The sequence below is a fragment of the Miscanthus floridulus genome, chromosome 11 (genome assembly GCF_019320115.1).
Source record: "Miscanthus floridulus cultivar M001 chromosome 11, ASM1932011v1, whole genome shotgun sequence".
NCBI lineage: Eukaryota > Viridiplantae > Streptophyta > Magnoliopsida > Poales > Poaceae > Miscanthus > Miscanthus floridulus.
The window spans coordinates 34,980,275-35,052,363 of record NC_089590.1 but is presented as its reverse complement, the minus strand read 5'-3'; the positions used below and the strand labels follow the sequence as shown (position 1 = coordinate 35,052,363).

General features: G+C 44.3%; 2 protein-coding genes across 2 annotated transcripts; both read left to right on the top strand.

The window, feature by feature from the left end:
• The first annotated feature begins 43,630 nt into the window (after nucleotides 1-43,630).
• On the top strand, nucleotides 43,631-44,424 carry LOC136494647 (glutaredoxin-C5-like). Its single transcript, XM_066490817.1, has one exon. The coding sequence runs from the start codon at nucleotides 43,737-43,739 to the stop codon at nucleotides 44,145-44,147; it is 411 nt and encodes a 136-aa protein (XP_066346914.1). The 5' UTR covers nucleotides 43,631-43,736; the 3' UTR covers nucleotides 44,148-44,424.
• An 18,110-nt stretch (nucleotides 44,425-62,534) lies between these two features.
• LOC136491782 (uncharacterized) lies at nucleotides 62,535-70,552 on the top strand. Its single transcript, XM_066488018.1, has 2 exons — nucleotides 62,535-63,015; nucleotides 69,426-70,552. The coding sequence occupies exons 1-2, from the start codon at nucleotides 62,535-62,537 to the stop codon at nucleotides 70,550-70,552; spliced, it is 1,608 nt and encodes a 535-aa protein (XP_066344115.1).
• Nucleotides 70,553-72,089: the final 1,537 nt, after the last annotated feature.

Sequence of the window (72,089 nt, the reverse complement as noted above, 5' to 3'; positions counted from 1 at the left end):
GTGGTACTCGACGGACTACTGGGTTTATATGGGTTCAAGTATGACAGTGCGACCGCTTGCGGGCTACCATTGTACTTGTACTCTTATAAATTGGTCGGTTCTGCGACAGCTGGCATCAGAGCAAGATTCAACGTTAATTGTCACATGTGTATTTAAAACAAAAGTTTTTGTTTTCCAAAGACCCTTCTCTAGCAACTAATAGTTATATTAATAGGTAATTGAAATCTAAAGTGTGCCAATGATCACTTCCCTTATGCCCAAATTAAGGACTATTAGGTGGCTATTTAAGTACTAACATGGGGGTTTTTACTTCGTCGTCCATACGGCATGCTATTGTATGGATGCCATTCACTTGAATGGTAATGTATGGATCAAATGCCTCTACGCTAAGGTAAGATGATGAGAGTATGACCGCAAGATGTGAGCATGCGGTCGGGGAGAGTTAGCTTTGGTATGGCTATGTATGCATGCTTGCATGTGTATATGGTACGTATTTAATTGTGGGTTTAGATTATTATCGGGTAGCTTGATACGGAAGTATATGTATGGGTATACATATATGGAAGTATTTAAATTACATTATGCATATTTCATTATGGGTTTGGGCTAAAATGAAATTCTTATGTAGGTACACTAACAACAAAACGTGTAGCTTGACTAGTTACGCTATATATGAGAGAACGTGTGTATGCCACCGTGTCTACCGTTAGAAACAAATTTTTCCTAAGTTTGTGAGGACGTATGGAACTAGCATGCATCATGATAATTACCATTCACATAATTACATTGTTCCTCCCCTTATAAATTTCTTACTCGGTTATGTAACTCTTATCCTTTATGGCCTTGTCTCACAAAATGTATGTATTGATGGCACAGATGGCAGCACCCATCGGATGTGTACACTAGCCGGGTGTACCTAGCATTTTCTTAAGCATACCCCACGTTGTGTGTGTTGTGTGTGTGACAGGTGGGTCCCATGCTAGCGTTAGCAGTGATGGCGGCGTCAACGTTAAGGGCGTGGGCCTATGTGTCAGTGAGAGATGGAGGGAGAGAGAAGATGGACTAGGACGGAGGGGGACGGTGACACTGTTCCCTTCTAGTCCCACCTGGTTGGGGCAAAGAAGAGGGGGAGAGGGGGACGGTGACAATTGGCGATGACCGTGTCGATGACAAAACAGGGGAGGGGAGCAGGGCTCGCCAGAGCGGCTCACACCGGCTATGTTGGCCCTCGGGAGAGGTGGTTGAGGGGTGGATAGGGTCCATTGGGGCAAGCCGTGGCCAGTTTCATGGTCGTCGTCGGCAGCGGGTGCCTATGGTGGTGGTGGCGGCTTGCCGGTGTGGTTGCAGTGGCGCCATGCTCTAAACTCAGCCATAGTGGCACTATCCTAACTATCTATCTATGTATATGTGGAAAGGGACAAGAGGGGAGTGGAGTGGGGGTGATGGGTGCTCCGAGGTGGCTTCGCCGATGATGGCCGACGGCCATGGTGGCTCGGCAGAGTGGGCTCACGTGGGCAATGCTACATAGAGGCCTACACTACCTAATACCTAATGCAAAAGAAAAGGGGAGGGCTCAGGGACTCACTGGTCACTCCAATCAGCCAGAGACGCAGCGAAGAGGAAGGAAGGAGTAGGTGACACTAATGGCGCCGGCGAACTCATGAAATGGGGAAAATGTGAAAGGAGGGTAAGGAGGAGGGGAAGGGTGAAAGCTCTAGTTTGGTTTTGGTTAATTGATGAAACCCTAAGTGCTAACCTAGTTTATCAAAGTGATTATGAGATAGGTAGCACTACTCCAAGTGATGAAGCAATGGCGAAGATCATGACGATGGTGATGGCATGGTGATGATCAAATGCTTGAACTTGGAAAAGAAGAAAGAGAAAAACAAAAGGCTCAAGGCAAAGGTATAAACAATAGGAGCCATTTTGTTTTGGTGATCAAGACACTTAGCGAGTGTGATCACATTTAGGATTGATAGCCGTACTATTAAGAGGGGTGAAACTCGTATCGGAATGCGGTTATCAACGTGCCACTAGATGCTCTAACTCATTGCATATGCATTTAGGGTCTAGTGGAGTGCTAACACCCTTGAAAATGTTTGTGAAAATACACTAACACATGTGCACAAGGTGATACACTTGGTGGTTGGCACATTTGATCAAGGGTGGTGAAGTTTAGGTGCAAGGGTAAGAAACTCCACCGGCACCCTAGACAGAAAAGATGGAGGTCACTATAAGTGACCGGACGCTGGTCTCTGTTGGACCGGTGCGTCTAGTCGGTTGTAGTAGTGAGTGCGCATTTCGGTCTTCGAACAGACGATGGCGCTAAAAGTGACTGGACGCTGGTAGGGTGCGTCCGATCAGTGCTGACGTACACTGACATGGGGCACACAGAAGAGACATTGAGTGACCGGACGCTGGGTGAGTCCGGTCGAGCATGACCGGACGCGTCTGATCATGAAAATTCACATTTGGAACCTTACTAAAAATGACCGGACACTATGGTCTAGTGTCCGGTCACTTTCTAACTGACGCGTCCGTTCATCACTTGACCGTTGAAATAAGATGATCGGCATTTGAAGTTGATGACACGTGGCGCACATCGCACGACCAGACGTTGAGGTCCAGCGTCCGGTCAATATGACCGGAGCGTCCGGTCGGCCCGTGTTTAGTGTAGTGAAGGGGTACAACGGCTCTATTTTGTGGGAGCTTCTATTTAAGCCCCATGGCCAGCTCAAGCTCACTCTCTTACACATTTTCATTGACATAACAACCTTGTGAGCTTAGCCAAAACCCTCCCACTCATCTCCATCATTGATCCATCATCTTTGTGAGATTGGGAGAGAATCCAAGTGCATTGCTTGAGTGATTACATCTAGAGGCACTTGGTATTCGTGTTGCACTACAGATTTCGCTTGTTACTCTTGGTGGTTGCCACAACCTAGACGGCTCGGTGCAGCGGTGGAGGATCGGCATGAGTTGGTGATTGTTTGTGGCCGTCTCCGGTGATTGTGAGGGCAGTTGTACCTTCCCCGGCGGAGTGTCGAAAGATAACTCTAGTAAATTGCTTGTGTCATTGAGTTACCTCACTTGTGGGTAGCTTCTTGCGGTGTCCAATCGTGTGGATGAGGTTTGTGAAACACCTCTTAGCCACCGAACCACCAAGTGTTGGTCGACACAACGGGGATGTAGCGTGTTGGCAAGCACATGAACCTCGGGAGAAAATCAATTGTCTCTTGTCTTTGGGATTCTCCTGATGATTGGCTATATATTCATCTTGTGATTGGTTCATCCCCTACACAGCGGTATAATCACCCTACTCACTTATTTACATTCTTACAAACTAGTTGATACAAGCTCTTTAGTGTAATTAGAATTGAGAGCTTGCTTTATTATTTACATTCATCTAGTTGAGCTCTTTAGAGTAGCAAGATTGAGAGCTCTTAGTGAGTAGTTACATAGCAAGTTTGTGTGCCTAAGTAATCATTGCAACTAGAATTGTTGATAGGTGGCTTACAACCTTTGTAGAGCTAGAGCAAGTTTGCATTACACTATTTATCATACTAATCAAATTACTCTAGTTGATTTGTAGATTTTTAAATAGGCTATTCACCCCCCCCCCTCTAGCCATATTAGAACCTTTCAAAGGGGAAGAAGAGGGGAGATGGGGTGTTCCCGCCCGTGGCGGAGCTAATGGTGGAGAGGGCAAGGCGAGAGCGTCACCGACTGGGCAACTCTGGTGGATCTACATGGCGGCGACCATGGTGCTATTTTTGACGCGTTCATAGTGCAGGGGAAGAGGGAGGAGAGGACAAGAGAGGTTTGTCATGGGGTCCCGCTGACCTTCGCTGGCACCGGTGTGGCACTGGCGAGCGTTGACAACACGGTGGGACCGCATACGGCTTGTCGGCTCATGGTGGATGACAAAGCTGATAGGCTGGCCTAGGGCGTCGGTGGGAGAGAATGGGAGAAGGGGTGAGCGGGTGAGGCCAGGCCAAGCTGGGCCATAGCTTGCTGGGCTGGCTCGCTTGCGGGAGAGAGGGGGAAGTGGAAGGGCTGGGCTGCGGCTATGGGCCGAAAAGGAGGGAGGGGAGCAAATGAACCCAAGTGGCTTTTCCTATTTTTAATTCCCTTTTCTATTTCCTATCTCTTATATGTATATGTTTGAATGATTTAAAATTCAAATTTGAATGCATGAGTGTGTAAAAGGGTGCCACCATAAGTTCAACAAGCCAAACAAACATTCAAAAACAAAGTTGCACACCTAAGGTTTTATGTTCCTATGTGGTTTTATTTGTTAAAATTTTTTAGGTTGGTTATATATATTATTTCCTATGCAAATTTTAAAAAGTTCAAATTTTTAGTGGTTTTTAAAACTAGGACAAATTTTAGGGGGTCACACTTTTGGACTATGTAATGCTCTAGCTTCTTTCCAAAGATACATGATGTCTATATTTTCTAAAATGATTGAAGAAATCATGGAAGTTTTCATGGATGACTTTTTTGTTTATGAAAAACTTTTTTATGATTGTCTTGAAAATTTAGACAAGGTTTCGCAAAGATGTCAAGAAAAGCACTTAGTCCTTAATTGGGAAAAATGTCATTTCATGGTTAGAGAAGGCATAGTGCTTGGACACTTAGTGTCCGAACAAGGAATTGAGGTAGATAGAGCTAAAATAGAAGTAATTGAACAGTTACCTCCTCCCATAAATATTAGAGGGATCCATAGTTTTCTTGGTCATGTGGGGTTTTACCGCCGCTTTATAAAAGATTTTTCACACATTGCTAGACCGCTCACAAACCTTTCGGCCAAGGATGTCCCCTTTGAATTTGATGATGCATGTTTAAACTCTTTTGAAATTTTGAAGAAAGCATTCATCTCTGCACTAATCATTCAACCACCTGATTGGTCTTTACCTTTTGAAATTATGTGTAATGCAAGTGATTATGTTGTGGTGGCAGTTTTGGGTCAAACAAAAGATAAAAAGCATCATGCAATTGCTTATGCTAGCAAAACTTTAACAAGACCTCAACTTAATTATGCAACAACTGAAAAAGAGCTCCTGGCTATTGTTTTTTCCATTGACAAATTTAGGTCTTACTTAGTAGGAGCTAAGATGAATGTTTACACTAATCATGCTACTTTGAAATACCTCCTATTGGGGATTTGACTTCACTAGAGAACACAACACCGAAACTTCAAAGTTTACCATCAAAATTTTATGTCAAAGTTCTCTTGCAGGATTCAAGAGCGAAGGAGAAATTTTGACTTTGCTCAAAATAAGAAAAAGTGGTGTTGGGGATTTGACTTCATTGGAAAACTCAGGCCCAGAACTTTGGAGTTATATCTACAAGTTCTGTAACAAAGTTTGCCTATAGGAAAGCAAAAAGCAAAGATGATGTTTTGACTTCGCTCAAGTAGATTTAACTTCGCTGTAGATAAAGAGAAGATTGGAACAGGCTAGATGCAAAGAAAAGATTTTGACTTTGCTTGACAAGTGAAGTGAGAAGAAGACAATGCAAGAATTGGTAAAGTCTGAAGACAACGTCTTCAGAAAGATTGGCAAGTACAAGTTGAAGAATAAAGCCTAGAATAGTGAAAAAGATAACTTTGCCTCTAAAGTTTAAAGGGGTTGTATGGATTAAAGAGAGGGGTAAAATGGTCATCTGTATGTAGATACGAAGGCTAGGACCTCTATCAATACACCCTCTGGCAAGTACAGTACAGGGAAGAAATGAATACAACTTTGGCGTTTGTGTGATTGTTTTACCCAACACCTCCTCGCTAAGAAAGATGCTAAACCTATGCTTATAAGATGGATTTTGTTACTCCAAGAATTTGACCTAGAAATAAAAGATAAAAAGGGAGTAGAAAACTCTATTGCCGATGATTTGTCTAGAATGTAATTTGAGAATCCATAGGAATTGCCCATCAACGATTCTCTATAGGACAACATGCTTTTCAAGATCACAAGATCTGACCCCTGTACGCGAATGCTATCAATTTTATTATTGCAGGTTATGTACCAGTAGGGGAGAATAAAAGGAAGCTCATATACGAAAGTCGTGTCCACATATGGGATAAACCATACCTCTACAGAGTCTGCTTTGATGGCCTACTCAGGAGAAGTGTACCGTCAGAAGAAGGCATCAAGATCATAGAATGATACCACTCATCACCATGTGGAGGACACTATGGTGCATTCCATACTCATGCAAAGATCTAGCAAAGTGGATTTTTTGGCCAACCATGTATGAATACACAAAAGACATTATTCAGAGATGTGGTTCATGTCAGAGGCACGAAAACATCAATTCAAGAGATGCCATGCCACTCACCAACAACCTCAAGATAGAACTTTTTGATGTATGGGGTATCAACTATATGGGGCCATTTCCAAAGTCAAAGAACTATGAGTACATCTTGGTGGCAATTGACTATATTTCCAAATAGATCAAAGCCATGCCATGTAAAGCTGCTGATGCCAAGAGCTCCAAGAGGATGTTTGAGGAAATAATATTTCTATGCTTCGATGTTCCAAGAATGGTGATTAGTGATGGAGGCACCCACTTCATTGATAAGAATTTTTGCAATTACTTATCAAGACATGGGATCTGTCACAACATCGTAACTCCATATCACCCTCAAACAAGTGGCCAAGCAAAAACATCAAACAAACAAATTAAGAACATTCTACAAAAGACAGTCAATGAGATGGGGACTGCATGGAAGGACATATTACCCGATGCATTATGGGCTTATAGAACAACCTATAAAACACCTCTTGGAATGTCACCATATCAACTTGTCTATGGGAAGACATGTCATCTACCCGTTGAGCTAGAATTCAAGGCACATTGGGCCATCAAGTGATGGAACATGGACTTGGAAGCTGCAGGAACAAAAAGAAAGATGCAACTCTCTAAGCTTGAAGAATGGTGTGAAAAAGCATATCACAATGCCAAGATATACAAGGAGAGAACAAAGAGATGGCATGACAAAAGGATCAAGAAGAAGGAGTTCGCCCTAGGAGATAAAGTATTACTTTTTAGATCATGGGTGAAGTTATTCGGGCACGGAAAACTTCAGAGCAAATGGGAAGGACCATTCAAAGTCATAAGCACCTCGTCACATGGAGCGGTAACACTTCAAAATAACGAAGGTAAACAGGAAACAAGTGTGGGGGAAGGACACGTCAACAACAAATGAGATCCAATCGTGAATTCATGAATTTCATAAAGTAATGAAGCAAGGACCACGCATGACAAAGATGGACCCAAACGAGTCACTGGGTGGGCCGCCCAACCTCCTCTATGGACCGACCGGCCTAGCCCAAGACCACCTCACATTGCGCTTCATCCATAGTCAGGTTTGTGTCTCGTACGTTCTATTTTTATCTCTATCTTTCTATTTTGAACAGAATTGGAAATCCATTGATAAGCAACTTTAATAACATGAGAGAAGATTATTTCAGTCATGACTTAAGGAAAGATTCACATAACACTTTTCCTAGAAGTATTGCTACTATTGGGAACTTAATGATAGGGACCTCGTGTTACTTAAGCTGTTGTGGAATGAGATATAGTAGAATAATGAGAACCTAATTCTTGATGTCTTGTTATTGGAGAATTTTATTTCAAAAAGTTAAATATATAACTATATCTCTCCTTTATGGTAAAACAATGTCCAACTAGACCCATATATGATATATATATTAGGAAAACGTTCTACATATACTGCTTGCTACTACATTGAGTTTGGTCAAACCTTGTGACCCTTGTTGAGAAACGTATCATGCTCCTAAGATCAAGATCACGTACACACCACATATATGTGTTGCTCCTACACAAGGAGTACGCAAAGACATGCTTTCCATCCACTCATAAAATGTTCTACTCCTACATTGGGGGTAGACAAAAAATACGTTTGTTAGGATTCCACCAAATAAATATTCCAAGTTCTTGTTAATATCTCTCTTGAAAAGTTCAATTGCAGAAAAGAGACATGGGCTATGCAAAAGTAAAAGAAAAAAGAAGAAGATGTTGAAAAAATGGATACAAAAGTGTCCAAAATATTGAAAAGAATGGGTACAAAGATGCCCGCCATAAAAAAAGTGAGAGAGAATAAAAAAAGAGAGATAGCCCCTGTTCTCTCGCAAAAGTGTTTTAAAGTCTCAACAAGAAAGGTATGTTTCAATGAGCATAATAAAATTAGGTTGGCCACCATAATACATCCACACACATGCACTTCTTGATCTAAGAGTATGATATTTTTCTCCTTGGATCCTTGTTTTGACTTTACAATATATGCAATGCAAGTATGTTCTTAAATTTATTCCTACCCGGGCTCCACATAAACCTTGAGGTAAAAAGAAGGTAAAGCTATCTATGCCTTGGTAATGATCTAGAAATACTGCATATATTAAGTGATTTGAGAGTACCACAAAAGGAGAAGGCAAGCTATGTTTTGTTTTCAAAATTCTAAAATGTTTCTCCAGTTGACTTGACGAAAGGAAGTTGGTGATCTGTTTCAAGCTGTTCCGTTCTTCAACTGCCCAAAGTTTCATGGTGGACACTTTGAATCCTGCAGAGCATGCATGACTAGGAATTATTTTATGTTGACGTCTTGTCCCAAGGTTATGTCTAAAGTAATCCATCATTTTATCGAGGATGAGTAAAAACCTAAGTGTGGGGGAGCTTGTTGACGGTAGTTAATGTTAATCATAAACCGTCAATATATCCTACATATATGATTAAAATGGATCACCAACATAGGTCTAGGGATTTGAACTAACAAATTCCACAAGTTTTGGTGATTTCATGACTCTAGAAGGATTTAATCAGAAAACTGTCAAGGTGGACCTATTCGTCAGAGCAAATCATGTTTATCTGTGACGAAACCGATTTGAGAAGACTCTAGAACAATCCAGAAGACAATACACCTAGACCTGACCCCTGATGTTAGGGTGTGGGGCCAGCTGGCCCCACCTACAGGGCGACCAGCCTATGGGGCTCACTTGGTAGCCCCTCCTTTGTACGTCGGTTCTCCACTGCCTTAAAGATTCAATCTACGCCATTGCTCAAGGTTGGTTTGATTCGAGGGTCTAGATTTGACGTTGTCATGGATTCATGGGCCCATAGGACCCCTGGTGCCCCCTATAAAGGGCACCCCCTACCTTCTCCAGCAGAGCCATCCAGAAACCCTAATTTTGCATCCTCATCATTAGGATCAGAGCCTGCAATCAAGAGAAGATTAGACCTTCATGATAGGATCTATTCTTTGTAAATAGAAATAGTGAGATAGAGAGTGAGGGAAGATTTGGAGGAAGTGCCGGTCTATCGATGCTCACTCTACAGCTTGTACCTTGGCGGAGTCAAGTTCTACTTGACCTTGCTTTTGAGATTTATCTAGTAATCAACTTCTATTTCAAGTAAGTGTTGTGTTTATATTGTTCATTAGATTTGTGACTCTTTTGAGTGCTTTAATCTATTAGCTCTAGGTTAAAGTAGTAATTGTTAAGTGTAAGCGTGATGCTTAGACTTTGGTTACTCGTGGATGTACCCTATATTCTGGATCGGTGGTAGATCGCGAGAGTGACACTTGTTGAGTCCTTTGTAGTTCACCTCCCGTCTGTAGGCCAAGCAGGACACGGTTGCAACGGAAAGCATCCTATGTTGGTGTCTTTCCTTAGTAATGTCCCTAGTTGAACAATAGAAGACATAGCTTACCCAAGTTAGAATTAGAGAACCTTAGTGATCCCCTCTACGCTCCTGTTTATCTTAAGCCTTGTTGCTACTCCTGATTAAGTTAGACTTTGTATCTCACACACGTTTCCTTGAGTTCGATATTCTGGAATACATTCTGGTGAAGTGCTACATCGGTATCCATGCGCTTGTGCATTGATCTGTGTGCATCTAAAATATACGAATAGTAAGCATTTCTCAAGGCTACAACCTAGGCATTGGGGACACTTCCTGAAATGGGCGCTCTCTCTGCAATTATTTGGAGTGCGCACATGAGCACACATGACGGGTGTAGCTCCTGAGCCCCGGCCCTAGTTGATTAATCAATCAAGGGGTTAATTGCAATGTCAAGGCACTAATATCCAGGGTTTTATGGGACCATTCTATTTTTTTGGTAGTAGGGACCCCTCTGTTAGGTACTCAACAGTATGATAGATTTGATTGGTGGAGAACTTGTTGTTCATGATCTAGGTTTCAAACCAAGTATGATTCTGACCTTGCAAGCGCTACTCCACAACTTCGTTGGTTTTTCCTGTAAGCAAATCAAGAACACAAGTAAGAACTTGAAGAATACAATCTATTATTGCAAATATAGATGGAGAATATCAATCTGGTATGAGTTTCAAGTCTTGATTTGAAAAGAACTACTGGACATAGGCGAACAAGAACAAGAACAACAACATGGGCCTTGATTCACAGCAGTCGAACTTGGTGTTACAGGTGTTATGAATAATGTTTGTTTCATGAGAAAAACGAGAACCAAGTTAGCTAGACACATGATTTATAATTAGAAGCAATGGTACTAGCTGGTGCAGAACCAAGTTATAGGTTGTTAGGTTGATCCAACGGTCTCCACTGTCGGGTCAATACAAAACATGACAATGAAGCCCTTATGCCGTTGCCGGGTCAAGCCATGACCTAGCATTAACATTTATATTACTGCTAGCTAGTGTATCTAAACAACAGTGATATATTATCATTGTCGGGTCGTGACTCAACCCGACAGTGACAGTGGGCTTCATTGCTAGGTCTCTCTTGGACCCAATCATTTGTTCGAATCCTAGCTAGGCTTTTGACCCAGCTGGGCAGTGATGAACCAATGAACATTCTGTGTTTTGTAGTAGTGCAGGCCGACTAATAATTGGTGTCTGACATCTAGCTGGGGACCTTCACCGACTTGATACACAAAGCATAGCTACGTTATGCATGTAACATATAATTTACCAAGATACTATTGTAACCAACTGCGAAACTGATTAATCAGGGAGTATAGTTGAAACAAGAATGCAAAATCATTGTGGTTTAATTATTACTTCACCCGTTCCAAAGTATAAGTCGCTTTGACTTTTTTGTCATAGATTTTGCTACGTATCTAGACATATATTATATTTAGATACATAGCAGCAAAACTGATATGTCAAAAAGTCAAAGTGACTTAGGGTGTCCAAAATGGTTCCCAAATAGCCAGTCTAGGAAGAATTCTATTGGCTATCAGGGAGAGAGATCAAATAGCTAGCGACTCCCAAATAGCTGGTCTAGCATGAACTCCTAGAAACAACTCTCTCACAGCTCGAATAACTCTCCACTACGATGTCTTTTTTTATTATTTCAAAGTCCAATCTAACTAGCTATTTGAAAGTTGCCATTGATGACACCCTAAATAATTTGGAAGGGAGGAGTATTAGTTCAAACCTAATGTAACTAACATCTTTAATTTAATACACTACCGGAAACCGGCACTTTGCCGAGTGCCGGAAGCTTTGCCGAGAGTATTTTATCGGGCACTCGGCAAAGACGGTCTTTGCCGAGTGCCAAATAAAATATACTCGGCAAAAAAAAACACTCGACAACGATGGCTTTACCGAGTATTTTTTTCGGCACTCGGCAAAGATGTATTTTGCCGAGTGCCATTTTTCGGCACTCGGCAAAATGCGTCTTTGCCGAGTGCCTTTTTCTGGCACTCGGTAAAGATGCATTTTGTCGAGTGCCATTTTTTGGCACTCGGCAAAATGCGTCTTTACCGAGTGCCTTTTTTCTGGCACTCGATAAAGATGCATTTTTTCGAGTGCCATTTTTTGGCACTCGGCAAAATGCGTCTTTGCCGAGTGCTTTGTTTTGGCACTCGGTAAAGAGGCATTTTGCCGTGTGCATTTTTTTGGCCCTCGGCAAATCATTTTTTCAAAGCAATTTTTGAGGCCCTAAATGAATTCAAATGAAAAACTTTTCAACTACAAAGTTGTATAACTTCTCAAGATCTACAAAGTTTATTTTAGTCATTTCTTCATTTGACAAAGTGACAATAACGTTGTTCATAAAACCTACATCTCTCTTATATCTCTCATATTAGTTTCATGAATATATAAGAGAGATATATAAGATTTGTGAACAATGTTACTACCACTATATCGGATGAACAAATGACCAAAAAAAACTTTGTAGATCTTGAGAAATTATGAAATTTTGAGGTTGGCAACATTTTGATTTGAAATCATCTTGTCATGCAAAAACGACGTTTGAATTTGAAAATTTTAAAATTTGAATTTTTTAAAAGACCTCGGATGGAAAAACTTTCTAAATGAAAATTGTAGATCTCCAAAAGTTATGAAACTATGTAGTTGACAACTTTTTGATTTGAAATCATCTTATCATGCAAAACTACGTTTGAATCTCTCAAATTTGAAATTCGAATTTTTCAAACGACCTCGGATGGAAAAACTTACTAAATGAAAATTGTAGATCTCAAAAAGTTATGAAACTTTGTAGTTGACCACATTTTTATTTGAATTCATTTAGGGCCTCAAATAACCAATTTACTCTCAGTTTAGTATAATATATGAGGATAGATAACAGAATCTAGATACAAGTGATAGTGTAGTGCAGTGGTAGAGCAGCAGACACGCGAGGGAGAGGTCGTGAGTTCGAATTCCGCCGGCTGTGTTAGCCGCAAATTTTGCGCAAAAAATGCAGCGACTTCGATGTAGACGGACGGGCACTGGCCGGTGGCGGTCTCCCCCGAAAAAAAAAATTTGCTATTATTTTTGGGTTTTTTCGTATTTTTATTTTACCGAGTGTAAATCTTTGTCGAGTGCCGAAAAAGCACTCGGCAATGCCCGACAAAAAGCACTCAACAAATGCTTCTTTGCCGATTAATTTTTTACCGAGTGCGACACTCGGCAAAGCTTTTGTCGAGTGTATTTCGGGCTTTGCCGAGTGCGACCGGCACTAGGCAAAGAGAGGGTGTCCGGTAGTGATACTCCTGTTCCCAACACAATGCAAGTACCTTGACTATGTAGCCATGCATGCATGATCATATCTTCCTGCATGGAGTAGCTCAAAAAGGAGAGAGAAGAGGAACGCGCGTGGACCAAAGGTGGCCTGTAGTGGCAGTGCGACTGTGCAAACTGCAGTGTGAGAGCACGGGAGAAAAGATCGGCCGTTGCCTGCCTGGACCACTAACCGAAATAGGTCAGCAGTCAAGGAGCATCGCGTCAGCCTCGGGACGCAGCGTACTTACGCGCCCACTACCCTTGTTGCCGCCACCATGCACCTCTCTCGCTCTCTACAACGGCCGGCCGGCCGGCCGGCAGCGGCGAGCATGCCTCTGCCCAGCTTTTCCCGGCCCACTCTAGCTAGCTTTTCTCCCTCTCGACGTACGTCCGCCCTTCGCCTTTTCTTGGGCAACGTCGTCCGCGCCTCCGCCTCCGCGGGTCCCCGGCCGGCCATCGATCGCATGCAGGCGATCGCGTACGTACGTACTGGCCGGATCTCTTTCCGTTCGACAGTCGATCGCTTTTAGTCTAGTGGCCGCGCGCGAGCTGCCGGCTTTCCTCGATCATCTCACGATCGCGCGCGGTCGAGCTGAGCGAGCTTTGTTTGCATCATTGCATGCAGATGCAGCAGAGGAGCAGCAGGGAGACCAGCAGACAAGCGCACCCTGCTGACAACCCTCGTGCTTCCTACTACTACGGCCACCGCTACATTCAATGATGAGCAACCTGCACTGCAGGGACCTCCGTTCCTGTTTCTACGGCTATGCATGTTTACGTACGTACTGAGAGACAGTAGTATTGTTTCTTTTCTAGTAGCAATATATAATCATGCATGGACTTTATTTTGGTCGATCGATATCACTTTGTTTAATCAGTTTAGTTTTGTGGTCGCGGGCCAGCAGCTCAAATCATGCAACCATATGAGCTCTCTGATACTTACCATGTTCTCACATGCAACGCGCTCTACGTACTAAGCTTCTTAATAAGTTCGCTCAAATAAAGTTCGTGAGCTTCATCTATATATAGCTTATAGCTACTTGTTTTTTTTCTCCGGAAGCGTGCATCATTGCAAACTTATAGCATATGTTGGCGGTGCACCACTACATCAGCGAGCCTTTGGACTGAAAAATTTTCACCTCTGGGTTGTAGAAACGCCGGTAAAAACATATAGGGCGTGTTTAGATTGGATCACGAGCTGGCGACGGAGCCATCCGATCCTATATCCGAACCTGGCAATTTGTTTGGATTGAAGCATGGAGCCGTCACATGCAGCACCATGCATGTGATCCTTTATGTAGTTCATTTCTCGGACTCGGCTCGTCCGCCAGAAAAGCAAGGGGTCGCCTCGTCCGGAACCATGCTGACCAGAACCACCTAATCCAGCAAACCAAACAGCCTGATAGTTTCTATACTAGTGGTGGTGGAGATCGATCGTGCGTGTGTGATATTTTTTTGGTCTTTTTTTCACAAGGCGGCAGCCGGCTGCAACCTTATACAATATTACCTAGCCCATACATGATCACGATATTTTGTTTCGTGCTTCTTTAATTTCGTACTCTCATTTTGTTTTTTTTTTTATTTTGAAAGAGGGTTTCGCTACTGGAAACATGGCCTTTGCCGAGTGTCAAAAATCAGGCACTCGGCAAAGACCTTCTTTGCCGAGTGCCGCACTCGACAAATTCTTTGCCGAGTGCCGGACACTCGGCAAAAAAGGGCACTCGGCAAAGGACTTCTTTGCCGAGTGCCAGGCTCTCGGCAAAAGCACGGCACTCGGCATAGGCTGTCCCGTGTAACGGTGTTCGGCCACGTCCTTTTTTGCCGAGTGCCTGCTGTTAGGCACTCGGCAAAGATTTTTTTTTTTGGAAAATACTTTGCCGAGTGCCTCTGAAACGGCGCTCGGCAAAGATTCAATATTTTTTTTGAAATGTCTTTGCCGAGTGCCTAACAGCTTAGGCACTCGGCAAAGGGAGGAATTAAAAAAATTATATTTTTTTAAATACCTTTGTCGAGTGCCCCTGAAAGGTCCTAATATAGCTAGAGGAGGGTGAATAGCCTATTTAAAAATCTACAAATCAACTAGAGCAATTTGATTAGTATGACAAATAGCGTAATGTAAACTTGCTCTAGCTCTATAAGGGTTCCAAGCCACCTATCCAACAATTCTAGTTGCAATGATTACTAAGGCACCCAAACTTGCTATGTAACTACTCACTAAGAACTCTCAATCTTGCTACTCTAAAGAGCTCAACTAGATGAATGTAAATGATAAAGCAAGCTCTCAATTCTAATTACACTAAATAGCTTGTATCAACTAGTTTGCAAGAATGTAAATAGATGAGTAGGGTGATTATACCGTCGTGTAGGGGATGAACCAATCACAAGATAAAGATTAAGCCAATCACCGGGAGAATGCAAATGACAAGAGACAACCGATTTTTCTCCCGAGGTTCACGTGCTTGCCAACACACTAGTCCCCATTGTGTCGACCAACACTTGGTGGTTCGGCGGCTAAGAGGTGTTTCACAAACCTCGTCCACACGATAGGACACCGCAAGAACCGACCCACAAGTGAGGTAACTCAATGACACGAGCAATTTACTAGAGTTACCTTTCGGCACTCCACCGGGGAAGGTACAACTCCCCTCACAATCACCGAAGATGGCCACGAACAATCACCAACTCGTGCCAATCCTCCACCGCTGCTTCAACCGTCTAGGTGGTGGCAACCACCAAGAGTAACAAGCGAAATCCGTAGCGCAACACGAATACCAAGTGCCTCTAGATGCAATCACTCAAGCAATGCACTTGGATTCTCTCTCAATCTCACAATGATGATGGATCAATGATGGAGATGAGTGGGAGGACTTTGGCTAAACTTATAAGGTTGCTATGTCAATGAAAATGTGCAAGAGTTGGAGCTACAACTGGCCATGGAGCTTAAATAGAAGCCTCCATGGAATAGAGCCGTTATACCCCTTCACTGGACAAAACGCGCTCTGACCGAATGCTCCGGTCATTATGACCGGACCCTGGACTCAGTGTCCGGTCCACTGATTTATACCACGTGTCATTCTGAGTTAAAACTGAACTGTCAGATCACAATGGCTAAGTGCTGACCAGAGGCTCCAGCTAAACTGACCGGACGCTGGAGCCTCAGCGCCCGGTCGAGTACAGTAAGGGTCCAAAACCATTTTTCCTCGACCGGACGCGTCCAGTCCACCTCGACTGGACACAGCCCAGCATCCGATGGTATACCCTAGCTACTGTACCGCCAAGTCAGCGTGACCAGATGCAGGCAGTCAGCGTCCGGTGCATTCAGATCCAGCGTCTGGTCACTTGATCGATGTTGGCATCTTCTCTGTCTTCTTCACCCTTGCTCAAATGTGCTAACCACCAAGTGTATCACCTTGTGCACATGTGTTAGCATATTTTCACAAATGTTTTCAAGGGTGTTAGCACTCCACTAGATCCTAAATGCATGTGCAATGAATTAGAGCATCTAGTGGCACTTTGATAACCGCATTTCGATACGAGTTTTACTCCTCTTAATAGTATGGCTATCTATCCTAAATATGATCACACTCACTAGATGTCTTGATCACTAAAATAAAATGGCTCCTACATTTTATACCTTTGCCTTGAGCCTTTTGTTTTTCTCTTTCTTCTTTTCCAAGTTTAAGCATTTGACCATCACCATGCCATCACCATTGTCATGATCTTCGCCATTGCTTCATCACTTGGAGTAGTGCTACCTATCTCATAATCATCTTGATAAACTAGGTTAGCACTTAGGGTTTCATCAATTAACCAAAACCAAACTAGAGTTTTCAATCTCCCCCTTTTTGGTAATTGATGACAACCCTTATACAAAGATATGAATTAAAGTACATTTGAATCCATGTTGCTTGCCCAAGCATATTTACCATTTGTAAAGGATGTAGACAAGTTTCATGAACTCCAAATGGTAGTAATTGCTCCCTCTACATATGTGCTAAGAGTTTGGATTGTAGCTTGCACATATGCTTAGATAGGAAATATAGGAGTCAATTTCTACCAAATGATGCTAAGGTATAAGAGATGGACCTTTGAAGCGTGATACCAATCGGAGTGCACCATTATACCATCCTTAGCACCATTAGTAACTAGACATACACGAAAACTAGAATACCCCATGAGATCAATATTACAAATAAGGATCTAGTTTCCATAGAAAGAACATAGGTCTAGTTACTTTAGCCTATGCATGCTAGTTTTTCATTTCAACATTCAAACCTACAACTAGCATACACCACACAAGCATGGATATTAAATATTTATGGCATGCAAGCAACCATATGTAATGCACATACAAATTTACCATACAAGTTCATGAGCTTGCTCCCCCTATTTGTATGCTCAAAATTTTAATTGATCCCCTTCCTTTGTCATATATTATTTCTCCCCCTTTGTTTCACTATCTTTGTACACTATTTATCCCCCTTTGTCATCAATGACCACAAAGGCTTGAAGTAGAGATAGGGTAGGATTATTAATGTCAACAATTTGCCCAAAAGGTGGCTTCAAATTATGGATATGTTGGGGTGAAACCATATGAAATGAGGATTATTTTCACAATTTGGTTCAATCTAGATTACTTGCAAAAGATATTTAACTTGGTTTGATCTAAGGACAAGCTTCTTTACACCTCCAAATAAGGGTTATCTTGTACCATGTTGAGTTAAACACTTATAGCTCATTTTCTAAATCAACCACTAGGTTTACAAGCCCACAAACAAGTCATATGCTACCACTAGATCATTTCAAACATAAAAGCAATAGTGGTACCATATAAGCATCAGCACTCGGCAATGCCCGACAAAAAGCACTCAACAAATGCTTCTTTGCCGATTAATTTTTTACCGAGTGCGACACTCGGCAAAGCTTTTGTCGAGTGTATTTCGGGCTTTGCCGAGTGCGACCGGCACTAGGCAAAGAGAGGGTGTCCGGTAGTGATACTCCTGTTCCCAACACAATGCAAGTACCTTGACTATGTAGCCATGCATGCATGATCATATCTTCCTGCATGGAGTAGCTCAAAAAGGAGAGAGAAGAGGAACGCGCGTGGACCAAAGGTGGCCTGTAGTGGCAGTGCGACTGTGCAAACTGCAGTGTGAGAGCACGGGAGAAAAGATCGGCCGTTGCCTGCCTGGACCACTAACCGAAATAGGTCAGCAGTCAAGGAGCATCGCGTCAGCCTCGGGACGCAGCGTACTTACGCGCCCACTACCCTTGTTGCCGCCACCATGCACCTCTCTCGCTCTCTACAACGGCCGGCCGGCCGGCCGGCAGCGGCGAGCATGCCTCTGCCCAGCTTTTCCCGGCCCACTCTAGCTAGCTTTTCTCCCTCTCGACGTACGTCCGCCCTTCGCCTTTTCTTGGGCAACGTCGTCCGCGCCTCCGCCTCCGCGGGTCCCCGGCCGGCCATCGATCGCATGCAGGCGATCGCGTACGTACGTACTGGCCGGATCTCTTTCCGTTCGACAGTCGATCGCTTTTAGTCTAGTGGCCGCGCGCGAGCTGCCGGCTTTCCTCGATCATCTCACGATCGCGCGCGGTCGAGCTGAGCGAGCTTTGTTTGCATCATTGCATGCAGATGCAGCAGAGGAGCAGCAGGGAGACCAGCAGACAAGCGCACCCTGCTGACAACCCTCGTGCTTCCTACTACTACGGCCACCGCTACATTCAATGATGAGCAACCTGCACTGCAGGGACCTCCGTTCCTGTTTCTACGGCTATGCATGTTTACGTACGTACTGAGAGACAGTAGTATTGTTTCTTTTCTAGTAGCAATATATAATCATGCATGGACTTTATTTTGGTCGATCGATATCACTTTGTTTAATCAGTTTAGTTTTGTGGTCGCGGGCCAGCAGCTCAAATCATGCAACCATATGAGCTCTCTGATACTTACCATGTTCTCACATGCAACGCGCTCTACGTACTAAGCTTCTTAATAAGTTCGCTCAAATAAAGTTCGTGAGCTTCATCTATATATAGCTTATAGCTACTTGTTTTTTTTCTCCGGAAGCGTGCATCATTGCAAACTTATAGCATATGTTGGCGGTGCACCACTACATCAGCGAGCCTTTGGACTGAAAAATTTTCACCTCTGGGTTGTAGAAACGCCGGTAAAAACATATAGGGCGTGTTTAGATTGGATCACGAGCTGGCGACGGAGCCATCCGATCCTATATCCGAACCTGGCAATTTGTTTGGATTGAAGCATGGAGCCGTCACATGCAGCACCATGCATGTGATCCTTTATGTAGTTCATTTCTCGGACTCGGCTCGTCCGCCAGAAAAGCAAGGGGTCGCCTCGTCCGGAACCATGCTGACCAGAACCACCTAATCCAGCAAACCAAACAGCCTGATAGTTTCTATACTAGTGGTGGTGGAGATCGATCGTGCGTGTGTGATATTTTTTTGGTCTTTTTTTCACAAGGCGGCAGCCGGCTGCAACCTTATACAATATTACCTAGCCCATACATGATCACGATATTTTGTTTCGTGCTTCTTTAATTTCGTACTCTCATTTTGTTTTTTTTTTTATTTTGAAAGAGGGTTTCGCTACTGGAAACATGGCCTTTGCCGAGTGTCAAAAATCAGGCACTCGGCAAAGACCTTCTTTGCCGAGTGCCGCACTCGACAAATTCTTTGCCGAGTGCCGGACACTCGGCAAAAAAGGGCACTCGGCAAAGGACTTCTTTGCCGAGTGCCAGGCTCTCGGCAAAAGCACGGCACTCGGCATAGGCTGTCCCGTGTAACGGTGTTCGGCCACGTCCTTTTTTGCCGAGTGCCTGCTGTTAGGCACTCGGCAAAGATTTTTTTTTTTGGAAAATACTTTGCCGAGTGCCTCTGAAACGGCGCTCGGCAAAGATTCAATATTTTTTTTGAAATGTCTTTGCCGAGTGCCTAACAGCTTAGGCACTCGGCAAAGGGAGGAATTAAAAAAATTATATTTTTTTAAATACCTTTGTCGAGTGCCCCTGAAAGGTCCTAATATAGCTAGAGGAGGGTGAATAGCCTATTTAAAAATCTACAAATCAACTAGAGCAATTTGATTAGTATGACAAATAGCGTAATGTAAACTTGCTCTAGCTCTATAAGGGTTCCAAGCCACCTATCCAACAATTCTAGTTGCAATGATTACTAAGGCACCCAAACTTGCTATGTAACTACTCACTAAGAACTCTCAATCTTGCTACTCTAAAGAGCTCAACTAGATGAATGTAAATGATAAAGCAAGCTCTCAATTCTAATTACACTAAATAGCTTGTATCAACTAGTTTGCAAGAATGTAAATAGATGAGTAGGGTGATTATACCGTCGTGTAGGGGATGAACCAATCACAAGATAAAGATTAAGCCAATCACCGGGAGAATGCAAATGACAAGAGACAACCGATTTTTCTCCCGAGGTTCACGTGCTTGCCAACACACTAGTCCCCATTGTGTCGACCAACACTTGGTGGTTCGGCGGCTAAGAGGTGTTTCACAAACCTCGTCCACACGATAGGACACCGCAAGAACCGACCCACAAGTGAGGTAACTCAATGACACGAGCAATTTACTAGAGTTACCTTTCGGCACTCCACCGGGGAAGGTACAACTCCCCTCACAATCACCGAAGATGGCCACGAACAATCACCAACTCGTGCCAATCCTCCACCGCTGCTTCAACCGTCTAGGTGGTGGCAACCACCAAGAGTAACAAGCGAAATCCGTAGCGCAACACGAATACCAAGTGCCTCTAGATGCAATCACTCAAGCAATGCACTTGGATTCTCTCTCAATCTCACAATGATGATGGATCAATGATGGAGATGAGTGGGAGGACTTTGGCTAAACTTATAAGGTTGCTATGTCAATGAAAATGTGCAAGAGTTGGAGCTACAACTGGCCATGGAGCTTAAATAGAAGCCTCCATGGAATAGAGCCGTTATACCCCTTCACTGGACAAAACGCGCTCTGACCGAATGCTCCGGTCATTATGACCGGACCCTGGACTCAGTGTCCGGTCCACTGATTTATACCACGTGTCATTCTGAGTTAAAACTGAACTGTCAGATCACAATGGCTAAGTGCTGACCAGAGGCTCCAGCTAAACTGACCGGACGCTGGAGCCTCAGCGCCCGGTCGAGTACAGTAAGGGTCCAAAACCATTTTTCCTCGACCGGACGCGTCCAGTCCACCTCGACTGGACACAGCCCAGCATCCGATGGTATACCCTAGCTACTGTACCGCCAAGTCAGCGTGACCAGATGCAGGCAGTCAGCGTCCGGTGCATTCAGATCCAGCGTCTGGTCACTTGATCGATGTTGGCATCTTCTCTGTCTTCTTCACCCTTGCTCAAATGTGCTAACCACCAAGTGTATCACCTTGTGCACATGTGTTAGCATATTTTCACAAATGTTTTCAAGGGTGTTAGCACTCCACTAGATCCTAAATGCATGTGCAATGAATTAGAGCATCTAGTGGCACTTTGATAACCGCATTTCGATACGAGTTTTACTCCTCTTAATAGTATGGCTATCTATCCTAAATATGATCACACTCACTAGATGTCTTGATCACTAAAATAAAATGGCTCCTACATTTTATACCTTTGCCTTGAGCCTTTTGTTTTTCTCTTTCTTCTTTTCCAAGTTTAAGCATTTGACCATCACCATGCCATCACCATTGTCATGATCTTCGCCATTGCTTCATCACTTGGAGTAGTGCTACCTATCTCATAATCATCTTGATAAACTAGGTTAGCACTTAGGGTTTCATCAATTAACCAAAACCAAACTAGAGTTTTCAATCTCCCCCTTTTTGGTAATTGATGACAACCCTTATACAAAGATATGAATTAAAGTACATTTGAATCCATGTTGCTTGCCCAAGCATATTTACCATTTGTAAAGGATGTAGACAAGTTTCATGAACTCCAAATGGTAGTAATTGCTCCCTCTACATATGTGCTAAGAGTTTGGATTGTAGCTTGCACATATGCTTAGATAGGAAATATAGGAGTCAATTTCTACCAAATGATGCTAAGGTATAAGAGATGGACCTTTGAAGCGTGATACCAATCGGAGTGCACCATTATACCATCCTTAGCACCATTAGTAACTAGACATACACGAAAACTAGAATACCCCATGAGATCAATATTACAAATAAGGATCTAGTTTCCATAGAAAGAACATAGGTCTAGTTACTTTAGCCTATGCATGCTAGTTTTTCATTTCAACATTCAAACCTACAACTAGCATACACCACACAAGCATGGATATTAAATATTTATGGCATGCAAGCAACCATATGTAATGCACATACAAATTTACCATACAAGTTCATGAGCTTGCTCCCCCTATTTGTATGCTCAAAATTTTAATTGATCCCCTTCCTTTGTCATATATTATTTCTCCCCCTTTGTTTCACTATCTTTGTACACTATTTATCCCCCTTTGTCATCAATGACCACAAAGGCTTGAAGTAGAGATAGGGTAGGATTATTAATGTCAACAATTTGCCCAAAAGGTGGCTTCAAATTATGGATATGTTGGGGTGAAACCATATGAAATGAGGATTATTTTCACAATTTGGTTCAATCTAGATTACTTGCAAAAGATATTTAACTTGGTTTGATCTAAGGACAAGCTTCTTTACACCTCCAAATAAGGGTTATCTTGTACCATGTTGAGTTAAACACTTATAGCTCATTTTCTAAATCAACCACTAGGTTTACAAGCCCACAAACAAGTCATATGCTACCACTAGATCATTTCAAACATAAAAGCAATAGTGGTACCATATAAGCATCAAATTCATTTGATTTTCATGAATGAGCCTAGGACATGATAGGAATAACTAGATGCACTAAACAAGTCTTTAGCAATGGATGGATGACATGTCAATCAACTTTACCTTGCTTTGCTCGAAGGAGAGGCATGTCATATAGTGGGGGTGCATCAACACATATTGGAGAAGTAAAGTATGTTTAATTCATTCCTTAGCTTGCAAAACCTCTTTTCATCATGTGGCTTGGTGAATATGTTGGTAAGTTGATCTTCGGTGCCCACACTCTCTATGCAGATGTCCTCTTTTTGTTGGTGATCTCTTATGAAGTGATGACGGACATCTATATGCTTTGTTCTTGAGTGTTGAACTAGGTTGTTGGTGAGCTTTACAGCACTTTCATTGTCACATAGAAATGGCACTTGCTTAAACTTGATTCCAAAGTCACTCAAGGTAGCCTTCATCCAAAGTAATTGAGCACAACAACTACCGGCCGAAATATATTCCACTTCAGTGGTTGAAAGTGCTACACTATTTTGCTTCTTTGATGACCAAGACACAAGTGATCTTCCCAATAGTTGACATGTGCCTGATGTGCTCTTTCTCTCAACTTTGCATCCCGCATAATCGGAGTCCGAATATCTAATCAACTCAAATCTTGCTCCTTTGGGATACCATAATCCAACATGTTGTGTATGCTTCAAGTACCTCAATATTCTCTTAGTTGCCTTCAAATGACTTTCTCTTGGTGAGGCTTGAAATCTAGCACACATGCATACACTAAACATCACATCCAGCCTTGATGCGGTCACATAGAGTAGACTTCCAATCATGGACCGATACATCTTTTGATCCACCATGTTGCCACTTGCATCACTATCCAAGGTTCCACTTGTCCCCATTGGTGTACTAATAGCTTTACTATCATCCATTCCAAACTTCTTGAGCATGTCCTTGATATACTTGCCTTGACTCACAAATGTGCCATTCTTCATTTGCTTGATTTGAAGACCAAGGAAGTAACTAAGCTCTCCAATCATAGACATCTCAAACTCACTTGCCATCATCTTGCTAAACTCCTCACAAAATTCTTGATTTGTTGATCCAAAGATGATATCATCAACATAGATTTGCATTACAAACAAGTCATTTCTAAGCTTCTTGGTGAAGAGAGTAGTGTCAACCTTTCCCATCTTGAATCCCCTAGAGAGTAGGAAATCCCTCAATCTCTCATACCATGCTCTAGGTGCTTGTTTCAATCCATACAAAGCCTTTCTCAACTTGAACACATGGTTGGGTTTCTTTTCATCTTCAAAACCGGGAGGTTGCTCAACATACACAAGCTCATTGATGTACCTAGTGAGAAATGCACTTTTCACATCCATTTGGTACAACTTGATGTTGTTGGCACAAGCATAAGCTAGCAAGATCCTAATTGCTTCCAATCTTGCAACCGGGGCATATGTTTCTCCAAAGTCAAGACCTTCAACTTGAGTGTAACCTTGAGCCACTAATCTTGCTTTGTTCCTTATTACTATCCCATCTTGATCTTGCTTGTTCCGAAAGACCCACTTAGTTCCGATCACATTATCATCCTTAGGCCTCTCAACTAAATCCCATACATGGTTTCTTATGAAGTTGTTTAGCTCTTCATGCATAGCATTGATCTAATCAACATCCCTTAAAGCTTCATCTATCTTCTTAGGTTCAATGGATGACACAAATGAGAAATGCTCACAAAATAAAGCCAATCTTGATCTTGTTTGTACACCTCTTGAAATATCACCAATGATTGTGTCCAATGGATGATCTCTTGCAACATTGGTTGGTTGAAGCACTTGCACTTGATTGCTAGCATTTGGTTGATCACTTGGTTGAGATGATGAACTAGCCATTTGTTGATCTTGCACATTTCCATTACTAGTGCTTGTTTGGATTTGATCATGAGAACCACTAGCTTGCACATTTGAGTTAGAGAGCACTTGATTCTTGTCATCTTCAATATCAATCACCTCTCTAGGCCTTAACTCACCAATGTCCATGTTCTTCATTGCATTGACTAATTGAGTGCCTCTTACATCATCTAGATTCTCATCTTCCTCTTGGGAACCATTTGTTTCATCAAACTCCACATCATGAACCTCCTCAAGAGTACCATTAGCCAAATTCCAAACTCTATAAGCTTTGCTAGTAGTGGAGTAACCAAGCAAGAAACCTTCATCACATTTCTTTTCAAACTTGCTTAATCTATTGCCTTTCTTCAATATATAGAATTTACAACCAAAAACCCAAAAGTATGCAATGTTGGGCTTTCTTCCATTCAATAGCTCATAAGGTGTTTTCTCCATCATGGGGTGACAATAGAGTCGGTTGCTATAGTAGCAAGCCATGTTAATTGCTTCAGCCCAAAATGAATGACTCACATTATACTCACTCAACATTGATCTTGCCATATCAATCAAGGTTCTATTCTTTCTTTCAACTAGCCTATTTGATTGAGTGTACTTGGCCGAGAATTGATGTCAAATTCCAAATTCATCACATAACTCATCAATTCTAGTGTTCTTGAACTCACTTCCATTGTTACTTCTAACTTTCTTGATTGTTGTTTCAAACTCATTGTGAATACCCTTGACAAAAGATTTGAATGTTACAAACACATCACTCTTGTCACCAAGAAAGAATACCCATGTGTATCTAGTGAAATCATCCACAATCACAAATCCATATTTGTTTCCACCAATGCTAGTGTATGTGGTTGGTCCAAACAAGTCCATATGCATCAACTCAAATGCCTTAGATGTACTCATCATGCTCTTCTTAGGATGTGTATTCCCAACTTGCTTTCCGGCTTGACATGCACTACATAGTTTGTCCTTCTCAAATGTGACATCTTTTAAGCCTCTAACTAAGTCATGCTTAATCAATTTGTTTAATTGTTTCATTCCAACATGACCAAGCCTTCTATGCCATAACCAACCCATGCTAGACTTAGTGATCAAACATGTTGATAATTGAGCTTCTCTAGCATTGAAATCAACTAAGTATAGATTCTCATATCTAAATCCTTTGAATATCAAGTTAGAGCCATCTACACTTATGATCTCTACATCATCCACACCAAATATGCACTTGAAACCAAGATCACACAATTGAGCTACCGACAATAGGTTGAAGTTCAAGCTCTCTACTAGTAGCACATTGGAAATGCTCAAATCATTGGATATTGCAATATTTCTAAGCCCTTTGACCTTGCCTTTGCCATTGTCACCAAATGTGATACTATCAATCCCATTGCTCTTGCTTTTATTGATTGAATTGAACATTCTTGGATCACCGGTCATGTGTTGTGTGCATCCACTATCAAGCACCCAATGCCTTCCTCCGGCTTTATAATTTACCTACAAGAGAAGATCAATTCTTTTTAGGTACCCAAACTAGCTTGGGTCCTTGTAGGTTAGTCACCAAGGTCTTTGGTACCCAAATGGCCTTCTTCTTTGGGCCCACAATTGGTGTAGCAATGAACTTAGCCTTCACACCATTAGCACCCTTATAAAGCATGTAACAAGAATCAAATTTGATTGAGGATACATTAGGTAGCTTGTTCTTGTTAGTCTTGCAATTTTGCTCTATATGCCCAACTTGCTTGCATCTATTGCAAAACCGACCATTGCCCTTCACAAAGCTAGCTTTGGGAGTGACAAAGGCTGCCTTGCCTTTCTTGGGGGTATAGCCTAATCCCTCTTTGTTGAGAGAAAATTTTTGGCTACCCAAGCACTTTAGCAAGTGGGCTTCTCCACCATAGGCATTGCCTAAGGCACGAGTGAGCTCATTTACCTCCTTGAGGTTCTCATTTTCCACCATTAGTGATGTATCATTCATATGTAGAGTAGTAATGATTGTGCTACAAGAAGTGTTAGTAGGAGCAACAATAATGGGTTCATGAAAAGATTCATCAATAAGATCACATGTTAGTCCCACATCACATGTTATGATCACTTGCTCCTTTTTGGCTTCCTCCACTTTGACTGCTCAATGAGAGAGGAGTGAGCCTTTTCAAGCTTAGAGTGAGCTTTACCAAGCTTCTCATGGGCTTCCATTAGCCTCTCATGAGTGGCATTGAACTCATCAAGGGATTGCTCAAGAAATTTGACTTTCTTGTTCAATTCCTTACACTCCTTTCTCTTCATCTCAAAGCAAGTATGCACTTGCTCACACATGTCCATGAGCTCCTCCTTGGAGTACTCCTCCTCATCATCATCATCATCACTCCTACAAGCATCACATTCACATTCATTATCATCACTCACATCATATTTTACCTTGGTAGGTTTTTCCATGAGGCATGTCAATGGAGTGTCGAAGATGGAGGGCTTGTTGTTGATGGTGATGCTTGCTAGTGCTCTCTTGATAGATTTCTTGTCATCATCACTAGAGCTGTCACTATCCGAAGAGCCATCACTATCCCATGTGACCACATAGCCTCCACCCTTCTTCTTTCGGAAGGTCATTCTCTTCTCCTTCTCCTTCTTTTCTTTCTTATCCTCCTTGTGCTTCTTCTTCTCATCCTCATCATTGTCACTATTGTATGGACAATTTGCTACTACATGATCGAGGCTTTTGCAATTGTAGCATCTTCTCACATACTCTTTATTCTTGGTGTGATCTCTTCTCTTTCTTGCACCATAGCCCTTCTTCTTCATGAATTTTCCCATCTTGCGCACAAAGAGAGCCATAGCTTCATCATCAATATCACTAAGATCATCATCATCACTTGATTCTTTCTTGGACTTGCCCTTGTTCTTCAATGATGATGAGCTAGCCTTGAATGCTATGCTTTTCTTCTTCTTGTCTTCTTCTTCCTTCTTGTCATCCTTGTCATCACCCTCCCTTTCCACACGGTATGTCTCTTATGTCATGACATCACCTAGTACTTGGTTGGGGGTAATATCCTTCAATCCTTCTCTTATGATGAGCAATCTCAACATCTCAAATCTTGGAGGTAAACACATCAAGAATCGATGGGAGACATCATCATCCTTGATCTTTTCTCCTAAAGCCTTCAAGTCATTGACAATTACTTATAGCCGATGGAACATCTTTGGAATGCTCTCATCATCCTTCATCTTGAAACTTGTCAACTTGTCCTTGAGGATGTACAACTTGGCACTCTTCACCGCCGGTGTGCCCTCATATATTTCCTCCAATCTCTTCCACACCTCATTTGCTCTTTCACAATCCTTGATTTGCTCAAACACCTTGAATTATATTGCATTGCTTGTTGATCTTATCTTGGTTGGTTGGATCATCGGGATCAATGATAGCATAGTCATTCTCGGTCACTTCCCATACTTGATCATTGATTGAACCAAGATACATCCTCATTTTTCTCTTCCAATAATCATAGTATGTGCCATCAAAGAACGGTGGTTTGCCCCCCACATGGTTGAACACAACTTGAGCCATAATTTGACACCGAGGTTGTTAAGCCTTCAATCAAACGGTGACCATGGCTCTGATACCACCTGAAAGGTCCTAATATGGCTAGAGGGGGGTGAATAGCCTATTTAAAAATCTACAAATCAACTAGAGCAATTTGATTAGTATGACAAATAGCGTAATGCAAACTTGCTCTAGCTCTATAAGGGTTGCAAGCCACCTATCCAACAATTCTAGTTGCAATGATTACTAAGGCACCCAAACTTGCTATGTAACTACTCACTAAGAACTCTCAATCTTGCTACTCTAAAGAGCTCAACTAGATGAATGTAAATGATAAAGCAAGCTCTCAATTCTAATTACACTAAAGAGCTTGTATCAACTAGTTTGCAAGAATGTAAATAGGTGAGTGGGGTAATTATACCGCCGTGTAGGGGATGAAACAATCACAAGATGAAGATTAAGCCAATCACCAGGAGAATGCAAATGACAAGAGATAACCGATTTTTCTCCCGAGGTTCACGTGCTTGCCAACACGCTAGTCCCCGTTGTGTCGACCAACACTTGGTGGTTTGGCAGCTAAGAGGTGTTTCACAAACCTCGTCCACACGATAGGACACCGCAAGAACCGACCCACAAGTGAGGTAACTCAATGACACGAGCAATTTACTAGAGTTACCTTTCGGCACTCCGCCGGGGAAGGTACAACTCCCCTCACAATCACTGAAGATGGCCACAAACAATCACCAACTCGTGCCAATCCTCCATCGCTACTCCAACCATCTAGGTGGTGGCAACCACCAAGAGTAACAAGCAAAATCCGCAGCGCAACATGAATACCAAGTGCCACTAGATGCAATCACTCAAGCAATGCACTTAGATTCTCTCTCAATCTCACAATGATGATGGATCAATGATGGAGATGAGTGGGAGGGCTTTGGCTAAGATCACAAGGTTGCTATGTCAATGAAAATGTGCAAGAGTTGGAGCTATAACCGGCCATGGGGCTTAAATAGAAGCCCCCATGGAATAGAGCCGTTATACCCCTTCATTGGGCAAAACGCGCTCTGACCGGACACTCCGGTCATACTGACCGGACCCTGGACTCAGCGTCCGGTCCACTGATTTATACCACATGTCATTCTGAGTTAAAACTGAACCGTCAGATCACAACGGCTAAGTGCTGACCGGACGCTCTGGCTAAACTGACCAGACACTGGAGCCTCAGCGTCCGGTCGAGTACAGTAAGGGTCCAAAACCGTTTTTCCTCGACCAGACGTGTCCGGTCCACCTCGACCGGACACAGCCCAGCGTCTGGTGGTATACCCTAGCTACTGTACTGCCAAGTCAGTGCGATCGGACACAGGCAGTCAGCGTCCGGTGCATTCAGATCCAGCGTTCGGTCACTTGATCGACGCTGGCATCTCCTCTGTCTTCTTCACCCTTGCTCAAATGTGCTAACCACCAAGTATATCACCTTGTGCATATGTGTTAGCATATTTTCACAAATGTTTTCAAGGGTGTTAGCACTCCACTAGATCCTAAATGCATGTGCAATGAATTAGAGCATCTAGTGGCACTTTGATAACTGCATTTCGATATGAGTTTTACTCCTCTTAATAGTATGGCTATCTATCCTAAATGTGATCACACTCACTAGGTGTCTTGATCACTAAAACAAAATGGCTCCTACATTTTATACCTTTGCCTTGAGTCTTTTGTTTTTCTCTTTCTTCTTTTCCAAGTTTAAGCATTTAACCATCACCATGCCATCACCATTGTCATAATCTTCGCCATTGCTTCATCACTTGGAGTAGTGCTACCTATTTCATAATCATCTTGATAAACTAGGTTAGCACTTAGGGTTTCATCAATTAACCAAAACTAAACTAGAGCTTTCAGCCCCTGTGAAGGCACTCGGCAAAGAGGAAATTTCTAAAAAAAAAATCAAAAAAACCTCTTTGCCGAGCGCCTTATTCTTGGCACTCGGCAAAGACCCCCTTTGCCGAGTGTCATGCCTCGGCGCTCGGCAAAGTTTTTTTTTGTTTTTGGCCTCTAAAGTTTTTGTGCAGACCTTTTAAAGTACCAGGAACTCCTCGTTAGAATTTGAGGATTTTTTGTGGCTTTTTTATATATTTAGTTACTTTATTTCGTTTACTTGAATTTTTTTTGAAAAATATAAATTTGAACTGCATGTGGTACGAATAATAAAATTTAATGTTTCAAAAAATGATAGTCATGTTACTGAGTGTAGTGTGAGGTCGTATCCAGGAACGGACCTAAAATTTTGGATATCTTGTTCACGAAACATGACCGCGAACTTACGTGCGAAGTGTTTTTAAATTCTATAAAAAGCAAACAAAGTCTGAAAATCATGAAACTTGTTGAGATGTCGTGATATCGTATGTGGAGGCTATGATAAAAATTTTAGAAGATTTCGTGCACGTTGTCACGTACGATGCTTACAAACCAAGACATCTCTACATCACATATTGATTTGTTTTGAGATTAAGTTGGTTTAATTTGATCTTCTTATATGTCTAATACTTGATGACGTGTAGATAATTCCCTGGTGGTGCCAGGCGTATCCCGAGTGCTGGGCGATGATGGTGGAGAGGTGGTTCACGGAGAAGTACCTCAAGATGCACATGGATGCCCGGGACCGTCGTTTGCAGATGCAAGGTCCAGCACACCATCAAGGCAGCCGCAGCCTCGCCGGATACAAACAAGCATGGGTACACGAATTTATTTATCTATTGTGATGCTCAGTTCTGCCTGATTTCTAATCATCGTGCTGTCTTTCTCGCAGTCGACGTCACATAGTGGCCAGGCTTGCTCGGACTTCTAGGCATGGTGTATGGCCCACAAGGGCAAAGCGACATCCGATGTCTCCTTCAACCTAGAGGACCCGCCCGAGACATACATGAACCCGAGCGTCCACTCCCACATCAGTGAGTACATTGAGGTGGCGAGGTCGTTCCATGGGCCAGACCACGATCCGAGCACCCAGGACTTCAATGGAGAGGCCGTCATGAGGGCGGGGCAAGGCAAGAAGCATGGACGGTTCTGGCTTGGCGACGGCATCATCGACACGGCCTCTACTCCCTCTCTCTCCTAGATCCGAGCACGGAGCACGAGCGAGAGCCCGGCCATTCGCACATAGTCGATCGCTGCACAGCACCTGGTCGACGCACTCGAGGTTATTCCTGTTTTACTCGTCATGCATTGATCTTTACACACCTTAATTAGCTTTGCATTACTAAAATATTGGAGTAAAATATTGTAGGCCCGGCTAGAACAAGAAATGAGGCAACATCAGGAGCTGGAGGTCGGGCAGCAGAGGATGGCGGCCCAGCTGGAGGCCGAGCGGGCTGAGCGGCAGGCCCAGGCGTAGAGGCTGACGGGCATTACGGAGTTCCTACAAGGGCTTGGGCAACGTGTGGGCTTCTCTCTGCCAGCTGGGCTGTTGGTTCCACCTTCGCCTCCACGTCCTGCAGCTACAGCTACTCCTGTGAGTATGAAAGTTTTTTACTTTCGCTTGTGCTTTGCTTGTATGGCCTCTACCTTCCTAGATTAGCTATCCAAATAATCTTGTCTCATATGCAATCTTTTCTCCTTTGTGCAGTCTCCATCTGACGGTGGTTCGAATATTCCACCTCATGCACCTCCGAATGATGGAGCTGTGCCTTCACCACAGTTGCATTGGCCGAGATGAGTGCACGTTGTATTTTTTTTATTTGGTGTTTATTTGGTGATGAACTTGTGATATACTTGTGACACACTTGTGGACTTTGATGGACTTGTGGATTTATTTGGATGGACTTGAGCACTTATTATTATATATGTGATATATATTGTGATGGATGTGATATGTGCGGATGGATGTGTGGATGGATGAGATATATATGTGATGGATGAGATATATATGTGATATATGTTTGTATGAATTTATTTGTCATGATGGAATGTAAAAAAAATAAAAATTGCCGTTTTGAGTCACTTTGCCGAGTGTTGCACTCGGCAAAGGACCCCGTCGTCGAGTGCCATGGTCACAGCACTCGGCAAAGCTGGAAAAATGGGTGCTCGGAAAACTATTTTTTCAGATTTGCCGAGTACCATGACCATGGTACTCGGCAAATATTTTTTTAAAAAAAATTCAAACTTTGCCGAGTGCCAGCTAGAGGGCACTCGGCAAAGAATTTTTTTTAAAAAAAATTAAAACTTTGCCGAGCACCGGCCAGGGGCCACTCGGCAAAGAATTTTTAGAAAAAAAAAACATCTTTGTCAAGGAACGGATAGAGGGCACTCGGCAAAGAATTTTTTTTCAAAAAAATAAAAAATCTTTGCCGAGTGCCGGTAGGGTTGGCACTCGGCAAAGCAACCGTCAACGGGGTTTTTCTTTGCCGAGTGCCCGATAAAAAACACTCGACAAAGAAGACTTTGCCGATCAATTTTTTACCGTGTGTTCTTTGCCGAGTGCAATTTGGCCTTTGCCAAGTGCCTTAGGCACTTGGCAAAGAACCTGAGTTCAGTAGTGTTTCCATAGTCCTTGTGTGTTTGATTTATGCCATTTATGTTAGTATTTGCACAATATGCATTGCATGCACACGCTTTGCGAAAACTTTCACTTGACATGGTGTTCAATGATACATGGCTTTTTCACAGCCATCACTCGACATAATTGGTTAAGTGAGGCAAATGCTAGTTATGGTACTACAAAATATTGATGACCATCACCGGCTCGGGAGACCCCACCACTGCCTGTTTTTCACCCTTGTTGGCGATAATCAATGGTGATATAATCGGAGGTCATCATTGCTAGTTTGCAACCGTGGGTGATAAGTTACTATGACCACTGGCTTCTGTAACAAGCTGGCGGTAAAAATATTTTAAAAAAAAATATCATCCAACGAAGGTGCCCATTTGATGCACTAGCCGCTGGCGACAGAGAGGAGGGGGGCGAGGTCACACCATGCCATGGGGGCGCCACTATTGCCACCACAAGGGGCCATCCTAGGAGGGCCTGTAGCTTCGCACCTGGATCCGCTACACTAGGAGTCTCCACTTCTGCGCACTGGACAAAGAGACTAAGGGTGGACAAAGAGACTAAGGGTGGGAGCTAAAGGAGGAAGAGTGATGTGCGAGAGGGAGGAAGGAAGCCAGGAAGAGAGACAAGAGAAAGGAGGGACGAGAGAGAGGGGTATGAGGCCTGTGCTACACACGAGCTCCAGTCGCATGGGGACACATGGGTGCATGAGTCCTGCCTATCGGCCGATCACAGCCAGGGACGAAGCTAGGAAAAATTTCAGGAGAGGCTAAACAACGGCAATTAGCAAGAAAAGAGGTTCAGCAAATCTCAGCCCCTCCTACCTATACATCTACAGCTAAAATTTCAGACGGCGGCTCTACGGAGCTTCGCTTGCTCACGAGCGGTAGGGGGGGCTGGAGCCCCCCTAGCCCCACCGCTGGCTCCGTACCTGGTCACAGCAAAGTAGCACACGCGTGCGGGAGAAGCTGGACACTTTTCACTACAATTTTTTTTTGTCCTGAACTACTGGTAGTGATATAGCAGTGCCGATTTTAATTGAACCAACACTGAACATATTGTTGGCAGAAACTAATTTTGTAGTAGTGTTAGGGCGCCGACATATGGTTTGCCTCCATGCAATGCTGTCAATTTCATCATAAAAGGGAGGCATGTGAGAGATGCTCTAAGATTATTTGTAGTGAGATGTACTAAGATTGCTTGGAATGAGATCTTATTGATTATCTCACTCCAAGAAATCTCATATGCATGCATTCCTGCAAGGACGATGGACATATCGATCGATGGCATTTGCATGCAGAGACTAGCTAGCCACTTGACTAGTAATAAGATGCCACCCCCAAACAATTCCAATACGTCTCTCACATGCATGTAGCAATGTATGCATGCCTATAATAACAAGGATGGACATCTCGATCGCTGTGCGCAGGCCAACCACAAGTGGCTAGCCCGCCTAACTAGCACTTACCTCACTTACCAATTATGTCGAGTGATGGCCATGAAAAAAGATATGTATCATTGCACGACACTTGCAGTGCATGCAAGTTTCACAAAGCGTGTGTACGCATGCATGCATATTATGCTAATAAAGGACACCAATAAAACACACAAAGTACTATGGGAATGCTCTTTCCAAAATCAAAAATTCAAAAAACAGAGTACGAAGACGCACGAAAAAAAAAGATCGTGATCATATGGGCCAGATAGTACTACTCGTGAAAAAACTGAAAAGATTATGCTATATCACGTACGCACGATCTCCTCGGCCAACGACATATAGATCGCTCGATGCAGCAACTATCTTACATGCGCCCATGCAAATAAAGAGAGACCAATGCATATGCATGCAACGCAACGCAAGCAGCGAGCGACGCCCCCCGCATGCAGATTATTTGCAGATGTGTGTACGGCGCTGCATGCGTGCTTTTTCCCCGTGCGCGCGGCACGGCGGCAACTTTAAGCCATTCCCTGTGCAAGTCCCCCTGCCGGAATCGGATCCGACGGCCGGCGAGGCACCTCGAGATCCGGAGCCACCCCAACCTGACCCAATGCAACAAAGTGTGGTGGATGCGTGTGCTAGCTTTCACAAAAGCTTGGAGGAGGGAGCTTGTTTTCAAGGGTTTAATAACAGTTGGTTATATGCTGCGTTCAAAGTACTTCTTTCAAGTGTACTTAATAACGGAATAAAAAAAAGTGTACTTAATAACGACCACTGCACTATTTATAAACTAAAGCCCGTATAAGGTAGCATGTGAGTGAATCCTGGCTCGGAACTTTCGTGGTATCGCTGGCAGCATGCAAAGTACTTGCTCGCTTAATTTGGTCGTACGTATATACTGTCACATGCATGCATGCAGCTCTTGGGCTTACAATATTGCATTGTCTCGCTGCAAGCTCCAAAGTGTGTTGCCAGTCAAAATATTTTTCCCGACAAGGTCATTGGTCGCCATGATCTCACCCACATAGCCTGCCTGCCTAGCTAACTAGCTAAGTTCTTGAGTAACTACTTCGACAGTTTGTGACAGTTAGATAAAGGAGGATATATATATATAGTATCAGTAGTACAACACGACAGCTTTGCATAAACAATACCGCACTACAGTACAAAGTTCAACCTTTTGGTTCCAGGCTTCCACCTATATAAAATCTCTCTCTCTCTCTCTCTCTCTCTCTCTCTCTCTCCAGATTCTCTACATGCACCTTCACTCGAAACAGGGAATTCGTGTTGTGTATGTTTATATATACACATTATAGTAAAAAATTATTTCTCTCCTGGCATATATATATAGATGAGAGAATGAGCCCAACACACACGTACTTATGCCGGCAAAACGAATTATGCTTTAAACCGTTTGGAAGAAACTAAGCAAAAAAGCTAGCTGGTGGTGAGAGACATTTCTCTGTGGGAAGCAAAAGCCGGTCTTTGCTCCCACCACCGATCAAATCCTTGGACAATTTTTCAGTAATGCTTCTCCTTTGTAGTACTGACGATATAAAGAGAAAAGGGCCGGAAGCATGCATACATGTCAGCCGGGTCCGCCGGAAGACAAAAGAAACATCACCGTGATGTAATGCAGAAGCTCGAGGTGTGTTTTCATCGACCGATGCATCTGTATACAAAGCTAGTAGCTAGTAGCCTAGACTCACTTGTTTCAGATATTTGTCTCGAAACATAGCGACATGAACATGTAACTGTTTAAGTATCCCTAGACGGTCCTCAACTAATTAAGTCCTCAGCTGTCTGGAAAATAAAATTGAGTTCTTTCTGCCCATGCATATTTCTTTCAACATGATGTGTATGTATACACTTTATTTAGAAATTACGTTTGGTTTTATTTCAACTATCAGTAACCCTTTGACAGCTGGGCTATTTCAGACAAAATCTATTCCCAGTGTTAAATATTTTCTATTATGAGGAAGTGTTAAGTATTTTCTATTATGAGGAACCATCTCAAATTAAAAAGTTATCAACTATAAAGTTTTATATATCTTTCAACTCTACAATTTTAAAGTAAAATTTATCTTAATCCAAACTCATATAAAAAAGTTATAAATTTTTTTTGTACAAAATAGTCTATCACTAGCGATTCAATCTACAAATTGGCAGTGATAGATGGACTATCACTACCGTTGGAGCTTCTCGTGGATCCACCGGAGCCACTACACCATATGTAATAAGGAGCTCCGAGGAGGCCTTTGGATCCCATCATCCCACATGGAGCCACGAGATCCACTCGTGGATCCTAGCCAGTGGTCCACTGGATCGAGGAACTCAGAGGAAGTGAAAAGCCCCGTGAGAACCCAAGAGGGGGTGAATTAGGTGTCTAATTTTTAACTTAAATCATTAGGGCCCAATTTGAACTACCACTACCAAAACCATAAAGTACTGTAGCAAGATGTGAACTTGTGGTTTTTCTATGGTGCTCTAACTTATTCTTAAGATATAGAGAACTTTGCAATCAAGAGCCAATCTTTGAACTAGCCTATAAATATTCTAGGAAGGTTAAAGTGGTGGCACACAAGTAAAACACATGCGGACGCAATAAACGTAGTAATTAAATAGTTCAAGTAAGGGGGCGTCATAGCTCTGGCTCCTGCCTAGGCATACTGTGCAGCACTGTAATTCACTGTAGTGCAGAGCCAGTTGGCTCCAGCTCCGGCCAAAAATGACTGGGAAAAGGGAGGAGCCAGAGGTTTGGGGGCTCCGGCGGCTCCTCCACAGTACTGCTACAGTGGAAGGAGCCGGAGCCACCGGAGCCCCTCCAAACACGCCCTAAGAGAGGGTAAACTCCTAAGAGAGGGCAAATTCCATGGTATCAGTTGCCAAATCACAAACCCTAGTACACATTGGAGCTCCACCGAGGTGTGCTCTGGTCACGAAGTCTCTACCGTTGGTGTTGGATTTGTCTCCCAAGGCTTTCACCAGCCAAAGGCTAGTGCCATGAGTCACGAAGTCTCACCACTGTCACCTTGCTCTTCCGGCCACTTTATTGTTGAGCACACTACAAAGCTTCTTCACGTGGGGGAGGAGATCGATCTCCTCATTTCCCATACACCAATAAAATATCGCTCCACATGAAGAATGGAGAGTCGCTACCTGTAAGGCCACCACACCTTCACCAAAAGGTCACAATGACCTCAAGCGCTCTAGCTCGTGATGATACAAGGGGGCAACAACCCAATATCTCAATGTTCTCAAGCTTTAAGTGATAAACCTCACATGGACGAACTATGGTGTCTATCTTAACCTTGGATGTGGGTCTATGAAAGGTCCTAGTATGGCTAGAGGGGGGGTGAATAGCCTATTTAAAAATCTATAAATCAACTAGAGCAATTTGATTAGTATGACAAATAGCGTAATGCAAACTTGCTCTAGCTCTACAAGGGTTGCAAGCCACCTATCCGACACTTCTAGTTGCAATGTTAAATAAGGCACACAAACTTACTAGTCTAAAGAGCTCAACTAGATGAATGTAAATAACAAAGCAAGCTCTCAATTCTAATTAGACTAAAGAGCTTGTATCAACTAGTTTGCAAGAATGTAAATAAGCAAGTAGGGTGATTATACTACCGTGTAGGGGATGAACCAATCACAAAATAAAGATCAAGCCAATCACCGGGAGAATGCAAATGACAAGCGACAACCGATTTTTCTCCCGAGGTTCACGTGTTTGCCAACACGCTAGTCCCCGTTGTGTCGACCAGCACTTGGTGGTTCGGCGGCTAAGAGGTGTTTCACAAACCTCGTCCACACGATAGGACACCGCAAGAGCCGACCCACAAGTGAGGTAACTTAATGACACGAGCAATTTACTAGAGTTACATTTTGGCACTCCGCCGGGGAAGGTACAACTCCCCTTACAATCACCGAAGACGGCCACGAACAATCACCAACTCATGCCGATCCTCCACCGCTGCTCCAACCGTCTAGGTGGTGGCAACCACCAAGAGAAATAAGCGAAATCCGCAGCGCAACACGAATACCAAATGCCTCTAGATGCAATCACTCAAACAATGCACTTGGATTCTCTCCCAATCTCACAAAGATGATGAATCAATGATGGAGATGAGTGGAAGGACTTTTGCTAAGCTCACAAGGTTGCTATGTCAATGAAAATGTGTAAGAGTTGTCCCTTGAGCCGGCCATGGGGCTATAAATAGAGCCCCCATCAAATAGAGCCGTTATACCCCTTCACTGGGCAAAACGCGCTCTGACCGGACGCTCCGGTCATACTGACCGGACGCTGGCCCTCAGCGTCCGGTCACCCGATGGACGCCACGCGTCACCAGCTTCAAACGCTGTTTGTCAGATTTCAACGGCTACGAAGCTGACCGGACGCTCCGGTAAAACTGACCGGACGCTGAAGCCCCAGTGTCCGGTCGTTTCCAGTAAGCTCCCCGAGGCATATTTTTTCGACCGGACGCGTCCGGTCCACCTTGACCGGACGCAGACCAGCGTCCGGTGCTCAACCCTAGCCACTGTGTCGTCTGATAGCTGGACCGGACGCAGCCTTTTAGTGTCCGGTCGCTGAGTGACCCAGCGTCCGGTCAGTAGACCGACGCCAGCATCATTTCGACCGACTCCATTTTAACTCTAACTTCTTCACCCTTGCTCAAATGTGCCAACCACCAAGAATTTTGCATCTGGCGTAATAGAAAATAGGCATTCTATTTTCCCGAAAGCATATTTTCACAAACATTTTCAAGGGTGTTAGCACTCCACTAGATCCTAAATGCATATGCAATGAGTTAGAGCATCTAGTGGCACTTTGATAACCGCATTCCGATACGAGTTTCACTCCTCTTAATAGTACGGCTATCTATCCTAAATGTGATCACACTCACTAAGTGTCTTGATCACTAAAACAAAATGACTCCTACATTTTATACCTTTGTCTTAAGCGTTTTGTTTTTCTCTTTCTTCTTTTCCAAGTTGCATTTGACCATCACCATGCCATCACCATTGTCATGATCTTCGCCATTGCTTCATCACTTGGAGTAGTGCTACCTATCTCATAATCATCTTGATAAACTAGGTTAGCACTTAGGGTTTCATCAATTAACCAAAACCAAACTAGAGCTTTCAGTCTACAGAGTGTAAACCCTTTTCTATTTCTTCGCTTTGGTTTAACTCCAACACCCTCAAGCAAGTGAGACAATCTCATATATATAGCCTCATCCCCCCTCAAAGAGCTGTTGCAAACTTTTGGGGCACCACCTAATGATCTGCTAGGTACGTAGTTCTTGATATTTCACCATATCATCTAGCGGGCAATATTCCTTGTTCACCATTGAATCTTCACTCACTAACAATGGACCCTCTTCACAGGTTGATCCTCCGCTATGTCCAAACTTTTTCACTGTATCATCAGGTGAGGAATCTAATCGTTGGATTTAGCCATTGCAAAGACACTAATCTACACCGAATGATTTGTCTGTTGGGTGCTCTGTATTGCAACATTTCATCCCATGGCGCTGATCTTATAGGTCTTCAATGGTGCCAACTCACTTATGTGCATTGAATGATCTACCAAGTGATTATTCTGTTCATTATTATATCATACGATGGGCTTTGTCCCCTCTAGCTGACTTACTATGTTGCACCATATGATCCAGTGGGCCTTATCACCTGATCCGGTGAATGCTCTGGTGAGGAATGTTTAGGAATCTTTATCATTCTTTGTTTCAACTCGGATCTTGAACAAACGTTGTCCTTGCATCTCTATGACCTATCATATGTTTAACATAATTTCAACACACATGTTAATCTAGGCTTGTGTTGTCATCTCAATCATCAAAACAAAAACATATGATCATAGGCATAGGATTCTTATAGGAGGCCCGTGCACTTCAGCGCTATTGGGGCCACTCAGCATAGCCAAAAAAAGGGCAAGGCCCGAGCACTGCCATCAGGGTGGAGAAGCTAGTGAAGGTATGTGAGATTCAAAGAGAGAGTTCTAGAGAGAGGTGTGTTGTTGATGGTGGAGAGGAACGAAGGGGCTGATGTTGGTGGAGATATATACTATGGTTTGCTAAGTGGATTGAGATGGGTTGGCTGCCTCAATTAATAGAGGCAGGTCTTATGAGTCTGCCTCTAAAAATAGCCTTCATATTTTATTTGATGCATCCATAAATAGACCAAATGTCTCTAAAAATCATGGTGCATTTTTGCAGACAATGATGACACTTTTTTATTACCTCTGTAAATCAAAGTGGTTGTCTCCTACAATCGTTTTTATGCTATTGATTATTCAATACTTTATGCACCCCTTTGCTTATAAATGTGTGAAAACCTATAAAGTATGTGGTCACGGCTCTCAAACTCTAACTATTAACTCCTGCATCTTAAGAAGAATATCAGATTTGTCATATGAAAATTGGATAACTGAATTTTTGATAGAAAATATTTTCATACTTAGTATTCTTGTTAAATTATTGTAACATTTTGTTATCATATACTCCATCCATTATAAATTAGTAGGCATATTCCATTTCATTAATAGTTTGATCTACAATTACTTTTTTAATATGTCATTTTATTTGACAAAAATCATAAGTAAGGTACTTTTCTATATGAATCTAATGACATTAATTTTCATTACAAAATTTATATATTGATAAGGAAGCTGCTGCTCAAAACATGTTATAGTGAAACCAAAAAGAAAGTATTATATGAATCTGTATCTATCTATCTATATCTATATATATACCTAATATTAAAGAGCGAAATGATTTTTCTATCTGTCTTTTTTTACTTTTGAAAGTGCCCTCGCTTTTCTTCTGATTTATATTTGACCTAGACTCATGACTCGTGCTCATATAAGCTAGAACAACATATGTTTGTGCATCTAATACAAAGTCCGATTTCAATATATATATTTGAGCAGATGATATGACCGTACATAAATCTTCGAGTTATAAGTCATTCATGTGACCGCGCAACAAGATTTATGTTCCGTTGCAACACACATGGTTAGCCCGATAGTTCATATATATATCAAAGTGGAGAGAGTACTAAAAGCAGTAATGGGCAAAGTTTTAATATGATTGGAGACCGTGCCAATGTACTATAGTTTACTAGAAAAGGATTCTTAATTAAACAAGTACTCCTACTCTATATACTAGAGGAGAGAATCAGAGAACTCAAGTTAACCTACTCATGCTCCATACCGGCGGAGGGCCGACGTGGGTATTAAATATTAATTTTTAGATGAAAGGCTATCACCCGACTTTATTGAAAGCTTAATGAAAGCCAACGATCTGATTTCTAGGGATACCAGCTTTACAATAGAGTTCAAAATACTGCAAATGGTAAACTCTACCTCCACACAATTCCACCGAACTCTAAAGTAACATAGGCTAACTCAACCTCAACTGTTTAAGATAGATAGAAATAAAAGGGCGCTATTCGCAACAGCTATTACATCAACACAGCATTATTAGCAGACACCAAGTTAATCATCTCTTCTGCCAAGGTCTTTAGTTTTGGTTTTAGTAAGGGGCGCCAAGCCTTCACCAGTGTCAGCGTCTTGTATATGATTGCCACGAGCGAGTGCAGAACCTTCTTGTTGAACACCACGTCATTCCGAGTTTTCCAGATAGTCCACATCGCACCTGCACAAATCAAGAACAATGTTGTCTTCTGTCTCTTACCTCTACATTTCTCCACGACCTCTAGAAAGAAAGATGCACAGCTGGTTGGTGATGAAACCCAACCCAGGCAATCTCACAAGAAGGAGAAATACAGCAATGGGGCATTGGAAAAGAATATGATCAGAGGTCTCTAAATTGCCACTTGCAAAACACTCTTTAGGCCCTGACCATTGCTTCTTTTTTAACTGAACACCGCATTGAATTCTATTATGTGTAGCCATCCACATAAAGATCTTGACCTTTAATGGGATATTACTTTTCCAGATTACCATCATTTGGTAGTCAACCACACCTCCAGATGTCATAAGCCTATACAGGGATCTTGTGGTGTACTTATGAGATCTCTCGAAGCTCAAGCTAACCTCATCTCTGCCTTCAGAAAGGTATACATCACTTAACAGTCCCCCCAGCTGCTCCCACTCTTCCAATAAGTTCACATTTAGTTGTCTTCTGAAATCTATGTTCCACTGTCCATCTACTATTGCATGACCTACATCTAGGTCAGGTTGAGAGGTGATCTCAAAGAGATTAGGAAAACTCACTTTCAAGGGGCAGTTGCCCAACCAACAATCATGCCAAAATCTTGTTTGTAGCCCAGCTCTAATATTGATCACACATCCTCTTTGATACCATTCCCTCACATCTAACAGAGACCTCCATATATAATTGGGATCCTCTCCTGTTCTTGATTTGGAAAATACTCTTAATTATGACCCAGGTATTTCTTCCTTAACAACTCATAGCAAAGACTGATGGCTCCCCTCTCTAATCTGTCAATCCACTTGGCAAGTAGACAAGTGTTCATAGCTCTTACATCTAGAAATCCCAGGCCACCCAATTCTATAGGCCTGTTCAAGGCTTCCCATTTATCATGCGATACTTCCTCTTCTTGCTTGTTCCTTGCCAAAAGAATCTAGATCTGATTGTATCAAGTCTCTGAAAATTTCCTTCATAATGTTGGTACACACCCATGGTGTACATGGGGATACTTGACAGACAAGAATCAATTAGAGTTGATTTCCCCCCAGAAGATAGGTATTCACATTGCCAAGTCCCTAATCTCTTCTCTGTTTTCTCACTAACATAGTTCAATTGTGCCTTAGTGACCATGTAATTGCTGACAGGCATCCCTAGGTACTTCATTGGAAATGACCCAATCTTACACCCAAGTAGGTTAGCTGCCTCAGAGAGCCCAATTGTGAAAATTTCACTTTTCTCAAAGTTGATCTTCATTCCAGACATAGACTCGTAGCATGATAAGATCATCCTAGCGTTCCTCAAATTTTCCTGAGTAAACTAAAGAAGAATAACCGTATCATCTGCATACTGCAAATGGGATAGACCACCTTCTACTAAATGAGGGACAAGGCCCTGAATAACTCCAGCAGGGCTTGCTCTAGACAACATAGCAGACAAAGCACCTGCCACCAGATTAAATAGAAGGGGTGAAAGAGGGCCACCTTGTCTTAATCTTTTAAAACTTCTAAAGAACTCTCCTCTCTGGAAACCTTGGTATTAATTTAAGAAGAAAACAAGTTAAGTCCAGCTTTGAAGCTACTTGCGCCTACAAAACTACCAGAACGCCCTGACCCCGCTCCTCTATATATACGCGCACCTCGTCTCACCTCTAGCTTGCCAGCCCTAAGGCAACACGACGCACTAGCTAGACCTTGGGCTCGCAAACCTCACACTCCGCTTAAACCTGCAGCCCTTTGATCATCAGCAGCAGTAGTATAGGCACCTAGCTAGGTAGCGACCGCGACAATGCAGTACGGCGCGGCAGCGGCGGAGCAGGCGTGGTACATGCCGGTGGTGGCACCGTCGTCGGCCGTGGAGACGGCGGCGGAGCGTGTGGAGAGGCTGGCGTCGGAGAGCGCGGTGGTGGTCTTCAGCGTGAGCACCTGCTGCATGTGCCACGCCGTGAAGCGCCTCTTCTGCGGCATGGGCGTGCACCCGACGGTGCACGAGCTGGACCTCGACCCGCGGGGCCGCGAGCTGGAGCGCGCCCTCGCCTGCCTCCTCGGCGCCTCGGGGGCCTCGGCGGCGGGCGCGCCGGTCGTGCCCGTCGTGTTCATCGGCGGCAGGCTGGTCGGCGCCATGGACCGCGTCATGGCCGCGCACATCAACGGCTCCCTCGTGCCGCTGCTCAAGGAGGCCGGCGCGCTCTGGCTGTGAATTCGATCAGCACCGGCTACTACTAGCCATTGCCGGCGTTGCTGTTGGGAGGGACTGATAGTAGGGAATGCAGGTTACTTATTAATACACGCACAGTAGTGAGTTATTAATCATAGAGTGCGTCGTGCTTGTGTGTCTGTGTGTTAGTGAGAGAGAGAGGTCGGTGATTTTTTACTGATGCTGCCTCCGTCTTGTGTGTGGGAGCTAGTTAGACCGTGCTTGCATGCTGGCCCGTACGAGTGTGTGTGCACTGCTACTGCTAGCTACGTTTGGTCGGTGCTAGAAGAGATCGATCGATTTAGTGTTGTTCTCTTCGTCCATATGAATCTTATTAATCAGTTTGGTTTGCCGTTCCCTTGTCTTGCATTGTGTTTTCATCAGAGCCATGCATGCGCATGCATCTGGACAAACGAGTTTTCTGTGCCAAGAAGTCCGAATTTTTATATTAATTGCCACTTGACATGCATGAGCACTCTCGATCACTCGTTACGTTTATGTATATTCTAATCTAAAATGAGAAAAGTGCTAATATCGATCAACAACCTTACATACCCATCTACTTCGATGAACAGGCAGAGAGCACATGCACACACGCTGTTATATATATATATATATATATATATATATATATATATATATATATAGAACTACTACTCTGTAGCTGGCTACAAAATAACTTATTCTGTAGCCATCTTGAGTTACGATAATTACTATGTTAATTTATGAGATTATAGTAACTTCTTACTAAGTGGTTTACTATAACGTTATGGTAAATATCCCCGTGTGTTATAGTAACCCAACTATAGTAAATATATATTGACATTATTGTAAATTAGTATATAAAATTATGGTAAATGGAGGTGGCTACAGAATAACTTATTCTGTAGCTGGCTACTGAATAGCCTCTCCCTATATATATATATATATATATATATATATATATATATATATATATATATATATATATATATATAATATGTAATTGCAAGTGGTATTCAATTCGCGCTCTCTCGTCCGTCCACGATGGTTAGTCGGTGCTCGCTCAGAGCTCCTTTTCGCGACCGGCAGGCAGCACGCATGCACGCTCATCTTTTTTGCATGAGACGGCTAGCATCGCGTGTGTGCCATCTTTATGCTTTGTTCGAGATAGCTTTTCACTGTGTGCTTCGCCTGTGTCTCCTCTCTATGCTTTAGTTTGCTTCTTCCTCCAATGTTTGCTTGGATTGGCTAGCTAGCTAGCTACATGCCTCTCATGGTTGTGATTTGTTTAGAAAAAGAAATAACGTACGTTCATACTCCCCTGTAAAGTTCTACCATCTCAAAACTTTTGAAGAACTCATGGACTGCAATTATTTTAACCGGCCTGGTACAAACTCTGCCTGCTTGCATGTAGTAAGGTTATTAATAAAAATGTATATCCGCGCTACTTGTCCTGAGTGTGTGGGCTGCGGCAGCGGCCCACGCAAGCCTAAACCCTACTCGCGTGTGCCCTGCGATTATTATTCAGAGTTGCAAACCAAAATTACAACCACAGTTACAATACACATATATACATAATTACAACCTAACAAAACAAGCAGTTCCGTACTAAAAACTAAAATACAACATTCTAATCCAAGGATCCAGTTACATTTTGTTTGAGTGTCTAGAGTTACAATACAACAAGGAGAGCAGTAACAAGAATAAATTGAAAACAACATTTGAACCACCCATCAAGTTTCAGCATGTCTGAATATTCAGAGTTACAGCACAAACTGAAAACAACATTTGAACCACCCATCGAGTTTCAGCATGTTTAAATATTCAGAGTTACGAGTTACATCCGAATAAAACACGCAGATACAGCAGACACTGCTACACAGTTAAAAGTCGACATGTTCAGAGTCTCCAAAAGCTTCGGGAGAGAGAACATTGAAGTTGACTGCTCTAATTGCAACAAATGCTGCCCGTCAAAGAGTCTCATGGCGGTCCTCCAAGAGCAACTAGTTGCGCTTCTAGATCTAATAGCACAGAAAACTGTCAGAATAAAGTTGTGAATATAGAATCAGACTTTCTTCGAAAAAAGAAATCTTACCCGCCACCCTAGCATCAGCCTCGACAGGCCTTGCCCGAGCAGCGTTGGTCTCTTCTTGTGAAGCAGAGAGGGTTGTCTGCAAGGCGTCTACCTGGAGCTTGAGCCAGGATACCTCTTGGGTGGCCTCATCCTTCTCATGAACGAGATTCAGGATCCCCCGCCGGATTTCCAGAAACTTTGACACAAGATCTGCTTCAGTGGCATGCACGACGCTCGAAGCTTCACCAGCCTCCTCCGCAACCGGCCATTGCATTGCAGCGTGCGAGATAGCACTATATGTTCAAAAGGTTAGTGCTAAACAGCCATGGGAACAAAAAAAATACATTGTTCTTTCTTACTCTTCGAGTGGAGGTGGATTATCACCCTATGATGTCCCATAACTCCGGCACTTGCTATAAGCTATTATCAAGAAAAAAGGAGACTGGAACAAGATGAAGTAAAAAAAAAAGAACACAGCACAGCAGATGAGAACAGGTGCACCTCCTACTACAAACTCCCTACAGATTTATAGCCACTACTAGATGCCATCCAGGTGTGATGGGTTTCTTGGGTTATGCGCACATTTATTCCCATGTAGTCACTTTGGAATTCCAATCGGTCCACTCCACACTCAAGCCACAAACCCTCCTCGCGTGTGGGCCGCGGGGAGCGGCCCACGCAAGCATAAAGCCCCATCCTGTGGGTCGCACACGCAACCAGTTATATAGTAAAAACTAATACAACATTAAATCCATTGATCGAGTTACTACATGTTTCAATATTCATAGTTATAGCACAGATACACATCAACTTACAACAAAAGAAAGCAGGCAGTTAAAAACAAAAAATTGATCCAATATTTAAACCACCGATAGAGTTTCAGTATGTTTTGATTTTTGAGTTACAGCAAACATACAGATCAACTTACAACACAAGAAAGCAAACAGTTACAAAGGAAAAAACGATCCAACATTTGAAACACCGATCGAGTTTCAGCATGATTCGATTTTCCGAGTTACATCCAAGTAAAACACGCAGTTATAGAAGACACTCCTAAACGGATAAAAGTAAAAAAAACAAACCACTTAAAAAACAAACAATTCCAAACACAAATCTTCAGTTCATAGGAAGCGATCCAGATACATCAGATATTTCTACACAGTAAAAAGACAAAAAATACAACGAATTACAAAAACAAGGAAACATGCATATTTTAGGAAAACAAAGGAGTTACAAATGAATCTGCTGCAAAGTTAAAAAAAGATGTGGATCGCCATGGTGGAACCGGAAGCATGCTGCCTGACAAAGATGTAGCCCGAACAAACAAGCTTGGGGCAGAATCTTGCAGAACTTCTAGCGGCACCTCAACAAAAGTGCGATACATAAAGCATCCAATCGAGGTCACCTCAACAAAGCTGCGATTGATAAAGCATCCAATCGAGATGTTATTGGAAGTTTTGCGAGATGCTACCTCTTTTGAACGAGAGACACACATTTGAAGCGTAGGACAGGTGAAAGCTCTAGTTTGGTTTTGGTTAATTGATGAAACCCTAAGTGCTAACCTAGTTTATCAAGATGATTATGAGATAGGTAGCACTACTCCAAGTGATGAAGCAATGGTGAAGATTATGACAATGGTGATGGCATGGTGATGGTCAAATGCAACTTGGAAAAGAAGAAAGAGAAAAACAAAACGCTCAAGGCAAAGGTATAAAATGTAGGAGTCATTTTGTTTTAGTGATCAAGACACTTAGTGAGTGTGATCACATTTAGGATAGATAGCCGTACTATTAAGAGGAGTGAAACTCGTATCAGAATGCGGTTATCAAAGTGCCACTAGATGCTCTAACTCATTGCATATGCATTTAGGATCTAGTGGAGTGCTAACACCCTTGAAAATATGCTTTCGGGAAAATGGAATGCCTATTTTCTATTACGCCGGATGCAAAATTCTTGGTGGTTGGCACATTTGAGCAAGGGTGAAGAAGTTAGAGTTGAAATGGAGTTAGTCGAAATGATGCTGGCGTCGGTCTACTGACCGGACGCTGGGTCACTCAGCGACCGGACGCTGAAAGGCTGCGTCCGATCGAGCTGTCAGACGGCACAGTGGCTAGGGTATTGCACCGGACGCTGGTCTGTGTCTGGTCAAGGTGGACCAGACGTGTTCGGTCGAAAAAATATGCCTCGGGGAGCTTACTGGAAATGACCGGACGCTAGGGCTTCAGTGTCCGGTCAGTTTTACCGGAGCGTTCGGTCAGCTTCGTAGCCGTTGAAATCTAACGAACAGCGTTTGAAGCTGGTGACGCATGGCGTCCATCGGGCGATCGGACGCTGAGGGCCAGCGTCCGATCAGTATAACCAGAGCGTCCGGTCAGAGCGCGTTTTGCCCAGTGAAGGGGTATAATGGCTCTATTTGATGGGGGCTCTATTTATAGCCCCATGGCCGGCTCAAGGGATAACTCTTGCACATTTTCATTGACATAGCAACCTTGTGGGCTTAGCCAAAGTCCTCCCACTCATCTCCATCATTGATCCATCATCTTTGTGAGATTGGGAGAGAATCCAAGTGCATTGCTTGAGTGATTGCATCTAGTGGCACTTGGTATTCGTATTGCGCTGCGGATTTCGCTTGTTTCTCTTGGTGGTTGCCACCACCTAGACGGTTGGAGCAGCGGTGAAGGATCGGCATGAGTTGGTGATTGTTCGTGGCCGCCTTCGGTGATTGTGAGGGGAGTTGTACCTTCCCCGGCGGAGTGCCGAAAGGTAACTCTAGTAAATTGCTCGTGTCATTGAGTTACCTCACTTGTGGGTCGGTTCTTGCGGTGTCCAATCGTGTGGACGAGGTTTGTGAAACACCTCTTAGCCGCCGAACCACCAAGTGTTGGTCGACACAACGGGGACGTAGCGTGTTGGCAAGCACGTGAACCTCGGGAGAAAATCGATTGTCTCTCTTCTTTTACATTCTCCTGGTGATTGGTTTGATCTTCATCTTGTGATTAGTTCATCCCCTACACGACGGTATAATCACCCTACTTACTTGATTACATTCTTGCAAACTAGTTGATACAAGCTCTTTAGAGTAATTAGAATTGAGAGCTTGCCTTGTTGTTTACATTCATCTAGTTGAGCTCTTGAGAACAGCAAGTTTGTGTGCCTAAGTAATCATTGCAACTAGAATTGTTGGATAGGTGGCTTACAATCCTTGTAGAGCTAGAGCAAGTTTGCATTACGCTATTTGTCATACTAATCAAATTGCTCTAGTTGATTTGTAGATTTTTAAATAGGCTATTCACCCCCTCTAGCCATATTAGGACCTTTCAACAGGCACACAACCCATCCTGCTACAATGGTAGCAGTACGACCAGGCACCACAGATGTTCCAGAAGGCAGCTATCTTGCCGTCATCATCAGATCTACCATCCCCGATCATTCGCAACACTCATGCTAGCACCTAGATGCAGCAGCAAACTGCTGCACCTACGCGCGAGTAGAAAGACAAGCAGCACTATGACAATGTACAACAACTGACTACTACTAGAGGTTTCTGTATCTGTATCTGAAAGTATTTTTTGACCAAGAATAAGTGGAGTGGAATGAACACAAGAGGAGCACGAAGAGACCCTGTTTAAATAGCCCAACTATATGGACGGGGGAGATGAAATGAACAGTCAGATGCGTGGATCAAAGCGCGTGATATCAGGAGCAATGAACACGATGCACAAAAAATACGAGAACAAACATTTACAAAAATATCAGAGTTACGCACAAACATAGATAAAAGATACATCCCAACAAAACAAAAATTCTCCTACAGATAATGCACGAAAAAATATAGAGTTTATTTATTTATTTTTTAATTACATAAGGTATTACAACAAAAATAAAAATGTAGTTACAATATAGGTTACTACACAGTTGAAAGTTGAAAACACACTTCCGATTACAAACTCAATAGTTACAAAGATTTGGAATCTATAGTGTTTACTAGGAGACGAACAAGCTATCGAGGCACACCGTCCAAGCTAGTATGAAGTTAGACGTACAAACTCGCATCAAATGTTTTTCAGGCAGTCCTCATCAGAACCGCTATTGATGCATACAAGATAACATACACATCTGAATCATAACGTCACAGATGAAGCAAGTCATTGCCACTACATAGAAGCTTTGACAACCCACAACGGCCATCACACCACGCAAAACTTCAACTAGCACCCAGATCCACCAGCAACCGATGCGCCTACATGATCCTAGCAGCACCATGCCAATAAGGACGGATGACTACCTCAACACATTTCCTTCAATATAACAGAAAATATTTTTTGGACAAAGAAACATTGTAGTGGCCACAAGAGTGCAAAGAGAACCTGATTAAAATAGCCCAACTTTTCTGTACTAATTAAAAAAGAAAAAACAAAAAAAACAAAAGAAAAATGCAGTTAGTACATTAGTACAACAGGCATTGACTGCTCATACTGCTGCAACATTGAACAACACATGAGAAAACATCACAAAAAAGCGATCTCCTCAATCTTCCATAATTAAAAAAAACTGACCAGGAACATTCATACGCAACTGCTGCTACCACAGCAATAATAAGGGAACCATCTCAATTTTCATTAATAAGTAAGAAAATAAAAAAAAAACATCTAGTACATGAATACATAACTATCAATGGATGCTACTACTGCTGGTGGACTGTAGTCGGATACACAACAAAAAAATTAAAAACACAACAAAATGTAGCTGAAAATACGACCCAGAAAACTTCGAATCAAATAAAAAAACAAAAAATATAACAAAAAAGAAAATGCACTGTCATTTTATTTTCTGAGTTGCACATAGATACACATCGATTTACAACCGCCAAAAGCAGGCAGTTATAAACAAAATCACTACGACTCACAAGTCATTGTATATGTGCGTGTCGCGGGAGCGGCCCGCAAGCTACTAGTCCAGTGCGCGTGGGCCATGTGAGCGTCCCACGCAAAGCCTAAACCCTCCTCCCATGGGCCACAATTACAACATGTTTCAATTATTTAGAGTTACAAACCAAAAATACAACCGTACTTACAATACAAATACATACAAAATTACAACCAAACAAAACAACCAGTTACATAGTAAAAACAAATTACAACACTCTAATCCATGGATCGAGTTACATCATGTTTGAATGTCTAGAGTTACAACACAAATATACATCGACTCACAAACAAAAAAGACACAGTTACAAGAATAAAATGAAAACAAAAACTAAATACATCATTTAATCCATGGAGCGAGTTATAGCATGTTTAAATATTTAGAGTTAGAGCATAAATACACAACAACTTACAACAAAAGAAAGCGGACAGTTGCAAGAAAAAATTGAAAACATCATTTGAACCACCGATGGAGTTTCAGTATGTTTGAATATTCAAAGTTACAGCACGAGTTACATCCCAATAATACACGCAGTTACAGTAGACACTACTACACAGCTTAAAGTCGAAATAATAACAAATCACTTACAAAAACAAAACTTCAGCTCCAAGGAAACGATCGAGATACATCAAAGATTTTGATCCATCTATAGAAATCATTCTACTCAATGAAAAGGACCTATAGTTTGCCATTGTGCTGGTGATTCTCCTAGAGCTTTCATTGCAGCAAGGACCCAAGCAACTCGGCGAAGAGCAGTTCTGGCTCGTGAAAGCAAATCCAAATAGGCAGTCAACGATTACTCTACATTGTACAGAGGAGATCATATCCATCTATAGAAAGCATGCTGCTCAACAAAAGGACCTAGCCTGAAGAACAAACACGAGACAACACATCGCAAAACTTCCAGCAGCACCTCAGCAAGGTGAGAGGAGTTGGAAGAAAAAACATCCAAGTCAGATGCTACTAGAAGTTTTGAGATGCTCATACCTAACCCTAGCACAACCATGCTGATAAAAAATGACTGACTACTTGTACACATTTCTTTATCTTCTCTTCTTATGAATCTAAAAGAATTTTTTTTGGACGAAGTAGGAGTGGAATAAGCACAAGAGGAGCATGCAGAGACCCTCCTTATATAGCCCAACTATGCGAACGAGGGGAGATGAAATGAACAGCCATATGCATGGATCAAGGCGCGTAATATCTGGAGCAATGAACACGATACACAAAATACGAGCACATCGCGTAATATCACGAGCAATAAAGACGAGGCACAAAATACAACCACTCAGAGTCAATGAAAAAGGTTGATGTATTTTTCTTCTCGGTGTTTGATAATAAATAGTAATTGAACAATTAGAACTAGAACATAAAAAAATTACAGTGGGCACCAAACAACAATTACAACACATGGAACTATTCTGCGAACATAAAAAATTATGTGGTGTTTACTAGGAGACCAACAAGCCATAGAGCATGCCGTTGGGGCTACTATGAAGTTTCATGTAACAGAACCACCCAATTTATATAAGATCAAGTACGGTTGTCCCCATTTAACATGTTGACGCACATATACTTTCTCTTATATAAACCCAGTAGTTTGCCGAGTGTCACGAAGGACCTCGATAAATCAACATCACAACCAAGATCGCACGATTAAGCAAATACACATCATATATACAGAGTTGCAGCAGAAATAATGTTTACAATGAGTTCACAAATAATAATACAAATTTGGGTTTCAAAACCGATTAGTGAAAACAACATAGCTTTCAAATGATTACAATAATATAAGTTCCAAATACATTGCTAGCATACGTAACATCCACTAACAAAAGCATATAGATAAGAACACTATATTGAGTCGCTGATCCCACCGGCGGGTAGCCACCATCTTCAATAGGACGAGAACTTCACCTGCAACATGGTGGGATAAACCCTGAGTACTCAAATGTACTCAGCTAGACTTACCCATCATAAACCAAAAATAAAAGTGACACCAAGGATTATGCAAGGCTTTATAAGTGGAGCTAGCTTGACAACATTTTGCATAAAAAGCCACTAATTCAGCTATACATTTTATAATTCAGTCATCAAGTTATTTATAGCTATTCATCTCTAGATTAGCAACTAACCTATGCCAAACATGTGGTATATCATTTAGTAGCATAACAATAGTAACCATAGCCGGTGTAAGATTTTCATATTCATCAGAACCATCATATTCCATAATCTAATTACTACGATGATGGAACTAGTCGAGTTTCTCACTATCCGGGAGAGACTGCGATTCGAATTGATTTTGACCAGTTGGGAGTTTATTCCTAACACAAACCCAGACATACCTGCACCAAGGTAGTCTTAGGTCACCTTTGGTACAACTTAGGTACACATTTCATGGGTTCGATCAGCGTCGCACAACTAAGGACAACCAGCTGCAAGGACAATCAGGACTACCCTACCCTTGGGCTCACGTCTGGCTCCCCGCACATCCTTACTACCATCCAGAGTGCACACTCTAACAGAACGAGGCCCGGCCTAAGTTGAGCTACTTGGCTTCACGGTCGAAATGAGTTATCCGGCCAGCTAAGTGAGAGGCATACGTTCAATCTCGGTAGAAGCGTCAGCAATGGTACGGTCCTTAATCGACACAGATGAGATAAACCATGCACACAAGACCTCCATGTCCTATTGCCTCTCAATCCATAGATCCTGTCCGATCTCGGTTTATTCATCATCACATGGTTATTTTCCACAATAGCAATTATAGCTAACCGTGCTTTGGTATCCACCTATATCTCGTAGGTGATAGGAAATCACCTGACTTCTACCGGTCTAGGCATTGCTAAGCATATATTCGATCATGGACCTACATAGAGTTCAAAGTATATTTCTAGACAAGGAAATTATATGCATCAAGTGTTTCCAAATCAAATCTTATAACCTAATGCATCAAACATAAAGGACTCAAGTGATATTTTATAAAACATAGGAGGCTTAGAATGCTCTGGATCTTGCCTGGGATCCAACACTAGGTCAATGTTTGTTAGATGACACTCGCTTGGCGAGCATCTCCCATCTCAGTACTTGCTTAGTCCTTCCGTCTTCTCGACGGATTCACCAAACTCCATCTTCAGGTTCGGTTCCAACATCACATCCTTCACGTGGTGCATCTAGCGTACCTAGATGAGATGCAACAATGCAAGTGCATGAATGCGAAGAATGGCAATATGAGATGCCTCACATTAAAGTATTCAAGTTGAGCACAAGGTTACACCGAACATATATAAGCATTCCATGTTACTTAATTAAACATCCCACAACCTATCATGCTAGGATAGAAAGGAAGGTAGCACCAAGCATGACACAAGTTTCACAAGGTTTTAGGTATATTAACTTAACACCATCAAAGGCAGGAGCCACACTTAGCAACACACAAAACAAAGCAAGGTGAAGCAAAGAATTTTAGGTACAAACACAGATTCTGAACAGCAGCACCAGAGTCACTTGTTTTAATCATACCCAGAGTTCTAGGCATGAAAAAAGTGTGATTCAAGATTTTCTAGAAAGCTAATGAAATTATCTAAAGCTTTGTTATTAACACCAAAAGCTAATTCAACAAATAACACAGTCAAAATACATCACGAAGTAGCGCTTATACACCTAAGGATAGAAAACTAATATTAACCTCAAAAATGTATATCTCATGTTATATTCATCCAACAAGCATGATCCTTAACTTTATAAAAATATTATTAAGTTATCTATAACTTTAGTATTATTATCTTAAGATAATTCTACAGCTAACAAGGTTAAACAACATCAAGAAGGCATCTCTATTCAAACTTGGACAGAATATGTCATTCTACTTTGAACAGCAATAACTAGAGTTCTAGACCATCAAAAGCAGTGGTCTTAGACATTTTAGAAATCTTAGGAAAAGCACTTCAACTCTCCTATTATCACCAATACATGATTCCATGTTTCAATGAGCCGAACAATATAATCATTTAGATCTATCTAGAGGACATGCAAAACCTAACAGCAAACTTGTAAAATCTATAACTCCTAAACCATCAGGACTAAAATCATGAAATCTTAGGACAAGAAATATAAGGAAATTATAAGGAAATTAGATACAACTTTTGTATTCAAAATATCTACAGAAAACATCATTTGCATCACTAACATGTCACCACCACAAAAACTGTACATGCAGCCATAACAACAGAGGCATGCTGAATTCATCTATCATTTAGTTGCTACAAACCAACATATTGTTGACATATATGCTACCCCAAACATCTTGGAATCATATTCAAACAATCACAGCATGTAGGAATAGCTACTAGAAGCATCACATGACAATAAATACATGTATATGTTCATAACATCCATTCTCTACTTTAATAATGCACATATGTATTATTTTTAGTACTATATGAGAACAACTAGTTTGGGGCTGAGACTTTTATGAGTGGTAGATGTTATCAAAACATGGCTACTGTACAAATTTCATATGCTCAGGTTTTATAATTTAATTGCTATGAAAAAGACATTATTTTCTATAAACATGTGAGAACAAGATAAATCTAAAGATGATTATTTTCTATAAACATATAGCTATATTAGGATTCCTCAGGTCCCAATATCACCATGCAAGGTCAAAGGAACCACATTTCACATTTTTGCATATATAAATTATTTATAAATCATTTAAAACCATTTATTAAGCACTAAACAAGTTAAATCAATAAATCAATCATACTGCATCCAATGAACCTAAAATTTTTACCACAGCACACATATAGCATAAGTAGCCTACCATAAAAAAATTCACCTTATTTGGAGCACCACATCTTTAGATATGAATTTATTTCTAGAAAATGCTAATTAACATAGATAAATAAAAACAACAAAAACCTTCTACTAACACATATCATAAGATGACTCTACTACATATATCTACTCTCAATGATTCAAAAAAGTCTTCATTTGCTATTTTATAATTTTCTATGATTTATTATGGTTTTTCAAAGTTTTAGCCATAAAAGAAAAACAAACTTGCACCGAGGACCCTGAACTTTCATGAAAATAGATTCCAGCAAATAGGTCCTTCTAGGCACTATTCAACTGAGTCACAGACTTTGCAGTTAGCCCCCTGCACTTGTTCTAATTGTTGCACGAGGTCCCTCATGCGAATCAGAACAGAGGAGGCGGAGGAGGATCATCGGCTAGCCGATTTTCGGCCGGTGAGGTCATCGCCGGTGTCAGTGAAGATGCGGGGGAGCATCCCCATCACTAGGCGCACCCACCAATGCCCGCGGCTTGGACCGACATGGCTTGAGGTGGCTCGGCCACGTGTGCCGACGGCCATGCCCGTGGCACCTCCAACAGCGGGGCACTCCGGTGACGGTTGCCTTGGGCGAGCGTATGTGCGAGATAGAGAACGATGAGGCAAAGGTGGTGACGGTGGTGTAGGACTATTAGGTGCTCAGGGGTGGAGGAACGACGGCCATGGAGCTCGGCCCAACGACCATGGCTGTGCGCGCTCGTGAGCAGGAAGGGGAGCGAGACAACACAGAGAGGGAGAGGGCGAGCACAAAGGCGCTGTGGAGCTCGGTGTCTCCACTTCACGCGCGAGGGAGGCAGGGGCACAACCACGTGACACTAAAGGTGGGGTGCCCATGCGTGCATGGCCACCACACATAGGGCACGCGTCGCCCTTTAGAGCATCTTGTGGAGCACGTGGCAAAGTATAGCTAGGGTTGAGGTGATGGTTCCTCGTTCCTTTGGGTTTGCCCATATTCTTTTGCTTGTCGATCCATTGGGTCGGAGTCCTAAGGGGATATGGGTAGTTTCCTTGTATATGGGCGTGGTGCTCGGGTACACAAGAACCTTCGAATATGACGGTGCCCCATGGTTGAGGGGTTGGTGGCAGGTGGTGATAGCCCTATCTATCCTTTGTAATCCCCCATGTTCGTGTATTGTGTAGGAGTCTTATAGTCTCTTGCGCTTGCTGGCAGACCAGTGCTCGGAGATCTCCCCGTTCATCTTACACTTAGTTCTAACTCTAGTCATATAACTAGTATGATCATTAACTGTTCTTTGCATGGCTATATTTGAACATGTTGGCTCCATGTAGGAACATTCTTTTATTCTTTATTTTCCTTTTATCCTTGAGGTTGGCTCAGATGTGTGTCCGCTATCCTTGATATATTGTTTTTACCCCTATCATGCACTATGGTCCACTATGCAAGTATGTAATCTTGTTCATGCTCATGCTAGACTCTCATATCTTGCCCTCCGTTGGAAACATATAAATAACAATACACTGAATACTTTTGGGTGAAATGCTACAATGATAGATCCATGCGCTTGTGGGTATTTTCTGTAATCATTAAGAACTATCATAGTTGGTGTTTCTTGGTGGCATCGCTAAGGTTAACTCAATCTTAGTGATGGTGCTAAGAAATACCAATAGACATTTCTAGCGCCATTGCCGAGAATGGACTTAAAACCTCCACACTTGGTGATTGCGCTAAGAAATGTTAACAAGCATTTATGGTGCCATTGCTGGGGAGGGCATAGTATAAGGGACCATGACGCCTAAGAGGAGGTGGGTGAATTAGGCAACTTAAAACTTTAACTCTAAACTATGGCCTCTTTTTCTATCCTTAGCAAAAACCTATGCAAAAGATAAACTATCTAGATGTGCAACTACGATTTAGCTATTGTGTTGCTATCTCTACCGCAAAAAGGAGTTATGCAACCTAGGTTCCAAACCTATCAACTAGCCTATCACTAAGCTAGGAAAGTAAAGCACAAACCAAGATTGCAATGTAAATGCAGAAGCTAAAGAGTAAGGTAGAGATATACAAACTCTCGTCGATGACTTCGGTATTTTTACTGAGGTATCGAGAAGTGCGCAAGCTGCCCCGTAGTCCTCGTTGGAGCCCCTCGCAAAGAATCCCTTGCAAGGGCCAAGCTCCTAGTTGGGTAACTCTATGGATAGCCCTGGGCCTTCCCCACGTGCAAGTGGGTCTCCGATGTGCCTTCCAGCAAGCCTCTCCTAGACCGCTCCCTGCCGTCTTCACTATCAAGCTTCCGGCCAAACTGCCACGGGCCTTGTTTCCTTTAGTACACGGTGGCAGCCAAACCACAAACGCGATTGGTGTGATCTCATAGGACTACAAGCCCCTTTGATGTACAACAATGCTACGCGCAAGCACCGAGTGGTAAGAGGTGTGCAAACCTCACTAAACACTAGGCCTAAACATAGAGCAAGCGCATAAGCGGTGGTCTAATCAACCTAAGCACTTCGTAAAGCACCTACGCTAATCACCTAATGAATCACTAAGCACTATGCAAGTGGTGATCACTAAAATGGTGTATCAACACCCTTGGTATGTTTCCTCAACTCTCCACATGTCAAATGGCTAGTTGGCGGTCTATTTATAGCCCCACAAGTGAGAACTAGCCATTGGACCTGAGACCCAACTTTCTACTAGTGATGGGACGCGTCTGGTTCGGTCGACTGTTGGAGCACGCGCGTTGATTAGACTCAAGGCCGAGTCTGGTCTCACTCGATCAAACGCGTCCGGTCACGCTGGCGCCGCTCTAGAACCTTTTTGGACATAATCGGACGCTACTTCTTGGTGTGTCTGGTCGTCCTACCGTCACGTCCGGTCATGCTGAGAACGTTGCCGTTGATGATGAATAGTGGAGTCCATGCGTTCGGTCACTGCCTTGCTCAGTGTTCGGTCACTGCTGCTGGCGCCTGCTGTTCCCGAGCAACAGATTGAACGCGTTCAGTCCTCATAGGGCCGCGTCCAGTCACCTCTATGGAGCTCGTTTCTTCATGAGCTTGCATTCAGCTTGGTTCCTATCTTTGTGCTTGGACTTTGCTTGATATCTTGTATCCTCTCTTGTGTTTCTAGGGTATTGCTTAAGGTGTTGATCATCGGATCATCATGTCACCTTCGTCCAAGTCAAGTTTGCACCCTTATTGAACTACAAAACAATTACTTGCAAATTCATTAGTCCAATTTGGTTGTGTTGGTCATCAAACAACAAAATCCAAAGTAAATGGGCCTAGGGTCCATTTTCCTTACAATCTCCCCCTTTTTGGTGATTGATGACAACACGACCAAAGCAAGCCAATAATAAAATTTTTGGAATTTAAAAACAATTTACTTGCTAGGATGCAATGCAAAAGGGCAAGGTTATATGATGCTAAGAGATACCACATGTAAACATCTTTGGAAACTTATCTTGCCCTTGCAAATGTCCCCATATGGCATTATGGATTTAAGCCTCCCCCTAACTCCATAATCCACTATCCCCCATTTCTCGGACCATTACCACTTATAAATTATTACTATCGAGCTTGCTTTTGGTCCTATAAATTCTCCCCCTTTGGAATCAAACACCAAAAAGGAAGACATTAGTAGCACAAGGGAGGGTCAAACTTTGTGATCCTTTGTATGTGGAGTGGGATAGGTCACAAAATTTGACTCTCAAATTACTGTGGGGGTATGGCCCCTAAGACATGGGCCGCACCGTCGGAGGTGGCCCGGCCCACAAGATCAAGGTGTGCACGGCGCTGCTCGGCGTGCACCACAAGACATTGTATAGTACCAAATAGGATACTTTACGTGTAACCCTACCCCTCTAGAGTATATAAGGAGAGGCAGGGGTCCTCTACTCGACATCATGTATTCAATACAATACACCAAAGACATAGGACGTAGGGTATTACATCGATCAGACGGCCCGAACCTGTCTAAATCACTGTCTTTGCGCTTTGTGTCACCATCCGGTTCCTGATCACGCGCATCCCCACCGACAAATCTACCATCGTGGGATACCCCTCGGTGGACTACCAAGCATATTCTATCGACAGTTGGCGCGCCAGGTAGGGGTGTGCGCTTGATCCATGATGAGCCAGATGGACCTCAAATCAATAGCGCGTTCTCGTCATCAATCACGTGGAGATACAAGCCAGTCCACGACGACGATTCATCACTGCTACACCAGCCCCTACGACAGCAGATCCAATCTCGGAACCACCTTCGAGGTTGTCTTCACCAACAACTCGCCGTCGCTGCCCTCATCAGCCCTCGTCGATGACTCACTGCTGCTGCCCTCGTTGATGACTCGCCACCGCTGCCCTCGTCGATGACTCGCCGCCGCTACCCTCAGTGGCCTTCGCCAACATCTTTTGCCGACATCCCTCGCCGTCGACTCGTCGTCACCGCTCGACGGCCTTCGCCGACATCCTTCGTTAATGTCTCTCACCATTGACTTGTCGTCACCTCTCGGCGGTCCTCGCCGACATCCTTCGCCGATGGCCCTCGCCGTTGTCTCGTCGTCATTACTCGGCGGCCCTCACCGACATCCCTCGTCGCCGCCGAGCTGCAAGCAAGTTGCCTGCGTCACCGACCAGATAACGCTATACGCCACTGACCAGACACTCTGTCTAAAGCTAAGTCATGTTTTAATATTCTTCTAAATATTCTCCAATCTCCGTATATTGTCATAATGTTTTTCTGAACTGTTTTCTCCATGTTTGCTCTCCAAACGATTTTCTGAACCCCCGAACAGTCCTGTTGATGCTCGGACGCCTCCAGAGATGGCCCTGTCTCCGGCTTCTCCCTACATGTGCTACGGGCTCCGCGCTCTGTGTTATGGGTGATCGGCAGCGGCTCCTTGATCACGCCTGTTCCTCCTGCACGTGCACAGGCTCCACGCTCGATGTTATGGACTATGGGCTAGCTAGGGCTGGAGACTCAGCTACACACTAACTATTCGGGCGGTTTATATTAAACATAAATATATTTTCATGCCAACTGATCTCTGAACTGCATATGTCGTTTCATCACCATTGCTGATTTTTCTCCGTAGTTTATTTATTTTTACATTATGTACTACCTGTTCTACATGTTTGTATTGCAGGATCATTGTCCAGGTGATCGGACCACCTGGTGCTTGGACTTCTCCACCGATCAACTAGTCGGACCGCTTGGTTCATGGACTCCGTCACCGATCAGTTGATCGGACTGTTCGCCGCTCGTGCTTCATCGCTAGCTACGTCGGTTACTCCTCGGCCCTCGGATTATTCGTGCTCGAGGACTAAGTGGGCACACTTCACCGCACGGACGTCGTCAGCTACGTCGGTGCTCAGACCTCGCCGCCTATGCCAGACACTCCTCGGTGCTCGGACCTCACCGCCTACGCCAAGGACTCCTCGGTGCTCGGACATCGCCGCCTACACCGGGGACTCCTCGGTGCTCGGACCTCGCCGCCTATGCCGGGGACTCCTGTAACACCTCTGGTGTTACGAGTTTACTTAGCACCTCGATCTAGGCTTAAGAGAAATTATCAACACGAGTTCCATGGATTTTAAATTTTAAACTCACATGCAATGATAAAACAAACCTTACATGAGTCACTTTTGCGGTTAAGAAAAACTAAACGAACATTGTAGGTGAGTTCATGTTAGGTGAAAACATGCTAATGAGATCCTAATCGGAAACATATAATAAGTTGTCTTACTTGTTTGGCTTTGGTCGATGTTTTAAAAATCGTGTTGGTCACTGTTCCGGCCGCTTGGCCCTGGGGCCCGGTATCAATGGCGATGGATGCCCCTGCCTCGCTTGTCCCCGCTAGCCAACGTCGGAGGGACTGCTCGGGTTGACCACTCCATTTCTATGTGCATCGCGCCAAGCCCTGCCTGCCTCCGTTGTCGGATACATGGCTACTGTTTCTTTGCCGCAGTCCACGTTCTGCCAAGGCCGAGCCGTCTCATCGCCATCGCCACCACGGTTTCACGCTGGGCAAGTCCTGGCATTCCACGCCCTGCCCTCGTGCACTTGTCTGCCTCTGTCCCCTTCTTTTTCTTTACCGCGAAGCACCTCCCCGCTGCCTCGCCAGCCTCCGCGCTCGGCTGCCTCGCGCAAGCAACCGCACGCCCTTCCTCTCCTTCCCTCTCCGCCTCCCCGAGCCACTCGTCCGCTGAACCCCGTGCCGAGCCCGCTCGGTACCTCGCATCCGTGCCCCACCGTCGCCTCCGCGCGCGAGCAGGCTTGCCGCCGTGGGTGCTGCGAGCCAAGCTCGGCCGCTCCCTCTGCTCTCTGCCGCGCCTGCTGCCCGTGGCCGGTGCTGCGTCCCCTGTCCTCGCCATTCCACCGAGCGCCGCCGAGGCCACGCTCTGCACCCCGGTCCACGCTGCCCTCCCAGCGCGACAGCCTACGCCCCTGCAGTCACCTCTCCTTCTTCCTTCCGTGCTGGTCTGGCTACCTCTCGGCAAGACCGTGCTCGACTGTACCGAAGCGCCGCCATGGCCAGCCAGCATCGCAGAGCGACGCCGCCTCGGCCCGCGCCTCTCTCCTTGGGCGCGCGCGAGCATGCCACACCACCCTGTTGACATCCCCACCGTGTCTGCGCCGCTTTCCTCCGCGCAGCCCCGCTGTGCCCGAGCCCGTCGTGGCCGCGCCACCGCCGGGCCGACGCGCCGCGTCAGTGCGCCCGCGTTCCCGTCCTCGCCGTGTCTGGTCTGTGGTCGCCAGAGCTTCCAGCGCCGGTGCTCTCCCTCTGTTGGCTTTGCCAAGCCCTCGGCGTGCCCGGCCGGACCGCAGCGTTGGACCACGACGGCCATGGCGGCGCCGCTGTCCACGCGCGCGAGCTTCCGTGCCCACGTGCCCGTGCCGCCCTGCCAGCCGGCCGTCCGTGCGCTGTGCCGCGTAGCTCCTTGCTCCACTTCTGGCTCGCCCTCTCCGCAGCACCCGCCGAGAGCCACGCTGTGCCGGTGGTCGGATTTTGGGACGGCCGCGTCCGTCCCGGCGCTCCTCTGCTCCCTGCGTTTCGCTTCTGGATTTTGGAAGGAAGGTGAGGAAGGGGTATGAATCCAAGACAAAAAGTTATACGGGGTTATTATTGCGAAATACCTCACTCATTTGAATAGTACTTTGGACCTAAGTTTGAATAGAGAAAAGCGTAGGGGTCATTTCGAAATTTTGCCGTCGCCACCATGCCCTAACCGTGTGGGCCGGCTCGCTGGGCTGGCCTGCCGTTGACTACGTGCCGCTGGGCCGGCTTGGTCCTCCTGTGCTAGGCCAGCCTGCCGTAGCGCCGGGCCGGTTCACTGGGCAGCAGCCTGCCTCTCGCTGGGCCGGCCTGCTGCTGACCTTGCGCCTGGGCCACGCACGCCCTGCCCTGCCTGGGCCACTCGCGCCCGCGTGGGCCGCCAGCGCTGGCGCAGTTCGCTGGGCCGGTTGATGGCCCTGGCCTTTAATTTCTCAAACAAGTAGCTAATTTAGTTCGAGGATAAAAACTGTAAAATCAATATACAATTGTGTAGTTATCCAAAAATTATGAAACCAGTTTTGTTGAGTCTCTTAAATTAGGATCTACCTATTATTACATTTTGTTCACATCGTTCGATAATATTCTTGGAAGCTATATAATTAAATTTGGATACTTAATATTGCAAAATATAAACTTGTAGGAACTTCCGTGATAAATCGGTAATAGTATTGGATCTGAAATCTTTATAGTAGGTTCCTAGCAATATTAGCTGCCCACCGTAAATTTTGTAGCTCCAGAATAGTTGATTGCTAGATAGTTGACGATACCCTATTTCGAATAATGGTTAAATCGAAGGAATGAAGAAACAACATTGGTTTATATAACTAAACTAATTGTTGGGAAATAACGTCTTATGCGACAACATGGATATGTAGCCTAAGTACGGTCGTCGTTAAAACTAGCTCGTTCACTTGAGAGACGTAGAGCGTATTTATACGAGTTACGATTTCAGTCAGTTGATCATACCCTTGCATTTCATTACATTGCATATCATGACAGGGACGACGATGGATCACGGAGTCCTCGGGAGTGGCTGGAGGAATGGTGCTTTTGAAGATCATGTCGCCATGATGGAAAGCTAACTTCTGATTATATTTTTCCTAGGCAAGCCCCGGTGCATAACCCCTACTTTCTGCAGTTTAAATTATATTTGTGCATTAAGTTTCAAGGAGTTGAATGAAACCACTTGCATATATATCTTTATCCTATGAGTCTTACTAGTATGACAGGATCGTGTAGATTGCTATGCTACAGGACTCCGGTAGAAGTCGAGTGATTGCCTGTCACTCGCGAGAGATAGGAAATATATTATTGGATTACTATCACTTGGAAAATATGAAAATGGTGACCGGGCAGGGATATGGTTTGGGTATTGGTGGGTGTAAGAAGTTGTGTCGCCGCGGAGGCGGGTCATAGCTTGGTTACACCGTTTTTCCCTGTCTGGTCGGTTAAGGACCGATCGTTGCATATGACTCTAGGCAGGTCACAGACTTATTATCTCGAGCACATACTTGTGTATGGGCGCTTGGAAGACTTGTTGCTCTCTTGTCGCGGATCTGGCTCTTTCCGGACCGACTGTCTGGGTTTGTTTTGGTGGAGGAGGTCCTTGCACCGCGCTGAGTCCGGGACTCAGGGGCGGGGGCTTGGAGTCCCAGTTTGGACGGGGACCTGGACACCTGGGACAGGAGAGTGATGGGTTGGTCCTGCTTGTGCCCGGGGTACAAGCGGGGCGTGTGTTTTCGGGGTACCCAGCTGGGGGCATTGATTCGCGAATCGCCGGACTATCCGGTACGGCTTGTCTACGGTTTAGCATCGTAGTAAGAACTGAAAGATGAAAGATGGAAGATGGACAAAGGAAATCTGATTGCTTACCACTTGCTTGAAAGTAGCACAGGTGCTTACATAGAATGGTTAGTTAATGAACCAATGCGGCTATTAATAAAAATCGAATATAAGGACGCACGCTTAATAATGCTTTCTGCAAATGCAACCCACAAACCTGATAGCCTTGCATATCCTTGGAGTCTTTTCTTTTCTCCTATCGGGTAAGTCTTGCTGAGTACAATTGAGTACTCAGGGTTTTACTCCCCCCTGTTGCAGGTGACAGGTGGACGCTTGAGCTGACCTTTGTGTGTGGATCCCTCCTGGTGGGCTCAGAGAGGATTTCCTTTACGCTGCGATCGTAGTTGTTATTTATAACTCTCACCAAATACTTTTATAAATGAAAGTTTCATAATCTATTGCCGTAGTCTATATATATCAATACTTCACCATGTCATTAATAGATGTTTATTTCCGCTGTAACTCTGTTCATATGTTTCTATTCCGCTGTTCAATTAAATTATTTATAACTCTGATAACATGATTTCATTCCGCTGTTATATTAATAAATATTATACTCTGATGTTGTATTAAAAGTGATGTAAGAAATGGTTACGAATGATGTAATCTTTATTCTCTCATTTGTGATTCTGGTGGCAAAAATGTGGATTTTTGGGTTCTCCCCTGGGGTGTGTCCGACGGAACCGAGTAATTTAGTGTTCTCCCTCGAGTGCTTAGTGTCTAATGGAAGACAAGCACTCTTGTGAGGCATTAGATTAGGCGGTTCTGCCACAGGTGGTATCAGAGCCTAAATGAGGAAATAAAGCTTCGAAAACCTATTCTAAACTAAAAATTTACAACCCATTGTTGTAAAAAGTTAGGACGTTGCATGCGAAGTTATATACGTAGCCCTATTACTATGGTTATGTATCCAGGATAGATGGCACTCTGCTGACTTAGATAGGCTTGATCAAGTTTTCTGCAGGTACACTGACTCAAGCATAGTTCGATAGTATTGACTAGTTACAGGGAGAGAACGATGTGTCAAAATTCTGAGAACGGTTGCCCTATATGTGGCAACAGTGAAAGGACGTATCGGATGTGCATTCATGCATATCTTGCCTATACATTGTAGTACTCGTATTACTTGCAGATACGCCATCCATAGGTGTCACGCAGGTCGTATTGTGCACGACTAACTCGTCCTGTTCTAGAGTTAGGTCTGAACTGTGGCTTCGTGTTTCGCGTTCGCCCGTGGTTCACGCCGGTCGTGACCCACGTCTCCCCATACCCCTTTCTACGCTCTTGTCGGACCCTTACCCTACAGCCGTACTAGTCAGTAATGACATCGCACGTCGCTCGCCTCGAACTCGTGGAATTTGGTCGATCCGCCGTAGTGATATCGCGCGGGAACCCTGGTGAACCGCGCCAGGACCACTGAACGCTCCGCCTTTATAAGTAGAGCCTGGCTTAGCCATTGGTACCACCACTCAGCGCATTTTAGCTCGCTTAGCTTCTCCTTTGAGCCAGCTTTTCACTCAGCCTTCCTTGCAACCACCGCCAGAGATGGCAGGAGCCTGGGTTAGCACCTACTGCCTGAATGTTGAGGGGTTTCCCAAAATCCTGCATGCCACCCTGCAAAAGCTCGGAGTTAATGATCGCCCCGAGTACGAGGGCCGTGAGTATGAGGAGCATGGCACCGAGCGGTGTGAGGTTACAGTCTACGTCGGGAAGAGTGAAGAGTTCCCTAACCTCACCGAAGCCTGGAGTGTGACCGCAACCGGGTTTAGCTTCATCGACACCTACCAGGTTGTGGCCCGCAAAGCCTTACGGTACCTCTGCCAGATCTATGAGGAGCCCATTGCCCATACCCCCATGCGGTTCTTTCCACCTTTGGATAGGAACCGGCGGGCATGGAGGGCTCGCATGGAGGCTTTGCAAGGGCGAGATGTGCAAGAGGACAGTCCCACCGTGGTGCACTTGACCACGTACCTGCTCGCTCTAGATGAGCAGTACGACCGTCAAGCCTTGGAGCTGAGGGCGTGCCTTCGGCGCGCCGAGGAAGCCGAGGTCTTCAACCGGATGCTCCAGGTGCAGCTCGCCGAAGCGCATGCCAGCGCTGCAGCTGCTGAGAGCCGAGAGGCTACCATGGAGGAATCTCTGAAGGAGGCTGAAGATCGGCATGTCCATCAGCTGGGTGAGGCCTATCTGTTCACTAGGGCCAGGCGGAGGTCGCTGGTTGATGGAAGGCAGAATGCCCCAATCTTGGAAGGGATCCCTCTCCACCCGCCAGAGAGAAGAAGAACCGGTGATGCAGAACCGCCAGCACCTCCACCGTCGGAAGTGTTAGAAGCAGAGCCCTTGATTCCTCTCACTCAGCCATTGTCACAAGAAGATGTAGAGTAGTTGCCTTGGGACGTTGTGCCCGTAGTAGTAGTGTTTTTCGTTGCTGTCCCACTGTATTTTTCTCTTGCCGTTGTTGTCGTCCGTAGTTGTTGAGATCGTCCGATCGTAGGTGAATGCTGTGTCGGGAACAGGAGCCTAAATGCCTGTACGTTGTACCCGTGTAAGATCGTTGGAACATGCATTTTAATTATTTCGCTGTGTTTATTGCGTTCATTTACTTTAAAGTCTTGTTAGGCTTGCTCTAAGTTTTCAAGGGCGATGATAAGTGAGTTACAAGAGAAGTTGACATTCAGATGCCAAGCAGATCAGCCATGATTGGATGTTATTGGACACTGTAGTGACTAATTGTGGATGTCCCAACAGAACACTTGAATCTTTTTAAACCAAATCCGTCGTTGGATTTAAATTCCTTGTCCCTTATTGTGGAGGGAAACCTTTGTTGTTGAATTTTTCCCTTGCGATACCCCTTACTCTGTGGTCTATGACCCCACTGCCTTCTGGGCGTGTAAGTTGGTAAAAGTTGCCTGGTTAAAAGCTTATGGTGCCGCGACGAAACCGAGGGCTCCATGTGGAACAGCTGCCACATGTGACGCTGCTCGGCACGCGCTGGTATCGAGGTTGTTAACCAAGTACCTTTACCAAGTTACACCGCCGTACTGTTTTGTTTTAAAATTTTCTCCTTGAAAATGTTCGGGTGTTCAAACGGGAAATCCATAATGGGAATGCAAAAGTGTCTTTCAAGGTAAAAAGGAGATGGTTTGGAGAAAGGAAGTATGACATGATCTGGGTTTACAGAAAAGACGGATGTGGTCGAGGAAGGTCAGCAGTGGATAGTCGGGAGTAGTTGCAAAAGTCAGAGTGGACGTTTTGTCCCAAGCCCTGTGCTTAGTTGACCGTGCTACGCATGCCGGGTTATTTCGCTGCGTGCCCTGCGAACGCCGTCGATGTCGGGTCCATTATCGTCCCGTTTTCGCGTGACCGCAGCATCGTGCGGTGCACACCGTCTTTGTGCACTGTGCGTTGCTCCTTTTCCAGCATCCGGTCGGCTCCCGACTCTCGCGCCTCGTCCCCGTACCGGACCCCCCCCCATTTCCCTTTCTTTTCCTTCTTCTTTTGGTGACACGACCGCCCGCACGCCTGCCTCATCGTGCGGACCTCCTCTCTTCTCCTTTATTTCCCCCTCCGTCGCTCACGCAGGGAGCGCAACATGTCCAATCTTATCTCCACTCCGGTGTGTTGTTTTCCCCTCCTCGTTCGCCTCTATAAATACCCTTGGTCCTTGCTTTTCTCCTTCATCCCCATTTCCCCTCACCTTTGGAGCAGAACTACGAAATCCAGTCGATGTTGTGAAGCTATGTTCGTCTGTCTGTGGTGATGGTGTGATCGAAGAAGAAGGAAGGATCCGGTTCGTCGAAGAAGTTCAAGTTCCCTTTTGGGTAGTCAATCTTAGGGTTCACGATGTTTTACTTCTCAGTCGACTGTTTCTGGATTTGTTGGTGCTACGCCATGTTTTGGATAATCATTATCTTGTTGTTTCTCCATTGTCCTCGTCTATCCCGACTTTGGGAGTAGGTCTTGGGTGTATCAAGTTGCTCTTAACCATGTATCCCAAGATCTCCGTGTGGCTTAGTATTCGAAGTCGTGTAATCTTTCGTGTAGTCCCTGATCTACGGAATGTAATCGCGTTTCCTCTTTTCTACTTCCAGTTTCGAATCTCGGGACGAGATTCTTTTTTAAGGGGGGTTGGTTGTAACACCTCTGGTGTTACGAGTTTACTTAGCACCTCGATCTAGGCTTAAGAGAAATTATCAACACGAGTTCCATGGATTTTAAATTTTAAACTCACATGCAATGATAAAACAAACCTTACATGAGTCACTTTTGCGGTTAAGAAAAACTAAACGAACATTGTAGGTGAGTTCATGTTAGGTGAAAACATGCTAATGAGATCCTAATCGGAAACATATAATAAGTTGTCTTACTTGTTTGGCTTTGGTCGATGTTTTAAAAATCGTGTTGGTCACTGTTCCGGCCGCTTGGCCCTGGGGCCCGGTATCAATGGCGATGGATGCCCCTGCCTCGCTTGTCCCCGCTAGCCAACGTCGGAGGGACTGCTCGGGTTGACCACTCCATTTCTATGTGCATCGCGCCAAGCCCTGCCTGCCTCCGTTGTCGGATACATGGCTACTGTTTCTTTGCCGCAGTCCACGTTCTGCCAAGGCCGAGCTGTCTCATCGCCATCGCCACCACGGTTTCACGCTGGGCAAGTCCTGGCATTCCACGCCCTGCCCTCGTGCACTTGTCTGCCTCTGTCCCCTTCTTTTTCTTTACCGCGAAGCACCTCCCCGCTGCCTCGCCAGCCTCCGCGCTCGGCTGCCTCGCGCAAGCAACCGCACGCCCTTCCTCTCCTTCCCTCTCCGCCTCCCCGAGCCACTCGTCCGCTGAACCCCGTGCCGAGCCCGCTCGGTACCTCGCATCCGTGCCCCACCGTCGCCTCCGCGCGCGAGCAGGCTTGCCGCCGTGGGTGCTGCGAGCCAAGCTCGGCCGCTCCCTCTGCTCTCTGCCGCGCCTGCTGCCCGTGGCCGGTGCTGCGTCCCCTGTCCTCGCCATGCCACCGAGCGCCGCCGAGGCCACGCTCTGCACCCCGGTCCACGCTGCCCTCCCAGCGCGACAGCCTACGCCCCCGCAGTCACCTCTCCTTCTTCCTTCCGTGCTGGTCCGGCTACCTCTCGGCAAGACCGTGCTCGACTGTACCGAAGCGCCGCCATGGCCAGCCAGCATCGCAGAGCGACGCCGCCTCGGCCCGCGCCTCTCTCCTTGGGCACGCGCGAGCATGCCACACCACCCTGTTGACATCCCCACCGTGTCTGCGCCGCTTTCCTCCGCGCAGCCCCGCTGTGCCCGAGCCCGTCGTGGCCGCGCCACCGCTGGGCCGACGCGCCGCGTCAGTGCGCCCGCGTTCCCGTCCTCGCCGTGTCTGGTCTGTGGTCGCCAGAGCTTCCAGCGCCGGTGCTCTCCCTCTGTTGGCTTTGCCAAGCCCTCGGCATGCCCGGCCGGACCGCAGCGTTGGACCACGGCGGCCATGGCGGCGCCGCTGTCCACGCGCGCGAGCTTCCGTGCCCACGTGCCCGTGCCGCCCTGCCAGCCGGCCGTCCGTGCGCTGTGCCGCGCAGCTCCTTGCTCCACTTCTGGCTCGCCCTCTCCGCAGCACCCGCCGAGAGCCACGCTGTGCCGGTGGTCGGATTTTGGGACGGCCGCGTCCGTCCCGGCGCTCCTCTGCTCCCTGCGTTTCGCTTCTGGATTTTGGAAGGAAGGTGAGGAAGGGGTATGAATCCAAGACAAAAAGTTATATGGGGTTATTATTGCGAAATACCTCACTCATTTGAATAGTACTTTGGACCTAAGTTTGAATAGAGAAAAGCGTAGGGGTCATTTCGAAATTTTGCCGTCGCCACCATGCCCTAACCGTGTGGGCCGGCTCGCTGGGCTGGCCTGCCGTTGACTACGTGCCGCTGGGCCAGCTTGGTCCTCCTGTGCTAGGCCAGCCTGCCGTAGCGCCGGGCCGGTTCACTGGGCAGCAGCCTGCCTCTCGCTGGGCCGGCCTGCTGCTGACCTTGCGCCTGGGCCATGCGCGCCCTGCCCTGCCTGGGCCACTCGCGCCCGCGTGGGCCGCCAGCGCTGGCGCAGTTCGCTGGGCCGGTTGATGGCCCTGGCCTTTAATTTCTCAAACAAGTAGCTAATTTAGTTCGAGGATAAAAACTATAAAATCAATATACAATTGTGTAGTTATCCAAAAATTATGAAACCAGTTTTGTTGAGTCTCTTAAATTAGGATCTACCTATTATTACATTTTGTTCACATCGTTCGATAATATTCTTGGAAGCTATATAATTAAATTTGGATACTTAATATTGCAAAATATAAACTTGTAGGAACTTCCGTGATAAATCGGTAATAGTATTGGATCTAAAATCTTTACAGTAGGTTCCTAGCAATATTAGCTGCCCACCGTAAATTTTGTAGCTCCAGAATAGTTGATTGCTAGATAGTTGACGATACCCTATTTCGAATAATGGTTAAATCGAAGGAATGAAGAAACAACATTGGTTTATATAACTAAACTAATTGTTGGGAAATAACGTCTTATGCGACAACATGGATATGTAGCCTAAGTACGGTCGTCGTTAAAACTAGCTCGTTCACTTGAGAGACGTAGAGCGTATTTATACGAGTTACGATTTCAGTCAGTTGATCATACCCTTGCATTTCATTACATTGCATATCATGACAGGGACGACGATGGATCACGGAGTCCTCGGGAGTGGCTGGAGGAATGGTGCTTTTGAAGATCATGTCGCCATGATGGAAAGCTAACTTCTGATTATATTTTTCCCAGGCAAGCCCCGGTGCATAACCCCTACTTTCTGCAGTTTAAATTATATTTGTGCATTAAGTTTCAAGGAGTTGAATGAAACCACTTGCATATATATCTTTATCCTATGAGTCTTACTAGTATGACAGGATCGTGTAGATTGCTATGCTACAGGACTCCGGTAGAAGTCGAGTGATTGCCTGTCACTCGCGAGAGATAGGAAATATATTATTGGATTACTATCACTTGGAAAATATGAAAATGGTGACCGGGCAGGGATATGGTTTGGGTATTGGTGGGTGTAAGAAGTTGTGTCGCCGCGGAGGCGGGTCATAGCTTGGTTACACCGTTTTTCCCTGTCTGGTCGGTTAAGGACCGATCGTTGCATATGACTCTAGGCAGGTCACAGACTTATTATCTCGAGCACATACTTGTGTATGGGCGCTTGGAAGACTTGTTGCTCTCTTGTCGCGGATCTGGCTCTTTCCGGACCGA

Coding starts and splice junctions, on each gene's coding strand:
- LOC136494647 (XM_066490817.1), top strand. CDS start 43,737: ATGCAGTACGGCGCGGCAGCGGCGGAGCAGGCGTGGTACATGCCGGTG.
- LOC136491782 (XM_066488018.1), top strand. CDS start 62,535: ATGCCACACCACCCTGTTGACATCCCCACCGTGTCTGCGCCGCTTTCC. Junction 63,016..69,425: donor TTCTGGATTTTGGAAGGAAG/GTGAGGAAGGGG, acceptor TCTTTGCCGCAG/TCCACGTTCTGCCAAGGCCG.